Here is a 63,436-nt window from a genome sequence, read left to right on the forward strand (position 1 = left end):
GGGTGCCGCCTGCGTGTGCGCGGGTGCCTTGCACGCCTGCCTGCGCCGGGCGGCGCGGAGGATGCACACGCGCGTGCACGTGTGAGCGTGCGGGGAGCTGCTGGGGAAACCGAGGCACAAGCCAGCAGAGGTCCGGGAGCACGGGAACGTGGCACCCGTGGGCTCCACCCTCTCTCCTGTCCCCACTGGTGCCCCCCCCGACGCCCCCCCAGGTCTTTGTGAAGTGCCACTTCGACTACGACCCGGCCTCCGACAGCCTCATCCCCTGCAAGGAGGCCGGGCTCCGCTTCGCCGCCGGGGACCTGCTGCAGATCGTCAACCAGGATGACCCCAACTGGTGGCAGGTGAGGGGAGGGGGCACGGGGGGGGCTGCTCCTTGTCCCCCACCCCCAGCCTGGGGTCCCCCAGCAGCTGGGGGCTGCGGAGGTTTGGGGTGCGCTTGGGGCTGGGGAGGGTCCCTGTGAGGAGGGGTCCTTGTGTGCCATGTGGTGTCCCCCCAACCCCAGGGGGGGCAGCACGGGGGGGTCCCCAGGGGTGTGTGGTCCCCGTTTTCCCCACTATGTCCCCTCAACCTTATGGGTGCAGCGGGGTGGGGTCTTCAGGGATATGGGGTCCCCATGTGCCACACTGTGTCCTTCTGACTCCAGGGGGGCAGCTCTGGGCGGTTCCCAGGGGTCCCCATGTGCCATGCTGTGTCCCCCCTCCCAGGGGTGCAGCACGGGGGTGTCCCCAGGGACGTGGGGTCCCCACGTGCCACTCTGTCCCCCCCAGGCGTGCCACGTGGAGGGGGGCAGCGCGGGGCTCATCCCCAGCCAGCTGCTGGAGGAGAAGCGCAAAGCCTTCGTGAAGCGGGACCTGGAGGTGCCCCCCGGGTCCGGTACGGTGCCAAACCCCCTCCCCAACCCCCCCCCCGGCAATGTCCCCGTGCCGTGGCGCTGTCCCCAGCCCCGGCTCAAGCGTCCCCATGCCCTTGGCAGGGGCCTTGTGTGGCAGCCTCAGCGGGAGGAGGAAGAAGAGGATGATGTACCTGACCACCAAGAACGCCGGTGAGCAATGTCACCAGCATATTGGGGGGGTCCCAGAGCCACACGGGGGTCCTGGGGCCGTGTGGGGGTCCTGGGGCCATGCAGGGGTCCCTGTGCCATGAGGGGGTCCCTAGGCCACGTGGGGATCCTGGGGCTATGTGGGGGTCCTTGGGCCACCTGAGGGGGGTCCCTGGGCCATGCGGGGTCCCTGTGCCACACGGGGGTCCCAGGGCCACGTGGGGGTCCTGGGGCCACCCTGGGGTCCCCGCAGCAGCCGCTGAGGGTCCCCCCCCGTCCCTCGGGCAGAGTTTGACCGCCACGAGCTGCTCATCTACGAGGAGGTGGCGCGCATGCCGCCCTTCCGTCGGAAAACCCTGGTGCTCATCGGGGCCCAGGGCGTGGGGCGCCGCAGCCTCAAGAACAAGCTGCTCATGTCCGACCAGGCGCGCTACGGCACCACCATCCCCTGTGAGTGTCACCGTGTCCCCCCCCCCCCGGGGCCCCTGGGACACCGCCGTCCCCCAAAGGCATTGCAGTCCCCCTGAAAGTATTGCCATCGCTCCCGGGGGGAATTGCTGTCCCCTAAAAGCATCGCAGTCCTCTGGACTGCCAGGATGGGATCCTTGGGAAGGGGACCCTGGGAAAGGGACACCAGGAATAGGACCCTAGGAACAGGACCCTTGGGATGGGACCCCAGGAATAGGACTGCTGGGATGGGATCATTGGGAAGGGGACCCTGGGAACAGGACCCCAGGAATGGGACTACCGGGATGGGATCCTTGGGAATGGGACCCCTGGGATGGAATCCCCAGGAATGAGATGGCCAGGAATGGGACCCTTGGGATGGGACCCCAGGAACAGGACTGCCAGGATGGGATCCTTGGGAATGGGACCCCTGGAATGGGATCTTTGGGATGGAACCCCAGGAATGGGACCCCAGGAACAGGACCCTAGGAATGGGACCTCAGGAATGGGACTACAGGGATGAGATCCTTGGGAATGGGACCCCAGGAATGGGACCCAAGGAATGGGACTCCTGGGATGGGATCCTTGGGAATGAGACCCCAGGGAAGGGGACCCCAGGAACAGGACCCCTGGGTTGGGCGTGCTCAAGGCTCGTTGTGCCGTGCAGACACGTCGCGGAAGCCGAAGGAGAGCGAGAAGGACGGGCACGGGTACCGCTTCGTGTCGCGGGGCGAGATGGAGGCGGACATCAAGGCCGGGCGCTACCTGGAGCACGGCGAGTACGAGGGCAACCTCTACGGCACCAAGATCGACTCCATCCGCGCCGTGGTGGATGCGGGCAAGATGTGCATCCTGGACGTCAACCCCCAGGTACGGCAGCGCCCGCTGGGGGGGCGTTTATGGGGTTTTGGGGGGGCTCAGCCCCGTCCCGTCCTGCCCAGGCAGTGAAGGTGCTGAGGACGGCCGAATTCGTGCCCTACGTGGTGTTCATCGAAGCCCCCGGCCCCGACACGCTGCGCGCCATGAACCGGGCGGCGCTGGAGAGCGGCGTGGCCACCAAGCAGCTCACGGTGGGGGACATGGGGACACGGGGATGGGGACCTTGGGGAGACCCTGGGGAGGTGATAGGATGGGGACCGGGGACCCTGGGGGGAGCTGATGGGATGGGGACCTTGGGGAGGTGATGGGATGGGGACTGGGGACCCTGGGGAGGTGATGGGATGGGGACCTTGGGGGGACCTTGGGGAGGTGATCGGACAGGGACCGGGGACCTTGGGGGGAGGCGATGGGATGGGGACATTGGGGGGACTTTGGGAGGTGATGGGATGGGGACCAGGAACCCTGGGGAGGTGATGGGATGGGGACCTTGGGGTACTTTGGGAAGGTGATGGGGTGGGGACTGGGCACCTTGACGAGGAGATGGGATGGGGACTGGGACCCTGGGGGGAGGTGATGGGATGGGGACCTTGAGAGGACACTGGGGAGATGATGGGACAGGGACCAGGGACCCTGGGGAGGTGATGGGACGGGGACCTTGGGGGACTTTGGGGAGGCGATGGGGAAACTGAGGCAGCTCCTGCGCGGGGCAGGAGGCGGACGCCAGGCGGACGGTGGAGGAGAGCGGCCGCATCCAGCGCGGCTACGGCCACTACTTCGACCTCAGCCTGACCAACGATGACCTGGAGCGCACCTTCGGGCGCCTGCGCCAGGCCATGGAGCGCCTGCGCGCCGAGCCCCAGTGGGTGCCCGTCAGCTGGGTCTATTAGTGCCCCCCCCCGTGCCATGAGTGTGCCAAGGAGGACCTGAGAGGGGGGTTTGGGGTCTGCAGACCCCCCCCCGTCCCCGTGCCCAGCCCCTCTCTCCCTCCCACCCACTCCCAGATTGTTTTTTTTTATTTATTTATTTTTTTTTTTTTTTGGGGGGGGAGGCACAAGCAGGTGGTGGGGCTGCCCCCCCTTCCTGTGCCCACACAGCTAATTCACTGCCAAAACTTGCCCCCCTCTTTCCAGCCACTTTGTTCCAGTGCCCCCCCCAGTCCCCACCCTGGGGTGCCCAAGGTGCTGGGTGGCCCCTGCCTCAGTTTCCCCATGGGAACACGCTCCCCCCGCCCCCCCCGGGAGGGGTCTGCACCCAGCCCTCCTGCTGTCCCCACCCCCCTTTGCCCCACATCACCCCTTCCCAGGTAGCAATAACCCCCCCGAGGATCCCTACCGTGTAATTAGCCCTCAATTAACTCTGTAATTAATGAGCCCTGTAATTAAGCCCTGGGGTGCTGCTGGGGGTGTCTGGGGGGGGTGATGCCAGGGGACGGGGACACGGGGGGGGAGCGCAGGGTCTGGCTGTGTGGGTGGGTGCACGTGAGTGTGCACATGAGTGTGCCCAGCCCGGGGGCTCTGCGCTGCCTCCGCTGTGTCCCCTTCGTCCCCTTGCCCCCGTCCTGCGGGGACACCCCAGGGTGCCCACGTCCCCGTCCCCGGGTTGCTCCTTTTTGGTACTTTGCTGTGACTTTTATTAAAGATCAAGGAGAGAAAAGCAGCGACTTTGTGTCATCGTGGGCAAAGCGGGGGGGGGGGCTCTGCCACCTGTGCCACCCGTGTCACCTGTGTCACCTGCGTCACCTGTGGCCCTCTCCCACCCGATGCTGATGGTTTCACCTCTGCAAAAGGCTGCTCCACCCCCGCTTGGCACCCAGAGGGTGTTTGGGGGGTGCCACACACGCGTGTGCGCGCGTGTCGGTGTGCACCTGGGTGTGCGCAGCGGGGCTGCGTGGGTGGCTGTGGCTGCTGTGTGCGTGTTTGTGCGCGCACATGGGGGGGGGGTGTGCACATGGGTGTGTGTGTGTGTGTGTGCATGGGTGTGTTTGTGCACACGGGGGGGGTGTGCGCGTGTCACGTTGCACTCGCAGGCCCTTCCTCGCTGCCGCCGGGAGAGGTCAGCAGAGCTGCAGGCGGCGGCGCTGGCTGTGCCTGCGCGTGCAAGGGCGTGCACGCGTGTGTTTGCACCGCGCGGTGCGCCTCTGGCTGTGCACGCCCGTGCCCCTGCCTCCTTGCACAGATGCGCACCGCTTGCATCCCTGCATGCACTCGCCATGCACACGCGCGTGCCCCCACCCCGCCACGCTGCGCCCTGGCCCGCAGCCCACCGCCACCCCCAAGGGGTTCAGACTGGGGGGTGGCTGCGCCTTCTGCGCCCCCCTCCCGGGCTGTGGGCCCCCTGCTGTAGGCTGCAGCCCCCCTAAACCAAGCGGCTTTAGGCAGCATTGGCTATAAGCTGCCGCGCTAAGCCGCCGCGCTGGGCGGAGGGGTGTCCGTAAGCTGCCGTGCCCAGCGGCTCGCGTGGCTATAAGCGGCTCTGCCTGTAAGCCGACGGGTCCGTAAGCCTCCAGGTCCATAAGCTGCCGGTTTTGTAAGCCTCCAGGTCCATAAACCGCCGGCTCCATAAGCCACCGGGTCCATAAGGTGCCAGGCTCTAAGGCACGGAGCCTATAGGGTGCGTTGTCCGCAAGGTGCAAAGTCCACGAGGTGCAGTACCTGCACGGCACGGCCGCAGCCATGTGGGCCACGCTGCTGCTGCTGCTGCTGGCCCTGGGCGTGCTGGCTGTGGGGCTGGTGGCCCACCGGCTCCTGTCCCCTGCTGGCAACCCCTTCGCCCAGCCCCCCACGGACCCTCCTGGGCCGCTGGTGACGGATCAGCGGGCGCGCGACCGGGTGCTGAAGCGGGGTGAGTGGGGGCGCGCTGTCCGTCTGTCTGTCTGTCTGTCCCTGGTGGGTGCATGTTGTGCGCTGAGTGGATGCAGCGGGGTGCAGCACCGTGTTCTCACCCTCCCCCCCATTTGCCCCGTGCTCAGGGTTCAGCGCCGCGCGTGTGCCGAGGGACCTGGACGCCGTGGTCATCGGCAGTGGCATAGGCGGCCTGGCGGCGGCCGGCACCCTGGCCAAGGTGGGCAAGCGGGTGCTGGTGCTGGAGCAGCACGACCAGGCCGGCGGGTGCTGCCACACCTTCCAGGAGCAGGGCAGCGAGTTCGATGTGGGTAAGGACCCCCCCCGCCATGTCCCGGTGGTCCCTGCTGTGTCAAGTCCCTGTCCCCATGTGCGCCTGTGGCTGTGCTGCAGGGTTGCAGGGTGCGTGTTTGCAGCGTGTGCATGCAGTGTGTGTTTGCTGTGCTTGCACATACATGTGGTGTGTGTGCATGCACTGTGTGCACCGTGCGTGTTCCTGCAGTGTGTGTATCACATGCATCGTGTGCATGCACATGCAGTGCCCGTTTACAGTCTGCACTAGGCAGGTACGTGCAGTGCATGTGTGCAGTGTCTGCAGTTTTTGTAGTGCAAACACTTGCACGGTGCATGCAAGCACTGTTTGTGCACAGCATGTATTCTTGCAGTGTGTGTGTGAAGCATCTCTGGTATTTTTGTGATGTATCCACTGTGTGCACGCAGTGTGTGCTTTTGTGTGTGCAGTGCATGCAGTATGCACACATGCACACAGTCAGCAGCATTTTGGCAGAGCACACAATGTTTGCACGCAGTGTTTATGCAATGCACGGCATGTTGTGCACACTGCATGCAGCATTTGCATGTGCAGGGTTCATGCACCGTCTGCATTCAGCATGCACACTGTGCTTGCAGTCTGTGCACGCGGTGTGCAGCACATGCATGCGTTGCACACGCATCCAGCATGCCATTTACATGCAACATGCATGTGTGCACACAGCGTGCATGCCCTGCTTGCTGCCCACCTCCCCCTCAAGGAAACCCCAACACTTCAACCTCCCACCTGCCACCCTGGGGGGCTCCCACCGCATGTCCCCGAGGTGGGCACAGCCCTGTCCCCTCCACCCCGTGGGCGCTGACCCCTCGGGGCCCGCAGGCATCCACTACGTGGGGCAGATGCACGAGGGCAGCATGCTGCGCGTGGCGCTGGACCAGCTGACGGACGGGCAGCTCCGCTGGCAGCGCCTGCCCGACCCCTACGACGAGGTGACCCTGGGTCCCCGCCGCTACCAGCTCCGCGCTGGCAAAGCCACCTTCACCACCACGCTGGAGGAGCAGTTCCCCACCGAGAAGGAGGCCATCAGGGAGTTCATGAGGCTCTCCAAGGTGCGAGGCCCTGGGGACACCCTCTGGGGACACCCCTGGTCCCGGTGTGCGGGGTGTCACCTTGGTTTCTGCATCCCCTCGCTGTCTGTGGGGCGGGAGGTGGCACGTCCCCAGCACGGCTGGATCGGGAGGGGGTGTGGAGATGGAGGCGGTGGCACTGGTGGCTCTGGGGACATGGGTGGTGGGCTGGGGGGGGCAGGGGCGGTGGGGATGCTGGTGGTGGGGTTGGTGGGGACACAAGTGGTGGCTGTGGTGGGGACATGGGAATTGGTTTCGTCAGGGACGAGGGAGATGAATGTACTGGGGACAAGGGTGGCCATGGTGGGGACATGAGCAGTGGGTACATTGGGGACTGGAGCGAAGGGGACAGTGGGGACACGGGCAGTGGGCACGTTGGGAACAAGGACAATGAGCATGCTGGGGACAAGGGTGGTCACGGTGGGGACATCAGCATTGGGCACGTTGGGTACCGGAGCAATGGGGATGGTGGGGACACGGCTGGTGGCACCGGGGACACGGCACTGAGCGTGGTGGGGACCCGGTGGCGGCGTGTGGGGACACGGGCGTTGGGGCGGTGGCCGTGCTGGGGTGACAGGGCCCTGTCCCGGCCCAGATGGCCTCGAGGCACGTGGCGCTGCTGGCGCTGCTGAAGATGGTGCCGCGCTGGCTGGCCGCCCTGCTGCTCCGCACCGGCCTCGTGCACCGCATCTCGCCCGTCTTCCGCATGGCAGCCACCGGCCACAGCGAGGCCGTGGCCCGGCTGACAGCCGACCAGGACCTGCGCGCCCTGCTCAGCTACCTCTTCTATGGTCAGCCCCTGTCGCGATAGGGAAGGGGCCGTCGGGATAGGGAGGGGGCCGTCGCGATAGGGAGGGCGCCGTCGCAACAGGGGAGGGCACCGTTGCGATAGAAGAGGGCTGCGTGGTGGTAGGGGAGAGCCGTGTGGTGGTGGGGAGGGTTGTGTCGTGATAGGGCAGGCCACGTCACGATAGATGAGGGCAGTGTTGTGATGAGGGAGAGCTATGTCGTGGTAAGGGAGGGCTGTATCATGATAGGCAGGGCTGACCTGCAATAGGCCAGGTAGTGTCATAAAAAGGGAGGGACACACTGCAATAGGCTAGGGCCATGTCATGACAAGGGTGGGCTGTATCGTGATAGGGGGAGGCCATGTCATAATAACAGGTTGATGTGTGGTGACAGAGAGCACCATATTGCAATAGGAGAGGGCACCTTTTAATAAGGGAAGTCTGTACCATGATGGGGAGGCTTGTGTCACGACAGGGGAGGTTCGTGTCATGTTAGAGGAGGCTCGTGTTGCGATAGAGGAGGCTCCTGTCGTGATAGGGGAGGCTTGTGTTGTGATAGGGGAGGCTCATGTCACCATAAGGGAGGCTCGTGTCGCGATAGAGGAGGCTCGTGTCGCGATAGGGGACGGCAGCCCTGCTCTGGGGGTGGGGGCCGTCTGTGGGGCACGTCCCCACGTCCCCGGGGCCACCACCCTCACGGTCCCCCCGCGCCCCCCAGGCACGGCGCCGCGGGACTCCAGCTTCCTGATCAACGTGCTGATGGTGCACCACTACCAGCGGGGCGCCTGGTACCCGCGGGGGGGGGCCAGCGAGATCGCCTTCCACGCCGTGCCCCTCATCGAGCGGGCGGGGGGGGCCGTGCTGGTGCGCGCCCCCGTCACCCGCGTCCTCGTCTCGCCCGCCGGCGCCGCCGTGGGTGAGCGCCCCCGCCCCCGGGGAGGGTGACGGCGTGGGGACAGCGGGGACAGCGCCGTGTCGCGTGTCCACGTGCGTGTGTGTGTCCCCCCCCCGGCAGGGGTGGCCGTGCAGAAGGGGCCGAGCGAGGAGGAGGTGGAGATCTGGGCGCCCGTCGTCATCTCCGACGCCGGCATCTTCAACACCTTCGGCAAGCTGCTGCCCCCCCCGCTCCGCAGCCTCCCGGGTATGGAGTCCCCAGGTGTCCCCACTGTCCTCGGGTGTCCCCACTGTCCCTGGGTGTCCCCACCACCCCCGGGTGTCCCCCAACACCCGCAGTGTCCCCGGCACCCCCCTTATCCCTGGTGTCCCAAGCGTCCCCAACAACCGCAGTGTCCCCAGAGTCCCCAGGGACCATGGTGTCCCCAGCAGCCCCATTGTCCCCAGCAGCCCCATTATCCCTGGTGTCCTAATTGTCCCCAATACCCCGCAGTGTCCCCAGCATCCCCGAGTGTCCCCAGCAGCCCCATTGTCCCCAGCACCCCCACTATCCCTGGTGTCCCAAGAGTCCCCAACACCCACAGCGTCCCCATCACCCTCTCCATCCCCGTGTCCCCAACAGCCCCATCGTCCCCAGCATCCCCATTATCCTTGGTGCCCCAAGCGACCCCATCACCACCAGTGTCCCCAGCGTCCCCTCCGGGAGCGGGGTGGCATTGTCCCCAGCCCTCCCACGTCCCCGCAGACGTCCGCTCCCGCCTGGCCATGGTGCGCCACGGCATGGGCTCCTTCCTGGTGTTCGTGGGGCTGCGGGGCAGCGCGGCCGAGCTGGCCCTGCCCGCCACCAACTTCTGGATCTACCCCCACAACGACCTGGACACCATGTAAGGGCCCCCCCCTGGAGGGCTGTGGGACGGGGATGGGGACGGGGACGGGGACAAGGCGGGTGCCACACGCCGTGCCCGCAGGATGACCCGCTACGCCGCCCTGCACCGCGACGACGTCCCCGAGAACCTGGCCATGATGTTCATCACCTTCCCTGCCGCCAAGGACCCCACCTACGAGGAGAGGCACCCAGGTAGGGCCGGGGGGGTGCTGCTGGTGCCGTGTGTCCCCCCCCTCCCCGGGGCTCCCATCCGCTCGGCATCACCGGCTCAGCACCTCCTCAACCCCAACGGCGGTGACTGCGGGGTGGGCACCGGCGGATCCGGGGGTGACACCGGCACGGGGACCAAGGGGACATGGGGAGGGCGTTGGGGACAGCATGGGGACACCGTGCCCCTCGCAGGCCGCTCGTGCATGACCATCCTGACCATGGCACGGTACGAGTGGTTCGAGGAGTGGGCCGGCACCCGCGCCAAGCACCGTGGTGCTGAGTACCAGCAGTACAAGGGGGCCATCGCCCAGCGGCTGCTGGAGCGCGCGCTGCAGCGCTTCCCCCAGCTCCGAGACAAGGTGACGGGCGGGCGGGGGGCGTCCCCGGGGAACGGGGTGGTGGTGGTGGGGATGGGGAGGGCCGTGGGATTGGGGGGCACACGGGGTTGGGGTGCTCCTTCGGAGGTGGGGTGTCCCCACGGGGTGGGATGCACGGTGGAAATGTGGGTGCGCGTGGGGGCTGGGTGCACTGTGGGGTTTGGGTGTCCTGTGGGAATGGGGTGTCCGTTGGGAATGGGGTGTCTGTTGGGAATGGGGTGTTCTGTGGGGTTTGGGTGCACTGTGGGAATGGGGTATCAGCTGGGAATAGCGTACCCCATGGGAATGGGGTGGCTGCTGGGGGTGGGGTTCCCATTGGGAACAGGGTGTGCTGTGGGAATGGGGTTCCCATTGGGAATGGGGTGCCCTGTGGGGTTTAGGTGCCCTGTGGGAATGGGGGGTCCGTTGGGAATGGGGTGCCTTGTGATATTTGCTTACCAATTGGGAACGGGGTGCCCCCTGGGGTGGGCTTGGACCCAGCGTGGGACCTGCTCTTTGGTGTGGGGGCACCTGCCCTACCCACGTGCACCCCGGCATGCCCGGTGCCCCCGGTGTTCCCCATTCCCCCGGTGCTCCCCGTGCACCCCCTCGTGCCCCCCTCCCTGGGCAGGTGGAGTTCGTGGAGGCGGCGTCCCCGCTCACCAACGAGCACTACCTGGCGGCGCCCCGCGGCGAGATGTACGGCAGCGAGCACGACGTCGGCCGCTTCACCCCGGAGGTGGTGGCCGCCATGAGAGCCGAGACGCCCGTGAAGAACCTCTACCTGACGGGTAAGGGACCCGTCCCCGTGTCCCCGTGTCCCCGTGTCCCCGTGTCCCCGTGTCCCCCATCCCCATGCCCAGCTCCAGGCGGGAGGCAGTGCCCCTTGGGTGGCTCCCTGCAGCGTGGGATGTCCCCACGGGGTGGTGGCCGTGTCCCCTCATGGTTGTGGCTGTGTCCCCACGGGGTGGTGGCCGTGTCCCACAAAGTGGTGGCCACGTCCCCCCATGGTTCTGGCCATGTCCACCCATGGTGGTGGCCGTATCCCCCATGGTAGTGGCCACGTCCCCAGTGGTGGTGGCCACGTCCCCAGTGGCGGTGGCCACGTCCCCCATGGTGGTGGCCACGTCCCAGCCGTGGGCTTGTCCCCAGGGCAGGACGTGTTCAGCTGTGGGCTGGCGGGGGCCCTCCACGGGGGGCTGCTCTGCGCCTCGGCGGTGCTGGGCCGCGTGCTCTACCTGGACCTGCTGCTCCTCAAGAAGAAGATCAAGCGGCGCCGGGGCCGGCAAGCGGCGTGAGAGCCCGGGGACACCCCTGGGGGGGACAGCTCCCCGCTGGGGAACGGGCTCCCAGTTCAATAAACTGGGATGCTCGACTGGCCCGGGTGCTTGTCTTACTGGGGTGGGGTGGGATGGGGATGGGGGTGGGATGGGATGGGGATATGGGATGGGATGGGATGGGATGGGGTGGGATGGGATGGGGACAGGCTGGCAGAGCCCCATCTGACGCACACCCCTGTTCCTCCCAGCCCCAGAAGCTGGCCAAGTCCCTCTGGCCCTATGGGGGCTTCAGAGCTGCCCACCCCAAGGCCCCCTCTCCAGACCCTCCCCCAAAACAGCAGAGCAGGGAGGGCTTTGGGTTCTTTTCAAACAATAAATAGAAACCCCCTCCGCTGTGCACCAGCAGCACAGCTTTGGGGAGCGTGGCTGGGGGGGGCCACAGAAACAAGCATCGGGGTGCCCCCCCAGTGAGGGGTGCGGGGAGCCCCTCTGCATCCAGGGCCGCTGCTGGCCCCAGGGGGTGTCCCCATGCTGTCCCTGGAGCCGCCGGTCGCCGTGGGGGTGCTGGGGGTGTTCCCCCCCCCCCTAGAAGTTGGTCTGGGTGGGGGGGGCGCGCTGAGGCTCGGGGTTGTGGCCGCATTCGGGGCACGGCCCCTGCGGCAGCGGGTAGAGGAAGGGCTTCGCCGTCACCTGGGGGGCGAGAGGGCATCAGGGTGTGTGCGGGGGGGCTGCTGGGACCCCAGGGTCCTCGGGGGCAGGAGGGTGCCAATGACAACCCCCCCACCCGAGGAGTCCCCACCTTGGGGTTCCCACCTTGGGCAATGGCGCAGCACCGGGTGTAGGGGCTGGGTGCCCGGCACGGGGGTGTCTTGTGGCCCCCATGGTGCCCCCCATGCCTTCCTGAGCCCCAGAGCCCCAGCGTCTGCTATCCCATAACCACAGAACCCCAACCCCATAGCCCCAGCACCCAGCACCCCGTAGCTCCAGCACCCATAGCCCTGTCACTCGCTGCGCCATAGCCCCATCATCCAGCACCATAACCCCAACACCCCCTACCCCATAACTCCAGCACCCGCCACCCCATAGCCCCAGCACCCAAAATCCCATAACTCCAGCACCCACAGCCCCAGAACCCACAACCCAACATCTCCAGCACCCATAACTTCAGCACCCATAGCCCCAAAAACCACCACCCCACAGCTCCAGCACCCACAGCCCCAGCACCCACCACCCCATATCCCCCCCTCCACCACCCAGTGCCCACCCCCCCGGCCACTCAGGACCCACCTCGCTGTAGGGCGGGGGCTCCAGGCCCACCGGGATGCCCCCCCCGGGCAGGCTGGGCAGCGCGGGCATGGGGCCAAGCTGCGGGGAGGCGGGGGACTGGGGGTCCATGTAGGGAGGGGGGTGCAGGGGCTCGTGGCGGCACAGCTTGCGGCAGATGTGGAAGATCATGATGAGGAAGACGATGGAGATGAAGATGACGATGACGATGACGAACATGGTCCTGGGGACACCGAGAGGCGCGTGCCGGCGGCAGGCAGCTTCCCCCCGCTCCCCGACACCCTAGGGTGCCGGCCACCCCCCCCCCCCTCCAGCACCCGCTGGCACCCAAAGGATCCCTCCCGGCCTCCCCGTCCCGTTACCGCCCCCCCCTTCCACCCTGGTGACCCCGGCCACCGTCACCCCAACCCCCCGGGGGTTTTGGGGACGAACCCGGGCGCGTTGGCATCCCCGGCACCGCTGTGCCCGCACCGGACTCTGGACCCATGGGTGCGGGTCACCCCGCGCCCTGCCCCGCCGCGCCTCCCCGCACAGACTTCGCCCTGGGTGGGGGCCCTGGGTGGGGGTGTGGGGGTGTGAGGCGGGGGGGGGGTGTCTGGAATGGGGCGAATTGGGGCGAGTTGGGTGATGCTGGGTGTGGTGGTTGGGGTGGGAGCGAGACGAGGGGTGCTGCTGTCACCCCCAACCCCCCAAATTTGGGGAATGACCCCAAAAGAGGGCACCGAGGGGGCTGCGGGGCTGCTTGGTTCTGTGCAGGTCTGTCTGTCCGTCCATCCTTCCATCCATCCTTCCGTCCATCCCTCCGGTCCATCCCTCCCTCCTCAGGCCCTCCCTCCCTCCCTCCATTCCCCCCCCCCCAAAAAAAAAAAAAAAATTTAAAAATTAGGGCCAGGGAGCTGGGAGACAAGAGCTGGGGGTGCTCAGCCTGGTGTCCCCGTGCCCTCCCCTCGGGGGGGGGTCCCCACCCATAGGGACACCCTGGGGTGCCCCCGCCACCCCCGCCGCCCCCCTCCCGGCACCGTCCCCTCCCCATCTGGCTCCCAGCTGCGGGCGCCGCTTCCCTTCCCCGCTGCTGATGTGGCAGCCCCGGCGCCGTCCCCGTCCCTGTCCCCGTGTCCCCATCCCTGTCCCCGTCCCCTATCCCCTGTCCCCATCCCCACCCCATGGTGCTGCCCCCCTCCCGCTGCCCCCCATTTCCCCCTCTGCCCCCCCCCAAACGCCCCCATCTCTCCTTCCCGTCCAGAATCCCCCCTCCCCATTTTTTGGGGTCTTAGGGTTTGGCTTTGCTTGGGGTAGGGGGGGGAAGAATTTTGGGGTGCCCCCCAGCTGGTTCCTGCTGCCCCCACCTTGGGGCTCGGTGGGGCTGCGGGGGGCACCTTGGGGGGGGGGGGGGATGCTGGGACCAGGGGGTGCCCCGTTTGCTCCCGGTGGCCCTGTGGGACGTTTTGGTGATGGTGGGGGGGGGCCCTGAGCCCTGCAAGCTGGGTCTGGGGGGGGTGTCACCCCCCTCCCCGCTGGGTACGGGTGGATTTTGGGGCATTTCCAGGCTTTTTGCTCCCGTTCCCAAGGGGCAGGCGGCTCCCGTTGGCAGAGGGAAAGGCCACGTGTCCCCGGCCGTGGGAGCTGGAGCGGGGCCGGGGCTGTCCGGGGGGGGGTCCTGCAACCCCCCCCCCAAACCCCCCAGCCCCAGCAGCTCTGCTCCCCCCCACCAGCTTTGGGGTGGGGGGGGGTCAGGCTGTACCCATGGGAGCTGCTGCAGACCAGGATGGAGCAGGAGCATGGCTGGGTGGCACGGGGGGGGGAGCCCGGGGGGTGCCAGCGCCCCCAAACCCAAAATGCAACTTGGGGGGGGTGTCCAGGAAGGGGGGGGGCAGTGGTGTATGGTGCACGTGGTGTGTGCCCACAGCAGTGTGCGTGTGCAGGGGGGTGTGCTGCATGCTCTGGGTGTGGGAAGGGGGGGCACGGGGTGGCACAGGGGGTGCACGGGGTGGCACGGGGGGTGCACGGGGTGGCACGGGGGGTGACATGGGGTGCACATGGGGTGGCACAGGGGGTGCACGGGGTGCTTGGGGTGGCATGGGGTTGCACAGGATGCACATGGGGTGGCACAAGGGTTCACGCATGCATGCAGGGTGCACGGGGTGGCACAGGGGGTGCATGGGGTGGCACAGGGGGTGACATGGGGTGGCACAGGGGGTGACATGGGGTGCACATGGGGTGGCACAGGGTGCACGGGCTGTATGCAGGGTGCACGGGGTGGCACGGGGGGTGCTTAGGGTGGCACGGGGTTGCACAGGATGCACATGGGGTGGCACAAGGGGTGCACAGGGTGCACGCAGGGTGAACAGTGTGGCACAGGGGGTGCACGGGGTGGCACAGGGAGTGCCATGGGGTGCACATGGGGTGGCACAGGGGATTCATGGGACACACACAGTGCATGGGGTGGCACGGGGGGTGCTTAGGGTGGCACTGGGGATGCACGGGATGCACATGGGGTGGCACAGGGGGAGCACGGGATGCGTGCAGGGTGCATGGGGTGGTACAGGGGGTGCTCGGGGTGTCACAGGGGGTACCACGGGATGCACACGGGGTGACACAGGGATGCTCAGGATGGCACAGGGGGTGCACGGGATGCACGTGGGGTGGCACAGGGGGTGCCGTGTCTTGCACACCCTCCAGTCGTGCCCCGCTGCCCCGCTGGAGCCGTGTCCCCGGGTCGGGTGAGGTGACGGCGGCGAGGCCGAAGGAGCGGGATCTCCTCGCAGGCGTGAAGCCGCTGGCTCAGGACCTTAAGCTCTCCAAAGCCGATCAGCCCCGCACCACCGGGGCTGCCGTGGGGCTGGGGACCAGGCTGTGGGGCTGCCCCACGCCGTGCCCCCCCAGCAGGTGAGCTGGGGGCCGTGGGGACACAGGCAGGGGCCGTGCACCCAGGTGAGTTACACAAGGGGTGGTGGTGGGGGTGCAGCGATTTGGGGCTGCCCCATAGCACGTGGGGAGCCAGGGGACAAGGGGACGGCGGCGAAGTCCCTGCGGTGACACCAAGCAGGGAGCAGAGGTGACACCCGTGGGTGCTACAGCGCCCTGCCCGCCCGGTGCTGCCTTAAGCAGGATCATCCCCTTAAGGGGTTTATTGGCACCCAGGGAGCGGGGGCTTTGCTGGGGGGGTGCACGGGGTGGCTGTGCCGGGCTAATTGGCTCAGGGGCTTAACGAAGGCACTGCTGCTGCGTGTCCTCCTGTGCTCCCTCCCCAGGGGTTGCCGGCAGGTCCCCAAACTGGGGCTGCTGTGGTGGGGACCCTCATTTTCAACACCCCCCCATATTATAAACCCAAAACAGAGCCTCCCCAGCTTGCTGCGGTCCCCTCCAGCCCAGGGGTGCTCCGGCAGCACTGGCTGTGTGGGGACACCCAGATGGGGCTATGGGTGCTCGCTGCCCCCCCCCAGTGCCCCGGTCCCTCCCCGGGGCTGCAGCGCTGCGTGTCCATGCGCTGCCGCAGATTACACGGTGCCCGGGGAGGCTGCCGGCCTTTTTTTGGGCTCCTAATTACACGCCAGCAGCAGCCAGGGTAGAATTAAAGCCAGGCGGGAGGCAGAAATAGCCAGGTGGCTCCCGGAGGCCACGTACCTGTGCCAAACCCACGGGGCCACGCGCGTGCCCGCTGTGTGCACCGACACACGGGGCTGCACGCGCACACCGAGCACGCGTGCCACGCGGCGAGGGGCACGCGGGGACCCCCTCCTGGCCACACCGAGGTGTCCCCACACTCATGGGGACCGTATCCATGTGCCAGCTGCCACGGTGCCACCGGCTCCCGTTGGCATGGCCCCATCTGTGGGGACGAGCGGCGTGCCCGGGCACTGTCCCCAGATGACCCCATCCCGACGCTGCCGGTTCCCAGCCCTAGGGAGAGGCCGTGTGGCACCGGTGCCACCCTGGCACCACCATGGCACCGGGGACAAGCCACCGTGCCACGGAGGAGGAGCAGCAGGGCCGAGCTCGCGGCGGTCCTCGCCCTGCTCTCCCCCCGCTCGTGTTCGGGGGACTTGGCGGCGCTCGTCGAAGCTCGCAGACACGCGGTTGCGTAAGCGGCTCGGGGCCTCCCGCCGCCCCCAAAAACGTGAGAATCGGCCCCGGTGCCGCGAGGAACCTCCCGGGGCCCTGTCCCCTCCCCGGCCATGCTCACACCACCGGGTGTGCGCGCACACGCGGGGCTCGCCGGCCCCGTGCACAGAAGCACACACCAACACACGCGTGTGCTCGAGCTCCCCGGCTGCTGCTCCCTGGGGAACGGGATGCCACCACGGGGACCCCGTCCCCTTCCCCGTCCCTGCACCCACGCAGGCCGCAGACCCCCAGCCCCTTCCCCGCACCCCGCCTGGCCCTGCGCCCCCTTCCCCACCGCGGCCCCTCTCCCCTCCCTCCGGCCCAGCCTTTTCCCTTCCAGCTCTGCTGTTTGAAGCTATTTTTTCCACAGCTCCTGCCAAGAGCCGCTAATGAGAAACAAACGGGCTGCTCCGACCGCTGCTGCTCCCAGCCCACACACCTCCGGGCTGCCCAGTGCCGGGGCTCCGTCGTGCTCCCGTGGGCATCACCGCCGCTGGGCTGCCGCGGGCACCGCTGCGGCCACAAGGGATGGTTCCTGGCATCCGTCCTGCCCATGTGCCACCCTCCCTGGCACCCCCGTCCTGCCCAAGTGCCACCATCTGTGGCATCTCCATCCCGTCCGAGTGCCACTGTCCTTGGCATCTCCTTCTGCCCAAGTGCCACCACCCCTGGCATCCATCCTGCCCAAGTGTCACTGTCCCTGGCAGCCGTCCTGACCATGCGCCACCATCCCTGGCACCCCCGTCCTGCCCATGTGCCACCATCTGTGGCATCTCCATCCTCTCCAAGTGCCACCATCCCTGGCATCTGTCCTGCCCAGTTGCCACCACCCCTGGGATCTCCATCCTTCTCGTTCAGCACCATCCCCGGGCTCTCCATCCTGCCCATCTGGCACCGCACCCGGGCCTCTCCATCCTGCCCACGGCAGCTCCATCTTCATCTGGCCCCATCCCTGGGCACCTTGATCCTCATCCCGGCATCATCCCTGGGATGCTGTCTTCATCCTGCACCCACCCAGCACCAGCGCTGAGCACCTCTAACCTGCCCGTCTGGCACCATCCCTGGGCGCTTCCACCTTCAGCCAGGCCCCATCCCTGTGCTGCAGCATCCTGCCCGTGTGCCACCATCCCTGGACATCTCCACCCTCCTCCAGCACCATCCCTGAGCACCCCGAGCCTGCCCATCCAGCACCACCCCGAGCATCTCCATCCTCATCTAGGCACCACTTCCGTGCATCTCCATCCTTCTCCCTCGGCACCACCCACGGCACTTCCATCCCACCCCCACGCCACCACCGCCGGGATCCCCATCCTAAGGACGTTCCCCCCAGGCTGGGGTCCCCACAGCCTCCTCCTCGGCTGGATTTGGCCCCTGGGGAAGCTGCTGTGGCCGGAGCAGTGCCAGGCCGGCCAGCAGTGACGCAGAAACCCAGGGAGCAGAGGGAGCGAGGCGCGAGGGAGTCCCGCGCTGTCTCCCGCCGGGTCCCCCGGCCCCCCCCCGGCCACTGCTTGCTCCAGCCGGGGCCGCAGCCAAGCCTCTGCTGTTCCAGTTGGCCACGGCTCGGCCCCGAGTTATCTGCAGCTCCGTGGCGGTCACATTTTCCACTGCTCCGTGTTTGTGTTTGAAAGGCGGCTGGGAGGAGGGGAGGAGGAGAAGGGAGCGCGAGAAGGGAGAGATCCCCGTGGGCCTGGCCGTGGGCAGGGGGCGGGTGGGAAGGTGAATTTATGGCAGGGGGGTGGAGCGGGGTCTGCACCTGGAGCAGGAGCATTCATCAAGGATGGAGCAGGAACGAGGGATGAGAGAGGTACCCGGGATGGGAGCACAATTTGGGTATGGGGGCATCGCTCAGAGATGGATTCATCACCCGGGGATGGGAGCAGGAGCTGGGGACGGGAGCAGTCCCCAGGGCTGGGAGCGTGACCTGGGGCTGGGAGCACAATTTGGGGATGGGAGCGTTGCTCAAAGACAGGAGAATGATCCAGGGATGGGAGTGGTACCCAGGGACGGAGCGGTGCCACGGGATGGAGCTGCACCCCAGAGTTAGGAGTGGTACCCAGGGATGGAGAGGTACCAAGGATGGAGCAGAACCAGGGATGGGAGCAGTACCCAGGGCCAGGAGTGGTACCAGGGACGGGAGCACAACCCAGGGGTGGGAGAGGTACCCGGGGATGGGGGAGGTACCCAGGGACAGGAGCACGACCCCAGGATGGGATCACAGCCCCGGGATGGAGCCATGCCCAGGGATGGGCCCATGACTCAGAGGCAGCGCAGGCGTCGCTGCAGCCCCAGCCCTTCTGCTCCCCTCGGCTGCAGCACGGGCTGAGGCTCCCGGGCACCAGCAGCCAAAACATCCTGGGGCGGTGGCTCCCCTCGAAGCCCCCTCCTCACCCCCAGCCCCTCCGGACCCCCGGCGATGCAGGTGCCCCCTGTTTGGGGCTCACCCCACAGCGGGGCCGAGGCGGTTCCTCGAGCGAGCGAGCGCCGGCCAGGCGCATGCCGTGCGCGCCGGAGGGGACGTCACCGGGGCCGGATCCTCGCCCTGCTTCCTCGAAGGAGCCGGCTGCTGCGTGCCAGGGTGACGCTGGCGGCTCGGGGCTGACCTGGTTTCTCTCCTCCAGCCCTTCCTCGCTCGCTCGCATCCCTCTGGCCGGCCTGGCCCCGGTGCAGAGCGCCGAGAGCGCGCCGACGGCTTCCTGTGTGGGCGGAGGAATTTGGCACCCGGCCGCCGGGGATGGTAGCCGGCCGACGCGCAACGCCTGGCCGTGCGGCCCACCCGGCACCCGGCACCGGGGCAGCGGCTGCAGCACAGCGGAGAGGGGTCCTGGGGCCCCGTCCCCCCATTGGGACGGGGACATCGGAGTGGGGACGGAGGCGGCAGGAGGTGGCCTGCGTGGGGCGTGCGGTGTGCGCAGCCCTGGGCGTGCACGTGTGTGGCATGGGTGTGGGGCTGGTGCTGCCTGGCACGCTCGTGTGCACGCATGGGGGTTGCGTGTGTGTGTGTGGCTGCATGGGGGCTGCATGTGCAGGGGTTGCATGCATGGGGTGCACGTGCAAGGCTTGCATGTGCAAGGGTTGCACACATCGGGGTTACGTGCGCAAGGGTTGCATGCACAGGGGTTGCATGAACATGGTTTGCTCACAAAATGGGTTGCACGCACAGGGGTTGCACACACAGGGGTTGCATGCACAGGGGTTGCACACACAGGGGTTGCACACACAGGGGTTGCACGCACAGGGGTTGCATGCACAGGGGTTGCGTGTGCAAGAGTTGCACACGCAGGGGCTGCACGTGCAGGGGTTGGAGGTGCAAGGACTGCTCGCACAGCGGTTACGTGTGCAGGGTTTGCGTGTGCAGGGGTTGGATGCTCAGGAGCTGAATGTGGCACTTGACTCCCAGGGAAGCCCCAGCACTTCGCCAGCACCCCGGGAGCTGCTTCTCTCCACTCAGCCCAACTGATCAAAACTTCAACGCCCGACGTGCTCCGTGGCCTGCGGGTGACTGGTTTGGGTTCCAATGGTCTGAAGGGGGGGGCATGAGGTGCTCAAGCCCCTCGGAGCTATCAGAGAATCCACACTACACCTCCAGAACCAGCAGCAAGGGCTGATCCTGGTGGGGCTGGACCATCCCCGTCCCCGTTCCCATCACCCTCATCCTGGCCGGAGCTGGAGCAGGAGCACGCAGGGAGCTCGGCGAGCACCCAGCCGGCTGCTGGCAGCTCTCCGGGGACGGGAGCCGGAGCCTGCGGCAGCTGGAAGCACCCCGAGGTGCTGCCATGGGCAGGGCTGGGCGACGGGAGGTGACTGGGGGTGGGTGAATGGGGCCTGGGATGGTGTGGGGGCGATGGGAGGAAGGAGGGATGCGGGGAGGGATGGAGGGAGGGAGGAAGGAAAGAAGGGATGGATAAATAAAGAGGAACGGATAAGCAGTGGGATGCTTGGATGGTTGGATGGATGGAGAGATGATGGGAAAAGGGACCGATGGGTGCAGGGACACCGCTGGAGAGCGGGGTGGCTGCATCATGGCCGGGGGGGACACTGAACAGCACCACCAACAAACCCTACGAAAAATACGCTCAGGTCTCTCCACAAAACCCCTTTATTCCCTCTCTGCCCCCTAAGCCCCATCCCCTCCTGCCTCGGGGACCCTGCCCGTGGGGTGCCCCCAGCAGCGGTGCCGTGCCCCCGACCTCAGGGTGGGCACCCCGGGTGTCCCCACGTGCCCGGGCCTGCGGTAGAAGCATGCCCCCCCCCTCCCCATGCCGTGTCCTCGGGCAGGGGTGGGGGAGGCTCCTCCGGCTCACCCCAACCTGCCGAGGGGCGGCCGGGGGCCCCGCAGCACCTGTAGAGCTGCGCGGCTCCTCCTGCCCCGCGGGGCCGGGGGCTGCCTCCTGCCCTGCACCGGGACATGGAGCACGGGGCTGGGGAGGGCACGGTGCTGCCCGTGGGGTGTGGGATCCATTCTGCCCGTGGGGTGGGCTTGGTGCTGCCCGTGGGGTGGGCATGGTGCTGCCCATGGGGTATGGGATCCATTCTGCCCATGGTATGGGCTTGGTGCTGCCCGTGGGGTGGGCACGGCGCTGCTCATGGTATGGGCACGGTGCTGCCTGTGGGGTATGGGATCCGTGCTGCCAACTATATGGGCACCGTGCTGCTCGTGAGAGGGGCACGGTGCTGGTATGGGTACGGTGCTGCCCATAGGGTATGGGTACGGTGCTGCCCACGGTACGGGTACGACGCTGCCCATAGGGTATGGGCATGGCGCTGCTCATGGTGCAGGCACTGCGCTGCCCACGGTATGGTCCCAATGCTGCCCGTGGTGCAGCCCCGAAACTGCGCACACTCTGGGCACCGTGCTGCCCACGGCACAGCCCCCGTGCTGCCCCCAGGCTGCCCCAACGCTGCCCATGGCGTGGCCCCAAAACTGCCCATGGAATAGCCCCGGTGCTGCCCAAAATACAGCCCAATGCTGCTCACCCTATAGCCTCTATGCTGCCCCCTGTATAGCCCTCATGCTACCCACAGCACAGCCCCCATACTGCCCACCCTATAGCCCCTATAATGCCCACCCTATAGCCCCTATACTGCCCACAGTATAATCCAATGCTGCCCACGGTGTAGCCCCCATACTGCCCCCTTTATAGCCCCCCCCCGCCCCCCATTACGGCCCCACTGCCCTGCCCACCCCCCCACTCCATGCAGGCAGCTGCAGCCCCTCCAAGGCACTGCAGGGGGGGGGGGGCCCAAACCAGGGTGGTGCTGGTGGGGGGGGGATGGACCCAGCCCCTTCCCTCACCCCCTCTTTATCTCCCCCCCCCCCGCAGCCTCCCCTCCCCCTGCCGACGTGGAGGCTGTGCCGGGGACGTGTCAGTGCGGGGGGGGGGGCAAAGAAATGGGGGGGGGCAAGGAAGAGAGGAGCAAGGATGGGGGGCAAAGGTGGGGGGGCAAAGAATGGGGGGGGTATGGAAGGGGGGGGCAAAGAATGGGGGCAAAAAAGGAGGGGAGCAAAGGGGGGGGGGCCAAAAAGAGCATCGACTGTGATTTTTTTTTTTTGGGGGGTGGACGCCCAGGGTGGATGCTGGAGCCCCGTGGGATGTCCCGGTCCCCATCCCGCGTGGGGACGCAGCGCACCCCCCCCCGGCTTTATGGTACCGGGGTGGGGCTACAAGAAGGGGGGGGCTGCAGGAGAGGGGGGGGGCATCCCCCTGCCCCCACCGTGCCTCAGTTTCCCTCTCCCCCTGCACGCGAGTCCTTGGGCAGGGAGGGGGCCGCCGTGATTTATTTTTCTTTTTTTTTTTTTTTTTCTGGGGGGGGGAAGCAGGCGGCGGGGAGGGGGGGGGGGGGGAGGACTTTTTATGTCTTTGCCCTGTTTTCATCCCTTTGTCGCGTGGCCCCGCCCCCTCCCTCTCAGGCCCCGCCCCCCGTTGAGGCCCCTCCCCTCCCCTCCCCCCCCCCCCCATTTTTCCAAGGAGCCCCCCCCCCCCCCCTCGGATTTCCACGATGGCCAAATCCTGCTGCCAAAGCGGCGGCTGGGGACGGGACGTGGCGGGGAGGGGGGGGGAGCACAGGAGGGGTGTGGGGGGGGCCCAGGGAGGTGGGGGGGCACCGTGGGAATTGGGGACGTGGAAGGGAGGGGGGGGGCTCCCCAAGGAGGGGGGGGGGACGGCGTGGGAATTGGGGACCCCATGGGAGTGGGGGGGGGGGAGCCCAAGGGGATGGGGGGGCACTGGGTGAATTGGGGGACCCCATAGGGATGGGGGGGGGCTGTGGGGTCAGGGGTACGTGGAAAGTTTTTTTGGGGGGGGCCCATGGGGTTAGGGGGGGTGTGCTGTGGGGATGGGGGGACCCCATAGGGCTGGGGGACACGGAAAGGATGGGGGGGGGACACCATGGGGACAAAGGGGGGGGGCAGCAGCCTGAGAGGGAAGAGTTAACCCCCCCCCCCTCGTCCATGCTGGTCCCCCAGGCGGGGAACTGGGATGAACTGGGGGGAACGGGGAGGGAAGGCTGGGGCGAAGGTGCTGACGTGGGGCTGGGAGCGGGTGGGAAGCAGCCGGGGGGGGGGAGGAGGAGGAGGAGGAGGAGGAGGAGGAGGAGGAGGAAGAGCAGAGGCTGGGCTCGGGCATTGCGGAGCTGGAGCAGAGCTGCTGGGGGGGGGGAGGCCGGGCTGGGGGGGGGCCGGGTGGGGGGCACCAGCCCAGCTCCCCCCTGCCCAGGCCCCAGGCTGAGCCCTGCCTTCCTCGGGGGTGGAGGCGTCCTCCCCCCGCAGCGGGGCCTCCCTCCCACCCCGGCCTCCCAGCCCCACCGAGATGGGCCCCCCCCAATTTGGGGTCCCCTTGCCCAGGGACCCCCGTGCCCCAGCACCTCCCTGGAGCCCCCAGTTGGGGCTGGAGGGGGTTGGGGGGAGGGTTTGGGGGTGTCTTGGGGGGGGGACACCCCCATGGTGTTGTCCTCCCCCACCAAGGGCCACCCACGGTCACCCTCACGTGCCCCCCCCCCAGCTTCCAGCCGCCCGGCCTCCCACCCACCCAGCCTGCACGGTTGGGGGACCCCAGCCCCAAAATCTGAACCGAGTCACTCCAAATTTGGGGAACCACTGAACCCCAAACCCAGCAGCCCCAACCCAAACGACCAAAACACCAGCAACCCCAACCCCCAGTAACCCCATCCACCAGTAACCCCAACCCCCAGTAACCCCATCCACCAGTAACACCATCCACCAGTAACCTCAACCACCAGTAAACCCAACCACCAGCAACCTCATCCACCAGTAACCCCAATCCCCAGCAACTCCAACCCCCAGTAACCACACTCACCAGTAACCCCATCCACCAGTAACCCCAATCTCCAGTAACCCCATCCACCAGTAACCCCAACCCCCAGTCACCCCAACGACACCAACTCAAAAGCTTCAACCCAACAACCCCAAGCACCAAATACCCCAAAACCCCAACCCAACCACCCCAACCCAGCAACCCCAACCCTATTACCTCAACCCAACAACCCCAACCCAACAACCCCAACCCAACAACCCCAACCCAACAACCCCAATCCAATAACCCCATCCCAATTACCCCATCCCAATAACCCCATCCCAATTACCCCATCCCAATTACCCCATCCCAATTACCCCATCCCAATTACCCCATCCCAATAACCTCATCCCAATTACCCCATCCCAATGACCCCAACCACCCCAAGCCAACCACCCCAACCCACCAGCCCCGACCCACCAGCCCCGACCCGACCCCAAGCTCCAGCCCTTCAGGACGAGCCCTGACCCCCCACTGCCAGCCCCCCGGTGGGATTTTCTCCATTTACCCCCACCCCATCCCACCAAGCTCCCCCCTCAGCTTCCCACTCCCCCCTTGGGACTGAGCCACCCCAAAACCAGGCGGGCTGGGTGCTGGCTGCGCCCAGCATCCTTTAGAAACTGGGACCATCACCTCCTACTGGGTGAGGGGGGGGGGCACCCTACAGCTCTGCCCCCATACAAAATCACAGCCCTGCAATATTCCGGGGGGGGGGGGGGGGGATTTTGGGGTTTGGGGCTTCAGCAGCCCCCGGGGTCCCCCCTTCAAATTGGGGCAGAGGAAGGGTGCGAGGCGGGTGCCGGCAGCCCCACGCCCCGGCCACGTGGCACCGGGGGCCACCGTCCCCAGCCAGGCCCCGGGCGCCCGCCCAGCCCGCGGTGGATGAGGTCACTGGGAGAAATCCCAGCCAGGCTCCGGTGCCGGCCGGCAGCGCGAGGAGCCCTCGCCCTCGTCCCTATTCCCATCCCCATCCCCGTCCCTATTCCCATTCCCATCCCCATCCCATCCCCGTCCCCATCCCCATCACCGTCCCTGTCCCCGTCCCCAGGGGGATGAACCCAGCAGCCCCCGGGGATGCTCTTGCAGGCGGATGAAGGGGGTGGGGACCCCTCCAAAGGGAGCTGGGGGGGGGTCGTGGGGAGGGGGCAGGATGGGTGCTGGGGGTCCCCCCCGTGTTCCTCCCGCCCCCGTGGTCCTGCCTGGATGGGGTTGGGGAGCAGCGCCCCGGCCCCCCGGGGGGGTGCGTGGGGCCACGGCCGGGAGCGGCAAAAAATTCTTCAATGAAATCGAAAAGGAGAAAAAGGAGGGTGGGGGGGGGGGGGGGGGGAGAAAAAAAAAAGGGAAAAGAAAAATTAAAAAAAAAAAAGGCGAGAGAGAAGAAAAGAGAACTGGCAACGGAAAATGTTCGGCGTGTACCTCGGCCCTCAGAATTTCCATCCCGGGCTCTGCAAGCTGAGCCGGCGGGGGCCCGGGCTGGGCTGCTGCTGCTCGCCTGGGGGGCTGCGCGGCCCCGCGCTGGGGGTGCCCCCACCCCGGGGGTGCCCTCGCCCTGGGGATGTCCCCACGGGATGCTCCCCGCCTTGGGGTGTTGCCATCCTTGGGATGTTTCCACTTTGGGGTTGCTTCCAGTTTTGGGATGCTCCCCCTTTTGGGATGCTCCCCCCTTTGGGATGCTCCCCCCTTTGGGATGCTCCCCCCTTTGGGATGCTCCCCTCTTGGGATTCTAACCCCTTTGGGATGCTTTCCCTCTTTGGGATGCTCCCCCCTTTGAATTGCTCCCCACTTTGGGATGCTCCCCACTTAGGGTTGCTCCCCCCTTTGTGATGCTCCCACCCTCGGGACGCCCCCATCCCAAATCCCCCCAAATAACCCCAAATCCTCCCCCACCACCCCATGCCACGTCCCACGCTGGGGAGCACAAATCGGGGCCACCTCCCCTTGATCCACAGTCACCGTCCCATCCACCTGCACCCCAAACGAGCTGGGGGTCCCCGGCGGGACACGAGCATCCCATGGCTGCCCCCGCTCCCCTCTCCGGGGCGAGGAGCCGCGTCTCGCTGGCAGCCCGGAGCCCAATTAAGCAATTGCCCTGGCTGCTTTGAACGGGAGCTGGAAATAGCCGGCGCAGTCGCTGCCCGTGATTACGGGGTTTTGCCCTGCCTGCCACAATTGAGGGTGCCGAGGGACCAGGAATAGCCAGGGCGGTGCCAGGCTGCGGGCTGCGGCCGTGCCGGGGAAACTGAGGCAGCCGGACCCCCACCCACCCCGTGCGAGGGGGGAGCCGTGCCACGGTGGGATGCAGGGGAAAGACCCCCCTCCAAGCATCACTTTATGGGGATTTTTGGGTCCCACAGCGAGAGGCGTGACCCCAAAAGGTCCCACACCTGCGTGCCGCAGCCCCGGGGGACACCCGGTGGCCTCCCCCCGATGGACGGCGGGGACCTGGGGGCACCCAAGGGTGCGGCTGGACGGGGCGGGGAGGGGGCGCGGGATGGGTTAGGGGGGCGGCTGGCTGGGTGGGTGGGGGGGGCGGCGGGGGCCGGGAGCGCTGCGGGGCCGAGGAGAGAGGGGGGGGGAGGAAAGAAAAAAGGGAGTTAATCCGATCCATGTGTCTGCGCTGTCGAGGGGAGTTAACTCACACCAGATGCCTGCGTCTGCTCCAGCTCCTTTCGGCGCAGGCAAACAAACCCCACCGCCCTCCTCCCCGCCAGCGCCCCCGGCCCCATCAGCTGTGTTTTTCGCTAGGTCCTACCCCAAAACGCAGAGCGGACCCTCCGACCGCCCCCCTCCCCCCCCGCCCACCTGGCCGTGTCCCCCCCGCCGCTGGGTGACCCCGCGGCCACCGAGGTTTTGGGGGCGGAAAAGTGACTTTCGGGGGCGTCCGCCTCCCTTCGCGCAGACGGGAGCCGCAGGCCCAGTTGGCACCAGTGCAACCAGTCTGGAAAGGGTCGGGGCTGGGGTTGGAGGGAGGGGGCTGCGACCCCTCCCCAGGGCCAGCCCCCGCTCCCTGCTGTCCCCAAGGCGAAGGTCCCAGGCGGGTGCCACCGTCCCGCAGCTGGGAGCCGCAGCAGGCCTCCGCCTGCATCTCCCATCCCGCTTCCTAGGATCCTAATGGCTTTTCCAGGCTTTTATTATTATTATTCTAATTTTTTTTTTTTCAAAAAGCGGGATTTCTGCCCTTTCCCTCCCCCAGCCCCCCAGCCCCTGCACCAAACCCTACATTCCTGGGGCGGGCGGCCCGGGGCTGATGAGGTGGCACCGTCCCCCGTCCCTACCCCCCCCCTTCTCCTCCCCTCCTGCTCTACATGCATATAAAAAACGATGACATTCTTTTCTTTTCTGTCATGCTGCAAAAATTAAAGACACATCTTCAGGCTGGAGCCCGGCCAGGGGTTTTCGAGTCGCCGAGGCATGATTGGAGGAGCCTTCGCCTGCAACGTGTCTCGGATGCATAGATACAGGCTTGAACGCCGGCCAGCTGCTCCGCGCGCGCGCCCGGGTGTGCAGCTCGCGCAGATAACTCCTGCTGCTGGCTTTTTTTTTTTTTCTTTGCATTTAATTGCAGCCTGGAAAAAAAGACCTGGAGAGGTCACCGGCGCAGGGTGGTTTTTTTTTTTTTTTTTGCTCGCCGGTTCGACGTGTCTCTTCCCCCCCCCCCCCGCCTCCCCTCCTCTTCCCAGCCCCGCTCGCCTTCGTTGCGCTGTGGAATGATTGTGGAATTGTGGAATTGTGGAATCGCTTTCGTGCCCCCCCCCCCTGCAAGAAAAGTCACCGAGGGACTCGCTCGGACGTGGGTGTCCCCAGCGGGTGGCTTGGCTTTGCTTGGCTTTGCAAAACTCAACGGCCCAGCAGCTTGCAAACCCACACCCAAGCACAGGAGGTGGGGGGAATCCCCCCCCAAAAAAACAAAACACCAGCCCCCAGCCCCATTTCCCCTAAAAACACCCCCTGCAAAAAAAAAAAGGGGGTGTCCCCCGCCCTGTGCCACATTGCTCGGGGCGCTCGCTTGGGTCTCCTTTCCTCTCTGTCCCGGAGACCCAGGCGGCCGTCCCGGCCCTGGTGCAGCCGTATATTTTTTGGCGTGTAATTATAACCTCCCCAAATTGCACGGTGTATTGTGGATTATTGTCAGCGAGCTTTTTCTTTTTCCAACCAACGTGGCTCTTCAAATGTGGAAACAGCCATGGAGGCGTGCCAGAGGGGAGGAAGAAAGGGGAGAGGGAAAGAAAGGAGAGAAAGAATAGGCGAAAAGAAAGTAAAAGATGGAAATAAAGTAAAAAAAAAAAAAAAAAACAAACACCAAGTTTGGGGTGCCCTGCTGAGTTTCTTGGGGGGTCGGTGTTCCCCTGTCCCGCACGGGGCTCATGGCATGGGTGCTGCTGGTGCAGCCCGTGCTGCTCGGCCTGTGGGGCTTGGTGGGCGCTGGGCACTGAGGGTCCTCATGGGGACAGCCCCGGGGTGTGGGTGGGGGGCACGGTGTGGGGGCGCAGCCAGGAGCGGGTGCTTGCACCCCAAATTCCCCGCCCCAGCATCCGGCGTCGCGCCGGGACTGCGTGGCACCGGGGTCCCCAAGGCGGCCACCTCGCCGTCCCCACCCTACCCAGCCACATCCTCACCCCGTAACTTTGGGACACCCCCAAAACCCCCCCCCAAAACCCCCCAAAAACCCACCCCAACTCCCCCCAACCCCCTTTCCTTGACACTCCCCATCCCCACATCCCAACCACGCCGGGGTCCCCGTCCCAGCGCCCCGCTTCGGGGTGCCGTGTGTGTGCGTGTGCGGGGAGGGGGGGGGGAAAAAAGGGGGGAGCGCGGGTGCCCCCGACGCGCGGGGCCCCGCTGATTGGCCGAGGGGCCGTCCAAAATTCCCCGTGCGCTCCCGCGCAGGCTGCGATGGGTCCCACCTCTCCCCGCCGCCGCACCGTATATAAGGGGAGGCGAAGCAGTGGGAAAGGCAGTAGGAAGTTTCTGCTGGGGTCTGGATTGGAGCTACAGAGTGAGACCGGCCCTGAATGACCCGAACCTAAGACAAAGAGGCCCAAAGAGTCTACATGTCTAATATTTAGACATGTTCAGCTTTGTGGATTCTCGGTTACTGCTGTTGATAGCAGCGACTGTACTACTCACCCGCGGGCAAGGAGAAGAGGACAGTAAGTAGCCGCGGGGGTCTCGCGCCCTCCACCGCCGGCGGGGGACGGGTGGGCTTCGACGCCTCGGCCTCGGGACGGGGCGAAAAGCGGTGTGCGTCCTGCAAAAAAAAAGTGGAAAAATTAATTTAAAAAGTGGCTGGGGGTAGAAAAGAGAGGGGCTGGGTCGGCAAAAGGAAAGGCGAAGGGACGCGGAGGGGAGCGGGGCGCCCTGGGGTGCCGGGGCGGCCGGCCAAGAGGGAGGGAGAGGAGGGTGGAGGGAGAAGGGGCGGAGGAGACGGGAAAGGGGGGAAAAGAGCGAGGGGGGAGAGCAAGGGGAAGCGGGGAGGAGGGGGGGGGGGCCGGCCGCCGGCTCTGCAAAAGCCATCAGGAAAGAATTAGAAAAGTCTCAGATGATTCATAAGGAAAATGTTTCGGCAGCCCGTAAAGTCGGGGCTGTCTAGACAGCGCTTCGTGGGCTGGGGGACGCCACGCCGCTGTGTCCCCCCCTCCCCACCGCCAACCCTGCCCCTGCTGGGGACACCTCGGCGGGGCTGGGGGTGCGGGGTGGGCCGGGGGGCACGGCTGGGGTCACCCCCCCCAACCCCGCTGGCGTGTCCCCCCCTGTGCCCCGCTGGAGCCTTCGCCTGCCTGCGCCTGCCACCTGCAGGCGTGGGGACACGGGGGACCCTGGGACAGCGCCAGGCCTGGGGCACTGCGGCCGCTGCCCTTTGCGTGTTTCCCGATTTTGTCATTTTTTGGGGTTTTGGGTAGTTTATTTTTTCTTTTTTTTTTCTTTTTTTTTTTTTTTCTTTTTCTTTTGGGTCCTTTTCTCCCCGCGTTTTGCATCGCGTTTTGCAAGGCGCCTTTTGCGTTTGGCAACGTCCATTTTGCAACGCGCCTTTTGTATTTTTGGGTTTTCTTTTTTTTTTTTCTTTACTTTTTTTTGTGTTTGTTTCTTTTTTTTTTTTTTTTTTTTTTTTTTTTTGGTGGAGGGGGAGAGCGTTTCACATTTTTCTAAACATTTGCTGCATTTTTACCCTTTCCTCTTGGCCACCGGCGGGGTGGAGCAGGGGGGCAGAATCCCCGGGTCGGGGTGACCCCGCATCCCCTCCCCGGCCCCCCCAGCCCCGCTGCGAGGCCGCCCCAAGCCCTGGCACCCCGCCCTGCGCTCCACAGCCCCCCTCTGCCTGCAGCCTCTGGACGCTGCTCATTCTGGCCTGATCCGGCCCCATCCTGGCTCTGATTTCAGCCCAGATGTGGGGGCCAGCCCTCCAGCCTCGCCTCACCCCCCTCCCTGCTTTGCGCCGAGCCTTTGCGCCCCAGGCATCGCCTGCACGAAGCCCCCCGAGCCCCCCGGTATTTTCCTTGGCCCCCGCGGGCCAGGACGCAGCAACTGGCTGGGGGTTTTGTTTAAATTCCAGAGTAAGTGGGAAGAGTTTATTGTGGCGGTGCTTTTCCTGTGTCACCGAGACGGGCTGATGAGAACCAGATGAAGGGAGCGAAGCTGCAGGAGCGGGAGGCGGAGAGGAGAGAGGGGGGGGGGGATCCCGGGGATGGTGGTGGTGGGGGGAGCGCGGAGCCGTGCCCCTGACGCCCCCGCACCCTTGCCCCCGTTCTCCCAGTCCAGACTGGAAGCTGCGTACAGGATGGGCTCACGTACAACGACAAGGATGTGTGGAAACCCGAGCCCTGCCAGATCTGCGTCTGCGACAGCGGCAACATCCTCTGCGACGAGGTGATCTGCGAGGACACCTCCGACTGCCCCAACGCTGAGATCCCCTTCGGAGAGTGCTGCCCCATCTGTCCCGACACCGACGGTACCGTGTCCCCCCCCAAATCCCCCCGGGGATGGGCGCTGGGTGGGTGCTCAGCCCCTCTAAACGCTCTCCTTTCTCCCGCAGCCTCCCCAGTCTACCCAGAAAGCGCTGGAGTAGAGGTAACCACACTCCCCCCCCCCCAAAAAAAAAAATATATATATAAAAAATAACCAAATCCTTGATGTTGCCCCATTTTGGGGATGAACCCAACCACCCCTCTCGCCTCTCCCCAACAGGGTCCTAAGGGAGACACCGGTCCCAAAGGAGACAGGGTGGGTACCACCGCCGCCAGCACCCCGCTCCCTGGACACCCCCTGCCTGGGGCGCCCCACTGGAGCTCAACCTCTCCTTGTCCCCCCCCCCCAGGGACTCCCCGGCCCCCCTGGCAGAGATGGCATCCCTGGACAGCCTGGCCTCCCGGGACCCCCAGGCCCTCCAGGACCTCCAGGCCTCGGCGGAGTGAGTATGGGGGGGTCCCCCCAGCCGTGAACCCCCCCCCGTATACTCTAGGGATGCTCGTGCCATGCTCAGCCCCTTTTATTTCTTCCTTCCCCCCCCCCCGCAGAACTTCGCTCCTCAAATGTCCTACGGCTACGATGAGAAATCCGGCGGCATGGCTGTGCCCGGCCCCATGGTGAGCACCGGGGTGGCACGCGGCACCCATGGGTGGGGAGGGGTCGTAGGGGGGTGAAACGATGGGGATGGGGAGGGTGGCATGGGGCGGTGGTGCCCAGGGTGCTGCCGAGGGGTGGGGGGCGCAGTGGGGGCAGGGATGGGGATGGGGGGTGATGGGGACTGGGATGGGGTGGGGATGGGGACAGCAAGAGGTGGTCGTGGGGACAGAGGTGAGGGTGGGTGCTGGTGGGGACTGGGATGGGGTGGGGACTGGGATAGGGATGGGGACTTCAATGGGGCAGCAATGGGGACATCAGTGGGGTAGCAGTGGGGACATGGATGTTATAGTGGTGGGACAGAGATGGGGTGGTGATGGGGACATCGATGAGGTAGCGATGGGGACATCAATAGGGTGGCTATAGGGCAGGGATGGAGAAATCAGGAGGTTAGCAATGGGACAGGGCTGGAGTGACAATGGGGACATCAAGAGGGTGGCAATGGGGACATCAAGAGGGTGGCAATGGGGACATCAATATGGCAGCAATGGGGGCATCAGTAGGGCAGCAATGGCACAGGGATGGGGTGGTGATGGAGACAGGGGCACTGCTGGTGGGGGACAGAGACGGGTGGCAGTGGGGACAGCACTGGGGTGGCAATGGGACAGGGGCAGGGTGGTGATGGGGACATCAATGGGGCAGCAATGGGGGCATAAATAGGGTAGTGGCAGGGATGGGGAGGTGGTGGGGACAAGAATAGGGTGGTGATGGGGTCAGGGATGGGGTGACAAGAGGGACGTCAGTGGGACGGGGATGGGGACGGGGACGGGGACGGGGTGCCTGGCACCCACTCAGCACCTCTTCCTTTTCTCCCTTCCAGGGTCCAGCTGGTCCCCGCGGTCTCCCTGGCCCTCCTGGTGCTCCCGTGAGTATCTCCTCCTCCTCCTCCTCTTCCTCTTCCTCCTCCTCCTCCTCCCTTCCCCTAGCTTCTTTCTGGGACCAGCAGCCCCAGGGCCCCCCCTGGCATGGGGCCCCATGGTGGCGAGGGGGGGAATGGGGTGTGTGAGGACGCAGCATCCCCGTGGATGTGTCACGATACAAGTCCATATGGGGGGGGGTGGGGGTGTCCAACACTGCCTGCGGGGGCTTCAGTCCCATCTTTCTCCTTTTCTAACCCATTTTTCCCCCATTTTTTGTTTCCTTTTCCCCACAAAACCATAGGGTCCTCAAGGTTTCCAAGGTCCCCCCGGTGAACCCGGAGAGCCCGGTGCCTCTGTAAGTCTGGCTGATGTGCTGCAGCAGCACGTCCCCCCCCCGGGCTGGGGGGGGGCTGAGGCACCCCCGTGTGTGTCTCCCCCCCCCCCAGCATGGCCAGGAGCCACTGGAGGGGGCAGCGGGGTGCCCTGCACCCACAGCACCCTCACCCCCCACCTCACCTCTCTCCTAGGGTCCCATGGGCCCCCGTGGTCCAGCTGGCCCCCCCGGCAAGAACGGCGATGATGTAAGTGGGATGGGGATGGGGTCAACCCCTGATCCCATGGGTTTGGGGTCTGGTGGCACTGCCACCCCCCCCCCAGGGCTCGATGCCTGCCCTGGGGACGTGCCACCCACCAGGCGTCCTTCTCTGTAGGGTGAAGCTGGCAAGCCTGGCCGTCCCGGGGAGCGTGGCCCCCCCGGCCCCCAGGTGAGCTGCTCCCCACGGGGAGACCCCAAGCAGGGTGGCAAAGCCGAGGCCGTGCCACTTCCCTGGGGACGAGGGCGTGGGGACACCCCCACTGCCCCCACCCCCCCCCCAGAGCATCTCCGTCACCCCCATCCTTTTCCCCTAGGGTGCCCGTGGTCTGCCAGGAACCGCCGGCCTGCCGGGCATGAAGGGACACAGAGTGAGTCCTTCCCCCAGCCAGACACCACATTTCGGGAGCTGCGGGTGACCCAAATTCGGGGTGCACCCCGAGGGACCCCAGCCCCGAGGCCGGGGGTGAAGCTGGGGACGGGTGTCCCCGACGGCTTCGCCCCCAAGGGGCTGGGGACGCGGCGAGGTCCCCTCCTCACCCCGCTCTCCCCTCTCCTGCTCCCCAGGGTTTCAGCGGTCTGGACGGTGCCAAGGGTGAGCCTGGTCCTGCTGGCCCCAAGGTGAGGAGGCCGGGGAGGCCCAGCCCTGGTCAGGGTCTCACTTCTCCCTTTTTTTTTTTGATGCAGAAAACCCATTTTTACGCCTTTTTATTTTCCTAGGGTGAGCCTGGCAGCCCCGGTGAGAATGGTGCTCCTGGGCAGATGGTGAGTGCTGGCTGGGAAATACCGGGGGTGGGGGGGGCACACACAGAGCCTCCACCAGCAAAAGAGGCCGGGGTGGGGGGCACGGCGCATCCCCGGGGATGCAGAGCCAGGGATGCTCGGGGTGGGGGCTTCCCCTCGCTGCGGGCAAGGGGGGCGCACGGAGAGGTTACGGGAGGGGAAAGCGGCTGCGAGATAAAGAGATAAAGAGATAAAAACGTCTCCTTTTTGTCCCCCCCCAGGGTCCTCGAGGGCTTCCCGGCGAGAGAGGCCGTCCCGGTCCCTCCGGCCCTGCTGTGAGTACGCGCTCGGGGCAGGGCTGAGCCCCCCTCCTGCCCTCCTGCTGGTGGGCAACGCTCAGGGCTGCCTCTGTCCCGCAGGGTGCTCGCGGTAACGACGGTGCTCCCGGTGCTGCTGGTCCTCCCGTGAGTAACCCCGATCCCCCCCCCACGACCCCGAGAACCCCCGTGGAGGGGTCTCCTCCGTGGAGATCTCCTCCTAAATCTGCTCTCGGGGAATCCTGGCCGGGCTCCAGGGCTCTGGAAAAGCCCGATGCGAGGGGTGTGATGGCTTCTGATGCGTGTCCCCCTTTCTCCTATCTAGGGTCCAACTGGTCCCGCCGGCCCCCCCGGCTTCCCCGGTGCTGCTGGTGCTAAGGTAGGACCTACACACGATCCTAGAGGTGGGGCCCCCAGCTCCTGGCTGGGAGATGCTGGGGGAAATGGGGCAGGGAAATGGGGGAGTGAGCGTCGAGAGGGCTTCACGTGGCCCGAGCGGTGCCCAGAGGTGGCCAGGGCCAAGGGGGACGGTGCCAAGGGGGTGGGTGCCAAGGGGGCCGGTGCCAAAGTGGCCAATGTTGAGGTGGCCCGTGCCAAGGTGGCCAAAGCCAAGGTGGCCAAAGCCAAGGTGGCCCATCCCGAGGTGGCCAACGCCAAGGTGTCCGGTGCCGAGGTGGCTGCTCTTCCCATCAGCAGCACAGAGGTGGCACCTTGCCCCATCTCCGGCGCCTCTCCAGGCTGCAGGGTGTTGCCTTCGTGGGAAACTAGGCCAAGGATGGAGAAGAAAATCAATCGTCTGCTTCTGGGTTTTCATAGCAGCCCCCGCACTCACGGCTCTTCCTCTCTCCTCTTCCTCCCCAGGGTGAAACCGGTCCCCAAGGTGCTCGTGGCAGCGAAGGTCCTCAGGGTGCTCGTGGTGAGCCCGGTCCCCCCGGCCCCGCTGGCGCTGCTGGTCCTGCTGTAAGTGGCCCCCGATGGCGCCCTGCCCTTCGGCCTCACGCCCTCCTGGCCCCGGCGTAACCCTCCTCTTCCTCTTTCTCTCCGGCAGGGCAACCCCGGTGCTGACGGTCAACCTGGTGCCAAGGGTGCAACCGTGAGTGTCCCCCCCCTGCCTCGCCGCCTGGCTCGGGGACCTCCCTGCAGCGCCCTCACCACCTCTTCTGCCTCTCCTAGGGTGCCCCCGGCATCGCTGGCGCTCCCGGCTTCCCCGGTGCCCGCGGTCCCTCCGGACCCCAGGGTCCCAGCGGTGCCCCCGGTCCCAAGGGTAACAGCGTGAGTATCCCCCGCTGTCTCCGTCCACTTCTGCCCCTCACCAGGAGCTCGGCCCTTTGCTCTGGGGCTGGATCCTCGTCCCTTTGCTCCTGGGGGACGGCTCCAGGGCTGGATCCATCCTTGGGCTCCTGTCCCACCTCCTCTGCCCTGCTGGCAGCCCCCTGGGAGGCATGGAGCATCTCTCCCCCCGCAGAGGGTCGGGGCAGGATGGGGCTCACGGTTCCCTTTGCTCATCCACCCGGTGCTGAGCATCTTTCTTTCCTTTTTCCTTCCACCTCCAGGGCGAACCCGGTGCCCCAGGCAACAAGGGAGACACCGGTGCCAAAGGCGAACCCGTAAGTGCCCCCCCCGGCAGCGCCAGGACTCGGCACCTCCCCGGCTGGCTGCACCCTGCAGGCTCTCACCCTTTTGCCTCCTTCCCCAGGGTCCTGCTGGTGTCCAGGGCCCCCCCGGCCCCGCTGGTGAGGAAGGCAAGAGAGGAGCCCGTGGTGAGCCCGGCCCCGCTGGGCTTCCCGGTCCTGCTGGCGAAAGAGTGAGTGGGAGCCATCCCCGGCGTGTCCCCATCGTGTCCCTGTCCCCATCCTCATCCTCCCCCCGTCTCTGCACACCCCATCCAGTGTCTGAGCCTGGGGGGCTCTCTCTGGGGGTCTGGTGCTGTCCCCAGTGGCACCCAACCCACTCTGAGACCCCCCCAAAACCCCTGGTGGAGCATCTCACGAGCCACCAGGGCTGCTCCCTGCAGGCTCAGCCCCACATCACCCCCTTCCCCGAGCCCCCCACACCCCCCACATCCACCCTGACCCCTCTCCTGTCCCTCGCAGGGTGCTCCCGGCAGCCGTGGCTTCCCTGGTGCTGACGGCATCGCTGGTCCCAAGGTAGGTGCCCCCCCTCTCCTTCCTGCACAGGGCACGGTGCCGTGTCCCCAACAGGGCTGCGGGGGACGTGGTGCACTTGTCACCCCCCCCACACCCCCCAATTGGGGTCAGGCGGTGCCGAAGCCGCTGCTGTGCCACCACCTCGCCCCGTGGCACGGCTCCTGCCCCCGTCCCCGCTGCCGCCCTGCAGCCGGGCTCACTGCTGTCCCTTTCCCTCCAGGGTCCCCCCGGCGAGCGCGGCTCCCCCGGCCCCGTCGGCCCCAAGGGCTCTCCCGGTGAAGCTGGCCGCCCCGGTGAACCCGGTCTCCCCGGTGCCAAGGTGAGCGTGGCAGGGGCACGGCGTGGAGGGGCTGGGGACAGCCTGGTGGCCCCCTTCCAAGGGTCACCGGGCTATGGGGGAGGTCACTCTCCACACCGCTCGCTCGCTGGAGCATCTCCCACGGCCAGCAGCGCCCCGGTGCCTGATGTCCTAACCCCCCCCTTGCTCCTTTCTAGGGTCTTACTGGGAGCCCTGGCAGCCCCGGTCCCGATGGCAAGACTGGTCCCCCCGTAAGTAGCACCCACCACCCGCCCCGCTCCCCCCTTGGCTCCCCGTGCCCTTTGCTAACGGGGTCTTTGCTCCCCCCACTTTAGGGTCCCGCTGGTCAAGACGGCCGCCCCGGCCCCCCAGGCCCACCCGGAGCCAGAGGCCAAGCCGGCGTGATGGGTTTCCCTGGTCCCAAAGGTGCTGCGGTGAGTACAGACGGGAGCTGCGTCCCTCGTGGGGCTGCTCGAGCCCGGGGTGCCTGCCCCACGGACACTGGGGTGCTCCACGAGGGCTCCCCACCCGGGAGGGCTGCGGGTGGGCACGAGGAGCAGGCACCCAGCGAGGGGTGGCTCAGGGGACCCACGGGGTTTGTGCAGCCCGCAGGCTTGGTCCCGTGGGTGCTGTGGTCTCGGCGTGGGTCTCATCCCGCTCTCTCTTTTGCTTTTAGGGTGAGCCTGGCAAACCCGGTGAGAGAGGTGCTCCCGGCCCCCCTGGCGCTGTTGTGAGTATCCCCGAGGGGCTGGGGGTGTGTGGGGCTGGGGACGGCTCCAAGGGGGGAACCTGCCACGCCGAGCTGTGGTGGCCAGGACTCAGGGCTGGCGGCTGCCAGCGCCCCTGGAGCGGGGACAGCAGGGAGGTGACGTGGCCGCGGGCAGCTCGCCGCCGCTCCTCTGCTCCTTGGAAGGATGCTACGGCCAAATCCAGCTCCAAACACCGCTCGGGGTGCAGAGCCCCGGCGGGTTCACCTCTCTAAAATCACCTGGAGGTGGCGGGCGAGCTCTGAGCACCCTCTTTCTCCCCTCCCCTCTGCAGGGTGCTGCTGGCAAAGACGGCGAAGCTGGTGCCCAAGGTCCCCCCGGCCCTACTGTGAGTACCGTGGTGCCCGATGCCACCCAGCGCCACGCTCGGCTGCTGGAGCAGGAGCTCTGGAGCCCCCCACCCGGCCTCACGTTTCTCCCCTCTCCCCCAGGGTCCCGCTGGAGAAAGAGGTGAACAAGGTCCTGCTGGTGCCCCCGGCTTCCAGGTGAGGGGGGTCCCCTCTCCCTGCAAGGGGACGAACGCCACGTGGCGGTGGCAGTGCCACCTCCCTCCCTCGGTGGCTCACCTCGCCACGTCTCACCTCCTCCTCCTCTTCTTCCTCTTCCTCCGCAGGGTCTGCCAGGCCCCGCTGGCCCCCCTGGTGAGGCTGGCAAGCCCGGTGAGCAGGTGAGTGCGGGCAACACCATGCCCCCCCCTCCATCCCCCCTGTCCCCAGGGCCACCTTGCGTGTCCCCATCCCCGCGCTAACTCCTGCAACCTCTGCCTCCATCACAGGGTGTCCCCGGAGATGCTGGTGCCCCCGGTCCTGCTGGTGCCAGAGTAAGTTGACCCCCCGCTCATCCCCGAGATGGATTTTGGCCCCCCAGTGCCCCGCTGATGTGCTCAGCTCCTTTGCTTCCCCTCCTGCAGGGCGAGAGAGGTTTCCCTGGTGAACGCGGTGTCCAAGGTCCCCCTGGTCCCCAGGGTCCTCGTGGTGCTAATGGTGCTCCCGGTAACGATGGTGCTAAGGTAGGTGCGAAGTCTCTGCCCTCCAGGACATCTCCAGGAAGGAATTTTCTCCACCAAAGCGGCGCTGATTGCTCGCTAATTCCTCTTTTCCATCTCTCTTGCCCAGGGTGATGCTGGTGCTCCCGGTGCCCCCGGAAACCAAGGGCCCCCCGGTCTGCAGGGGATGCCCGGAGAACGTGGTGCTGCCGGCCTGCCAGGCGCCAAGGGTGACAGAGTACGTGTCCCCGAGATCCCGACGTGTCCCCTCCGTCCTCTGCTCGCAGCCCTGGCCCCTCCTGCAGCCGCTCGCCCCCCCCCCCGCTGGGGCTCCCCTGAGCAAAGCCGGAGCCACGGGGATGGGATGCTCGGGGACGCTCGTGTCCCTTGGGGACAGCCCCTTGCTGCGAGCTGGGAGCTGAGCCCTGCTCTGCTGCATGGCCAAGGAGGAGGAGGAGGATGGGCTCAGCCCCTCTGGGGATGATGAAGACCCTGGGGTGCAGAGCAGTGGGGTGCCCCCCCTAGGTTGGAGCTCCGCAGGTAACCCCGCTGTGTCTTCTCCTCCCAGGGCGACCCCGGTCCCAAAGGTGCTGATGGCGCTCCTGGCAAAGACGGTCTCCGAGGCTTGACTGGCCCCATTGGCCCCCCCGGCCCCGCTGGTGCTCCTGGTGACAAGGTAGGGACGTCCCTTGGCCGGACCCTGTGCCGGGGAGGTGGCCCCGCGCCCCCCGTGCCACCTCCTCGCCACGGCTCTAACCTCGGGGTCTTTCCTCGTGTCCCCCTGCCAGGGTGAAGCCGGTCCCCCCGGTCCTGCTGGTCCCACTGGTGCCCGTGGTGCTCCCGTAAGTGTCCCGGCACCCCGAGGGCTGGCCTGCCATCAAGTGGCCACCCCTTGCCATCAAGTGGCCACCCCTTGCCGGCGGTGGCCGTCCCCTGCCCGGCGTGACGCCCGCTCTTTTGCCTTCTCCCCTAGGGTGACCGCGGCGAGCCCGGCCCCCCCGGTCCTGCTGGATTTGCTGGCCCTCCCGTAAGTGCTTCTCCCTCCCCCGTGGGCCTGATCCTGCACCATCATCACCGCCGTGAGCGGGGATGAAGCTGTGCCCCCCCCCCCCGCTCACCGTGCCGCGCTCTCCCGCAGGGTGCCGACGGCCAGCCTGGTGCTAAAGGCGAAACTGGCGATGCTGGAGCCAAGGGTGACGCCGGCCCCCCCGGCCCCGCTGGCCCCACTGGTGCTCCTGGCCCTGCTGTAAGTCGTGCCCCCCCCCTGCCCCATGTCCCCCTTGGATCTGGCCCCTCTGTGTGGCTCACCCTCCTCTTCCTCCTCTTCCTCAGGGTGCTGTTGGTGCTCCCGGTCCCAAAGGTGCTCGCGGTAGCGCTGGACCCCCTGTAAGTACCAGCCTGGCTCTTGTATGTGGGGGGGGGGGAACGGGGCTGTGCAGCCCCTGGGGGATGGGGTTGGGTGCGTGCACCCATGGGTGGCTCGGCCCTTCCTGCCTCTTGCTCCCCAAAATGTGTGTGAGCACCCCAAAGCCCTTTGGGAGGACGGTGCCCGGAGAAGGGGGGGCGTCATCTTATAGGGGATGGAACGGATGGAAAAATGGGGGGGTACACTCACCCCCCTAAACCTGCAGCTGCTCCCCACCCCCGGGGATGAGCGCTCTCCTCCTGGCCACCAGCCCCAGGGCTCCCCATGGTGGCCCTCAGCCAGGGGACGGTCCCCTGGCCCCGGACCCCGCAGTCGGTGCCAGGATGCGGCCCCGCGCCTGACTCCAGCTTCTCCCCCTTGCAGGGTGCTACTGGTTTCCCTGGTGCTGCTGGAAGAGTTGGACCCCCCGGCCCCTCTGTGAGTACCGTGTCCCCCCCCCGAAGGGGTGAGACGTGTGGCAGGAGGTGGGGGGGGGACAGGAGGGTGCTGGCACCATGGGGATGCCGGGCACGGGTCCAGCCGGCTCCACGCGGCCACCTTGGCCCACTTGGCACCGGGACGCCCCTGGCCGCCCTTCAGGCAGTGGTGACGGCGAGGGGGGGGCCCTGAGCTGAGGCATCAGCCTGACGGCATCACCCCCCCCCACTCCTACCCAGGGTAACATCGGCCTCCCCGGCCCCCCCGGCCCCAGCGGCAAGGAAGGTGGCAAAGGACCCCGCGGTGAGACTGGCCCCGCTGGCCGCCCCGGTGAGCCCGGACCTGCCGGCCCCCCCGGACCCCCTGGTGAAAAAGGCTCCCCCGGCGCTGACGGCCCCATTGTAAGTCACCCCCCTGACCCCAAGTGATGTGACACCTTCACGGATACCAGGCAGGGTCACAGCCGACGTCCCTCGGTTGTCCCCTCCATGGGGAGGGAGGTGACGGCCGCTGCCACCCCCCTGAGGTGCTGTTCACCCCCCCCAGGGCGCTCCTGGCACCCCCGGACCCCAAGGTATCGCTGGCCAACGCGGTGTCGTCGGCCTCCCCGGACAGAGAGGCGAGAGAGGTTTCCCTGGGCTGCCCGGCCCCTCTGTGAGTACCCCCCCGCGGGACCCCCACCCCGGTCCCCAGCTCACCGGTGCGGCCCCCCTGAGGCTGGGGGATGCTCCCCGGTGTCCGACGCATCCCCGCGTGCTCTCCCCTCTGTAGGGTGAACCCGGCAAGCAAGGTCCCTCTGGTTCTCCTGGCGAGCGCGGTCCTCCCGGCCCCATGGGCCCCCCCGGCCTGGCTGGCCCCCCTGGCGAAGCTGGACGTGAGGTGAGCATCGGTGTGGTGCCGGGGGGTAAAGGGGGGGGGAACGTGGGTTTGCTGCGCTGAGCACGTGCCGGCTCGTGGCACCCATGGGTGCTGGGGTCAACGCCGGTGCCACCCAGGACCTCGTTAGCGCGCCCTAACGAGGGGTCTCTGCTCTCCCACAGGGTGCTCCCGGTGCTGAAGGTGCCCCCGGTCGCGATGGTGCTGCTGGTCCCAAGGTGAGTGCCCACGGCTGGGGTGCTGGGACGGGGCGCTGGGGCTGCGCTCGCCCGTGCTGAGCTCTCATCTTCCTCCTCTTCCTCCTCTTCCTCCTCCTCCTCGCAGGGTGACCGTGGTGAGACCGGCCCCGCTGGCCCCCCTGGTGCTCCCGGTGCCCCCGGCGCCCCCGGCCCCGTCGGTCCTGCTGGCAAGAACGGAGATCGCGGTGAGACCGTAAGTGATGCTCGGCCCAAGGAGACCCCCACCCACCTTCCCCACCCCCACGGTGCTCCAGGATCCGTCCTCTCCATCCCGTTACGGAGCAAGGGCTCCTCCTGCGAGGCCACGGCGGGGCAGAATCCGGCCCTGGGCTCGGCTCCCACCGCTAGAGGGAGATTCCCAGCCCGGGAAGGGATCGTGGGTGCCCTGCTCGGGGTGATGCTCCACCACCAAAAGTGGGGAACGCTCTGACCCGTCCCCTTCTCTCCCATCCCAGGGCCCCGCTGGTCCCGCTGGCCCCCCTGGTCCCGCTGGTGCTCGTGGTCCTGCTGTAAGTTGGTGTCCCCCCTGCGTCCTCCTTCGTGCTTCTGCATCCCCTTGGATGCGGGGGCAGTGGCTGGCCTGGCCCCCGCTCAGCCCCTCTCCTCCTCCTCCAACAGGGTCCCCAAGGTCCCCGTGGTGACAAAGGTGAAACCGGCGAGCAGGGTGACAGAGGCATGAAGGGTCACCGAGGCTTCTCCGGTCTCCAGGGCCCACCTGGTCCTCCTGTAAGTACCACGGGGTGACGGTGGCCGTGGGTGGTGCTGCCCCACGTCCCGGAGCAGAGCGAGGTGCCAACGGGCCCTTTTCTCCTCTCTCGCTTTGCACAGGGCGCTCCTGGTGAACAAGGTCCTTCTGGTGCTTCTGGTCCCGCTGGTCCACGAGTAAGTCCCCTCCTGAGCCACGACCCCCAGCCAGGGTTGGGGCATCCTCCTGGGGGCTGCACGGGGACCCGGTCCCCGATGTGATGCTGGGGACACCTCCGTGCTCACGGCCTCTTTGCTCCCGTAGGGTCCTCCTGGCTCCGCTGGTGCCGCCGGCAAAGACGGTCTCAATGGGCTGCCCGGCCCCATCGGTCCCCCCGGCCCCCGCGGTCGCACCGGCGATGTCGGCCCTGTTGTACGTATCCACCCTGCTGCTGCTCACCTGGAGCCTCCTGCCTTCGTCTGGTGCTCACCATCCTCCTCCTCCTCCCGCAGGGTCCCCCCGGCCCACCTGGCCCCCCAGGTCCTCCCGGCCCCCCCAGCGGCGGCTTCGACTTCAGCTTCCTGCCCCAGCCCCCCCAGGAGAAGGCCCACGACGGCGGGCGCTACTACCGAGCCGACGACGCCAACGTGATGCGCGACCGCGACCTGGAGGTGGACACCACCCTCAAGAGCCTGAGCCAGCAGATCGAGAACATCCGCAGCCCCGAGGGCACCCGCAAGAACCCAGCCCGGACCTGCCGCGACCTCAAGATGTGCCACGGCGACTGGAAGAGCGGTCAGTGCCCCGCGTCACCCTACGGTCATCTCACCGCTGTCCTTCCTACCTGCTCCTCACCTCCAAGTCTTGTGGCTGCTCTCACCTTCATCTCTCATGGGTCATCCTCACCTTCCTCACCTCCACCTCACCTCCATCCCTCTGATCTGCTCCTCACCTCCATCTCCTGTGCCCTCTACCTGCTCCTCTCCATCCCCTACACCCTCTACCTCCTCATCTCCATCCCTTGCACCCTCTCCCAGTTCCCCTCCATCCCTTGTACCCTCTCCCTGCTCCTCACCTCCATTCCCTGCACCCTCTCCCTGTTCCCCTCCATCCCCTACACCCTCTCCCTGCTCCCCTCCATCCCTTGCACCCTCTCCCAGTTCCCCTCCACCCCCTGCGCCCTCCACCTCTCCATCCTCCACCTCTCCAGGCTGCTCCTCGCCTCCATCCCCAGCCCCTCACCTCCATTCCTCGCCTCCATCCTTCCACCTACTCTCCATCCCGCTCCCCCCTTACCCTCCCTCGCCCCCCCTGACCCCGTCCCTTCCCCGCAGGCGAGTACTGGATCGACCCCAACCAAGGCTGCAACCTGGACGCCATCAAGGTCTACTGCAACATGGAGACGGGCGAGACCTGCGTCTACCCCACCCAGGCCACCATCGCCCAGAAGAACTGGTACCTCAGCAAGAACCCCAAGGAGAAGAAACACGTCTGGTTCGGCGAGACGATGAGCGACGGCTTCCAGGTGAGATGGGGGGCGCCGGGGGGGGGACACACGGACACAAAAATGGGGTGGGGACGATGAGCACCGCGGTGCCTAACGCTTCTTCCCCGGCAGTTCGAGTACGGCGGCGAGGGCTCCAACCCGGCCGACGTGGCCATCCAGCTGACCTTCCTCCGCCTGATGTCCACCGAGGCTGCCCAGAACATCACCTACCACTGCAAGAACAGCGTCGCCTACATGGACCAGGACACGGGCAACCTGAAGAAGGCCCTGCTCCTCCAGGGCGCCAACGAAATCGAGATCAGGGCCGAGGGCAACAGCAGGTTCACCTACGGCGTCACCGAGGACGGCTGCACGGTGAGCACGGACGGTGGGGTTTGGGGGGTTTGGGGAGGAGTTAGGGGGGATTCGTAGGGGTTTCGGGGGGATTTGGGGGTCCTGACTGCCCCCTTCTTGCAGAGTCACACCGGCGCCTGGGGCAAGACAGTCATCGAGTACAAGACGACAAAGACGTCCCGCCTGCCCATCATCGACTTGGCCCCCATGGACGTTGGAGCTCCGGACCAGGAATTCGGCATCGACATCGGCCCCGTCTGCTTCTTGTAAACCGGACCCCCCCCCCACGCGTAACAGGAGAGAGTAATAATAATAATAATAATAATAAAAAAAAAAAAAAACAGCCAAAAAAGGAGAAAATTTCACATGGACTTGAATTCGTGTCGGTTTCTATTCCAGCGTCTCTAAAATTATTTGCGTTTCCATAAAAAAAAAAAAAAAGCTAAAAAAAAAAATCAAAAAAAGCATTAAACCTAAAAAAAAAAAAAATAATAAAAAAATAAATGACTTTTCAAACAAAATAACCAGGAAGTGGGTTCGCTTGCTTGCCCTCCTCTCCTCCTCCTCCTCCTCCTCCTCCTCGGCGTCGGTCTGCCCTAAGCCCCGCGGACGGCACCGCTTGGGCTCCCCGACAGCGCCGAGCCCGCGATGCTCACACCCCACGGGGCCGCCCGCGCCGAGCCCCGGAGCCGGGGAGCACCCGAACGCAAACTCGGGCCGACCTTTCTCCACTGGGCTCTTTGCTACTTGCATTTCATTTTTTTTTCTCCTTTTTTCTTTTTTTTTTTTTTTTTGTTCCTGAAAGGAAGCCGTTTAACTCTCGGTTATAATCTGCTTCTTGTCGATGTTGGTTTTTTTTTTTCCCCTCTCTCTTCCCCCCTCCTTGTTGTTTTTTTTTTCTTTTTTTTCTTTTTTTTTTTTCTTTTGTTCAGGCAGCAAAAATAACACAACCCCGAGCAACCCGCGGGGACCTGGGAGCCCGGAGCCGCCACCACCCCGCTTTTTGCAGCCGAGCCCCGGTTCCGCAGGGGGGAGCTCCCCGAGTCCACCCCGACAGCCAAAGCCCTGGAGCGGAGCAAACCGGACCCATCAGTGCATATTCTCCTTTTCTGGAAGGCTACCTCACAGCTGTGGTTTTGGTTAATATTTTTTAAATTTTTTTTCAAGTAGTTTTAGTATTTTTTTTAACTTTTTTTTTTTTTTCAGCCGTGCCGGGACTTTCCTGCCAGGTTCAGAGCAAAGGTGCTAAGTTTTGTCTATTTTTTTTTTCCCTCTCCATTTTTGCTATTCTTTTTTTTTTTTTTTCCCTTCCGTTCAAGGTCCCCCTGGAGTTCTGGGGTTTCCTCCGCCCCCTCCCGGGACTTTTGTCCTGATTTTTGCTCTTTTATTTCGGTCCCATTTCAGAGGCTCAAGTGGCGCAAAGCCACCGAGCCGGGGACCGTCTGGTGCTACAGACACGGGGCTGCCTGAACGGATGCAAGTCTTGGGTTGATTTTTGAATTTCCCTCTAGTTTCATTATTTTTATTTTTATTTTTTTTAAAATTCCCCTTCATCCTTTTGCTGCCCGGGTCGACTTGTGAATTTTCTAAAGGTGCTATTTAACCCCACACCCCCACGCATCCTGACAGCGAGGCACGGAGGCAAATGCAAGGTCGAGCCAAAAAGCCTTGGAAGGGAAAGGAAAGCACGGGGAAAGCAGCCCAGGCTCCCGGGCTTCGCAGGTGGACTCCATCTCTGCTCTCATCTTCCAGCAGCTCTTTCTCCATCCATCCATCCATCCACACATCCATCCATCATCATCATCATCATCATCTCCCCTCGCTTCTCTGCCCCCCGCACCCTCCCAGCCTCTCTCCTCCTCTCTTGCCGTGCGGAGGGGCCGAACCCACCCCGACTGCCGGCCCATCTCCCGGCGAGGCGGATGCTCCAGGAGTCTGTACCTAGTTTGTATATGTATAATAATTTGAGATGTTTTTAATTATTTTGACTGCTGAAATAAAGCATGTGAAATGATCCGACAAACCTGTGCCGCTCGCGCCCTCGTCTCTCCCGCGCCGCCGGGGATGCTCGGGGATGGATTTGGGGATTGGGGTCGGGGAATGGGAGCCCCCCTCGCCGTGTCCTCACCGCTCTCCTCCTGCCACGCTTCTGCGCTCCCGTCCTCACCGCCCGCCCCTGAGCAGCCCCCACCGCCCCCCCCCCCACTCCTCCTCCTCCTCCTCCTCCCCGCTCAGACCAACAGAGAGGGGTGGGGGGACAGTGGGAGCCACCCCCAGAGAGCAGGGGGCTGGGGGGGGCTGGGGATGGTTTGGGGAGCACCCGTGGTCAAGGGGGCTTTGTGCTGTGCCCCCCCCACCTCCAGGGTGGGAGGAAAGGAGAGGTAAGGGGGGGGGACGCAGTGAAAGGTGGGGGGCTGCTGGCACAAAGTGGGGTCACACAGCTCAGGGTGCCCCCACCCCACACAGCCAGGGGTGCCCAGCAAAGCTGGTGGGGGGGGGGGGGGCACAAGGACACAAAGGTGCTGGGAGCGGGGATGGGAACTGGGTGCGGGGGCTCTGTGCTCGCTGTGGGGTGCAGGCAACGTGCCGTGGGGTGCGAGCACACTGTGGGGTGCAGGCAACGTGCTATGGGGTGCAGGAAATGTATCATGGGGTGCAAACACACCATGGGGTGCAGGCAATGTGCCATGGGGTGTGAGCACGCAGTAGGGTGCAGACAACATGCCCTGGGGTGCAGGAAACATGCTGTGGGGTGCAGGCACACCACGGGGTGCAGGAAATGCGCCCTGGGGTGCAGGCAAGAGGTGCCCCCATTTGCAACAGGAGCTGGGTGCCCGCTCCAGCTTGCAACGGGAGCCGGCCACCCACGAGCTGAGCATGCACAGGGTGCCACGCGCCTCTGGGGGAAGAATTAGGGGGGGGGGACACCCCAAATCCGGGTGCAAGCGAGAGCAGCACGCGCCGCAGCCTGAACGCCGCCTTCCTCAGCCCATCAATGGCTCCTCTTGTTCCGCCGTGGGGCCCCCATGTTTTCCTAACCCCCACCCTGGCGCCTGCCCCGGTTGCTGTGAATGAGGCTCTGTCCTCGGGCAGAGCTGCGGGGCCGGGGCACCCATCAGGGGGGCGGGCAAGGGGGGGGGTTGAGCAGGATGCCTGGGGGACAGCGGTGGAAGAAGCGAGCGGAGAGAGCGGCGAGGGCTCCAGGGTGCTGCAGGTGAGCCGGGGGACGTCGGGGTGCAATGACATGGCCATGGGGCTGCAGCCACCCAGCGGGGTCCCTGCGCCCCCAAATTGGCTTTCTGTGAGCCCCCCGCCCTGCCTGTGGGGTCACCGCGTGCCCTGGGGTGCAAGGCTTGGGGAGGGGGGAGCGTGGATGGAGGAGGGTGGGGAGTGGGTGCCCCCTGCGAGGAGATGGGGCAAAACAGCTGAGGAGGGGGCAGAGGGAAGCAGGGACCCCCCCCCCCCAGACCATGATCAGCAACCAGGACCCCAGCCCCGCAGCACTCAGTGCGTCCCCCCTCCAGCCCCGGGGGGGAGAACCAGCAAACCCAGTGCAGCAGCACCACTGGGATCTGCCCTGGCTGGGACAGGGCAAAAAGGTCACAATAAATAGCTTTTAGCTAAAACCTCATTAAAAGAGCTTTAAAATAGCTATTCTAAATAAAAACCGGGGGGAGATGACAGCGGGAACAAGACCAGGGGCATCCCCAGTATCTTTGGGGCCACCCCCAGCCCTGCAGAGGCTGTGCAGCGATGCTCAGGGCTGCACCCCAAAAATCCCACTGCCCACCCCCCCCAGATCAGCCAGGTTCGGTTGCTCACACGGGGAAATAAAGCAGAGAAACCACGTCTCGTTGCTAAAGCAGCATTTTACCAGGTAAAGGCCACCCCATGGCAGAACAGAGCTCAAAGCAAGCTCGTCCCGTGGAGGCGACAGCGACACAGCCACCAATTACCTGGAAATGAGGAGAAAAAGGGGTCATTCCTCCCCAAAAAAAGAAGGGTCAGGGTCCCATGGCTCCTATTTAAGGGTTTTATCCACTCCCCGAGCCAACTGGGGCAGATTAGGTCGGGTGGGATGGGCGTAGGACCTGCTCTGCCCCCTCCAGCACACCTGGATGATGGTCACCACCCCCAAATAACTGCAGATTCCACCCCAAAATACCCCCCGCGCAGCCTGGTGGTGCCATGCAAAGTCACCCCAAAGCCCTGCACCACCCTAAAGTGCCAACCCTAAAGTGCCACCCCAAGGTGCCACCCCGAGGTGCCACCCTGGTGCCAGCGCTCACCGCTGCTGCGGGATGAGGGGGGCGCGCGCCCCGTCCCCGCGCCCCGGCATGGGGTTGATGCGCTGCCCCGTGCGCACGTTGAACATGGGCAGGGTGGAGAGGGGCCGCGGGACGTCCCGGCTGCTGGCCATGCTCCTCAGCTCCTCCGTGTCGCCGTGGATGGTGCTGTGGTGCACCAGCTGGATGCTGGGGGGGCGAGGGGAGAAGGGGAATGGGGCGCAGAGCCACCCGCGCCCCTTCTGGGGAAGGGGGTTCTTGGGGGGTTCTCCGCGCCCGGTGTGAAGCTGGGGGAGGATGGTGAATAAAGCGGCTCCTGGTGCTCCAGCCTTTGTCTGTGTGGGGTTATTGGGGGGGGCGGAGGGGGGGGGGTCCTTTTGGGGTGGGGGGAACTTTAGGATTTAGCTCCCCCATCAGCCGGCAGCGGCTGCTGCTCCCTGTCACCGCCCCGTCCCTGTGCCCCCCAAATTGTCACACCCAAAGCTCCCCCCCCCGAGCGAACCCACAGCCGGGGCGCAGGGACTTACTCAGACGTCTCCAAGTCCCGTTTTTGCCTACAAAATGGAGCAGAAATGGGAAAAAAAAAAAAAGAAAAAAGAAAACACACAAAAACCAGATGGTGAGAAGTGCTGTCACCACCCCCGGGTTGTCCCCAAACCACGAGCGCTGGGGAAGGGGACACCGAAGTGGGGTGCCCCGTCGGGGAGGGGGGACCCCCGTGCCCTCCTCTTGGGTTAGGGGTGCTGGGCTGTGCCCCCCCCCCCGTGCCCGACTCACACTCCCTCCCGGCGGCAGCACATGAGGTGCCCCAGGAGCAGGCAGAGCAGCGCGGCCACCGCCAGCGGCACCAGCAGCGTCAGCAGGAAACCGGGCAGGAGGTCCTGGGCGGGCGACTCGGTGGGGGGCTGGAAATCGCCCCCGTCCTCCAGCACCCCGGGACCCCACACCGGCCCCGGCGTCGTGGGGGTGGGCAGGACCTCCAGCTGGAATTGAGGAGGGGGTGGTTAAAGGGAAGAGGTGGGAACGTCGCCGGGGTGGCGGGGGCGCAGGCACGGGGGGGTCTCACCAGGGTGAGGTTGCACCAGCGGATGGCGAAGTGGGGCGCGAAGGTGTCGTAGCAGGAGGCGAGGGGCTGCTGGCCCAGGCGGCAGAGGAAGCGGCTCTGGGGCGAGGCGGCGGCGGCCAGGCAGGGCGAGAAGGCGTTGTGGGAGCCCACCTTCACGTACACCCTGAAATTTGGGGGAATTTGCCTGGAGGGGACCTCCAAAACCCCTGCGTGGGTGCCTGGGGGAAGGCAGGGGAGAGCTTCCCAAGTGCGACCCCAGGCCAGGCAGCCGGGTGGCGGCCCCCCTACCCCTCCTTGCGTCCCTCGATGGGCAGGGGCACGCGGCCACCGCGGTCCAGGGCGGAGGTGACGTTGATGATGCTGAGGTCGCTCTGCTCCCAAACGCCGGCCGCCGCCTGCCCAAAAAGCTCCCGCGCGGGGGCTGGCAGCAGCTCCTCCACATTCCTGTTCCCCACCAGGAACTCGCTCTGGAACGGCGGCTCTCCCCCTGCGGGACACACACGGGACACCTTTAGGGACCACCCCACACTGGGGGCTCGGGGGTAGCGCATTTTGGGGGGTGCACAGCCCTCACCTGGAGCGGGGACGACGGCGAGGATGAGCCGCTGTGCCACCGTCTCGTAGGTGAGCCGGTTGTACGCCAGCACCTGCGGGAGGAGGAGATGCCCCGGGCCTCGAGGATGCCAATTCCCACCCCTGGGGGTGCGCACCCCAGCACCCCGTGCCGCCCCCTCGCACGAGGCCGTGCGCTTTGCACGAGGGCGGGCGCTCACCTCGATGATGTGCGTGCCCACCTCGGCGGCCGTGGGGCTGCCGTAGAGGAAGCCGGGCTGGTGGGCACCGCGCTGGGCGAAACGCAGCCACCGCGGGAGGTCGGGGTGGTCCAGGAGGTGGGCATGGAAGGTGATGGGGGCGGCTGTCGGGCGCGGGGACACACGGACACGGGGACACGGGACACACGTGTGTCATCCGGGGGGGACCCCTGCCCCGCAAACCCTTCCCAACAGGGCGCTCCCCGTGAGGAAATTGGGTCCAAGGAGGGTCCTGATCGCCTTTTGGGGGTGAATAACCCCAAATGGAGGTGCCCCCCCTCCCCAGCCCGGCAGTGCTCGAGGGCAAGAGGTCCCCGAATGGATGTGGGGGGATGGACAGACAGATGGACGGATGGATGCTAGGAGGGAGGGAGATTTGGGTCATGCCTGCCGGGGGCAGGAGTAAGCCACTGCCCCCATTATCTGGGTGTTCACACACATAGGGGATAGTTCTGTCCCCCCCAGCCTATCCCCCCGCCCCCCGGACCCCCGTGTCCCCACTCCCCTCAGCCTGACCCTCACCATCATCATCATCCTCGGCCTCGTCGAGGAAGGCCTCCTGGAACAGCTCCCGCTCCAGCTCGTGCACGAAGACGGCTCCGGTCTCGAGGGAGACGTGGTGGTCGGGGAGGGCGGCCCGGGTGCCCCCCAGGACCAGGGCTGCGGCCAGGCACGGGGCTGGAGCCGGGGTGGGGGACACGGCTCCTCCCTGCCTCAGTTTCCCCATTGCCCAGCGCCCCCATGGCACCCACAGCCCCCCCTGGGGCGCACATCCCTGTGGTGCCAGGCACTGGGACAGCAGGGCAGGCTATTTCTGGGAGGTGTTGGGGACAGGAGAGGGGACAGGAATAGGGACAGGGCCAGCACCTTCCTCTTCCCCTATACCCCCCCCCACAAAGAGCTCCCCCTCGATCCCCAGCCCTCCTGGCACCAGGGACAGGACGGATTTATTCAGCTCTGCTCTCCCATCCCCTCCCATTCCCTCCCCATTCCCTGCCCCATCCTGGGGGTCCCCCCCATGCCCTCCCTGCCGGGGGGGGGTCTCCCAGGCCCGGCCGTGTCCCCAGGGTGGGTGACGGGGCTGCCACTCGCCTGCCAGCACCCAGACCCGCAGCAGCTCGGGCGCCTCCATCTTCACCGGGAGCGGGGCCAGCGCCTGAGTGACAGCAGCAGCGGGGCTGGCCGGCCCGGGGGGGCCCAAATTGGGGGCACGGGGACACGGCGGGGACCCTGCCACAGCCACCTCCTGCCAGCCCGGCCTCGTGCCACCGAGTCCCTTTTGCCCCTGGGGAGGAGCGGGGACACCAAGGGGTGCGTGGTGGGACCCCGCTGCGCCCTCTGCTCTGGGTGGGCTCGTCCTGGTGCCACGGCTTGTGGGGGTTGGGGTGGCAGCGGGGGCACAATGGGACATGATGGGGCACAAGGGGACAGGATGGGGCACAACGGGACACAATGGGGCACAACGGGACACAGTGGGGTACAGTGGGACGTGATGGGGCAGGATGGCGCATGGCAGGACACCGCCGGGCACAAGAGGGGACAACGGGGCACAATGGGGCACAATGGGGCACAATGGGACGTAATGGGGCACGGTGGGGCACAGCAGGGCACAAGAGGGCATGGGGGGCACAGGAGGACACAACGGGGCACAACTGGGCACGGCTGGGCACAACGGGGCACGACGGGCACCGTGGGACACAACAGGACACGACGGCACGCGACGGTGCACAACAGGTCACGACAGCACGGCATGGCACAGGGGCGTGGGGGGACATTTGGGGACAGCTGACCCCCCCGCCAGCGTGGCACGTGGCCGGCCAGCACCACTGCCCCGCACACACATGTCCATGGGGTGCACGCGTGTGCACACGCGTGTGCGTGCACGAGAACCAAGTCCCCCCCCAGCCCTTGGCAGGACGCAGCCAGGGGGGTGCTGTGAGACCGCAGGGCTGGTGGTGGAGGGGGAAAAGGAGCTGTGGGGGGGGGGCACAGGCTTTGCAGCGGAAGGGGAAGGGGGGGGCCGTGGGGGCTGTCGCGCCGCGCCGCGTCACGCCACGTCACGTCTCGTCATGCACAAAGGGCCGGCAGCGCTGCAGCTGCAGGGTCCTGGCGCCCCCACCTTCACCGGCGTGGGCCCCCCCCCCCCCCATCCCCACGGGCCTGTCACTGTGGGGGGGACACAAGTAGGGGTGTCCCTACCCTGTCCCTCCTTCTCCCCCCGTTCCACATGAGTGTGTGGCTTTTTTGGGGTGTTCATCCCATAGGCACCCCAAAACGGTGCCACGCTGTGCGCCCTGGTCCCCACTGCTGGAAAGGGAGGAGACCCTAAATAACCCCCCCCAGAATATTCCTCCTCCTGACACCCCCCCAATGGAGATGTGGGGCAGATGGGCAGCACCCTGGGGAGGGGCACGGGTTTGTGGGGGCAGAAAGTAAATGGGGACCCTGTAGGGACACACTGGGACACCCCGGGGAGCTGTGGGGATGTGGGGACCAAAGGGAGGGGAGCAGGGGACATGGGGGACAAAACTGGGGGGGCACAGGGGAAGGAGCAGGGGGACACGGGCACAGAGCCAGGAGGGGCGCGGGGACAGGATGGGGGGGACATGGGCATGAAAGTGGGGGGACACGGAGCAAGGAATGGGGGACACTGGGGACGTGGGGGGACAAAACTGGGGGGATGTGGGACAGGCTGGGGGAGAAGGCTACGAAACTGGGGGGATACTGGGGGGATGTGGGGGCAGATAAAGGGGATGTGGGGACAAAAGTGGGGGGCATGTGGCCAGGACTGAGGGGACACAGGGACCGTCCTGGGGGCCAAGGGGATGGAACTGGGGGGGCAGAGGGGCAGAAGCAGCGTGGCCACGGGTCCGGGGCTCAGGGTCCCCAGGGATGAAATCGGGGGGCCCTGGGGACACATGTGGGGAGGGGGCAGACCCCAGGGGGGCTGTGGGGACGGAGCTGGGGTGGGGGGGACATTGCACAAGGCCTGGGGGGGGGGACGACAATGATGGGGGGGACACGGACACGGCACATCCCCAGCTGCGCGGAGGGGACGCGTGGGGAGAGCTGGGGGCTGCAGGGGACCACGGCGGTGCCGGTGCCACCGGTGGGCACGGGAAAAGGGGGGGGGGGGGGACACGGGGAGGGGATCGGGGTGACGGCGGCGGCGAGGCCGAAGCGCAGCGGCGAGGAAGAGGAAGAGCAAGAGCGCGTCGCTAAGACCCAGAGGGCTCTGCGGGCAGCGGGGCGGGCGGATCGCAGGCAGCGGCGGCTCCATCACCAGCGCAGCAGCGGAGAAAAAGGGGAAGAGGAGGAGAAGGGAGGAAGGAAGGAGGGCCGGGGCGGAGGGGGGGGGCGCGCTGGGCCCCCCCAGGCTGGCGATGGCCTGACCGGGTCCCCGGCGGCCCCCCGGCAGCGGCCCCCTCCCCGCGCCCCAGCAGCCGGCGGGCGATGCGGCGCGGCGGCGGCGGCGGCGGCGGTGACGACGGGGCAGGATGCTGAGGACGGAGGCAGCGAGCGGGGCGGCAGCCCCGGGCGGCAGCGGGGGGGCCCCGGGCGGAGGAGCAGGGGGCAGCGGGGGGCTGAGGAGCGCGTCCCCCCACCGCAACGCCTACGAGGCCACCATCCAGGCCCTGAAACCCACAAAGGATGCCGAGGGCGAGGATGGCAAGAAAGCCCGTGGCAAGAAGTATGGCTCCAACGTCCACCGCATCAAGAACATGTTCCTGCAGATGGGGACGGCGCCGGGCCCCGAGGGCGCCTGCGACTTGGCCAAGGGCAAGGAGAAGCCCGTCCGCCTCTCCTTGCCCCGGGCCAGCAGCCTGAATGAGAGCATGGAGCAGGGCAACCTCCTCAAGCTGGGCACCAGCGTCTCGGAGCGGGTGAGCCGCTTCGACTCCAAGCCCGACAAGCCCTTCTCCAAGCTGCAGGAGACCCGCAAGATCTTCGAGCGGAGCCCGCAGGAGAAGGAGGCCACCACCAAGCTCCTGCTGCGCAAGGAGCGGGCCGGCTTCCAGGACCGCAAGCTGGACGTGGTGGTGAAGTTCAACGGCAGCACCGAGTCCTTGGACAAGCTGGACACCGAGGCCGTGTCGCCCACCGTCAGCCAGCTCAGCGCCGTCTTCGAGAAGGCCGACCTCCGCAACAACCTCCACAAGACGCCGGGGCGCGCGGGGCCGCTCAACTCCAAGCTGGTGAGCAAGCGGTCCCGCGTCTTCCTGCAGGGCACGGAGGCTGGCAAGGCCGAGAGCAGGACGGGAGACGGCCCCGCTGCCCCGGCACGGCCGCGGCCGGCCGAGGAGGAGAAGGCAGCGGGCAAGGCCGGGAGGCCGGCGGAGAAGGACGGGAGCGTGCCGCGGGTGCAGGAGGTCTGCAAGATCAAGCCGGTGGAGGTGGAGGAGAGCGGTGAATCGGAGGCCGAGGCGGAGGCCGGAGAGCCGGTGCCAGCGCCCGAACCGGCCAAGGGGGCCGAGGCCACGGCGCCCCCCGAGCCGCGCCTGGAAGGGGGCGAGGAGCCCCCCTACGCCGAGGAGGGCGTCAAGGGTGAGCGGGCGGACGAGGGCGAGCTGTACGACGAGTCCAAGAAGGAGGACTTCTCCGAGGCGGACCTGGTGGACATAAGTGCCTACAGCGGGCTCGGGGAGGACTCGGGGGGCAGCGGGCTGGATGAGGACGAGGAGGCTGATGGGCTCTACGAGCCCGAATCCAGCTGCGTGGAGATCCCCGGGCTGTCCGAGGAAGAGGAGCCCGTCCCCAACCGCAAGATCCAGTTCAGCACGGCCCCCATCCAGGTGAGCCCGGCCACGGGGTTTTGGGGGTACCCGGGCGGAGCTGGGAGGGGAAATCAGGAGTTTTGGGGTGCCCCCTCCATCCTCCAACGAGGCTCGAGGCCATGGAGGTGGCGATGGGCAACCTCCTGCCCCATTGCCCATGGCCAAGTGTGCAGGGCTGGGGAGGAGCTGGTGGCGCAGCCTGGAGAAGGGCAGAGGGGCTCCGGTGCGTCCTTGTACCCCAAAAAGACCCCTTTGGGGAGCACCCGGTGGCTGGGTGCAGCCGGATGGGAGGCGGCCCAGGCACACTGGTGGGGTTGCAGCCCCGGCATGGCCATACTGGGAGGGGATGGGGATGCGGTGTGGGGTGGGCACCCCGGCCGTGGGACCCTGGGGATGGTGGTACATGGCAGGGGGGGTGACATCGGGACCTAAGGGGGTGGCACGTTTGCACCATGTGCCCCAGGAAGGGCTGGGAGCCACTCGGTATTTTGGGTGGGGATGCCCAAAATATCCGGCTGGGCCCTGAGTGCTGCCGGGAGCCGCCAGGCCATGCCACCACCCCTCTGCATAGGTCCCCAGGGTCCCCCAGTGCCGGGACCCCTCCCAGAGCCAGGGTTTTCGGGGGGGGAGGATGTTTGCTACCCCCCCTTTCCCCCCCTCTCGGGCCCAGCGCGGGACCATTTCGGGAAGTGGAGGAAGGGGAAGTGTCTCAGCAGCACGGGCAGGCGGGGGCCAGCCACGAGAGCTGCCCGCCCCCCCCCACACCCCGGGCAGCTTGGGGACGCAGGGACAGCTCCGGGATTTGGGGTCCCCATCTCGTGCCAGGGTCTGTGGCCGGTGCCGGCGGTGGCACAGCGGGGAGAAGGGGCCGCGCCGCTATTTCGGGGCTTTCTCTCGTGCTCCTATCCCCTCAGCTGGAGGAACAGAAATTGCTTTGTGCCGAGCGGGGTTATTTTTAGCGGCACGGCCTATATTCTGGCTCTGAGTCAGCGGCGGGTGGGTGGCCCCACCTGGGACGGGGGACGGGGACCACGGTGGCCCGGTGTGGGGACGGGGTCCCGCGGTGGCCGCGCACCGGCTGGGTGCACACCGGGGGTTTGGTGCCATGGGGACCGGCCGGCCCATGCTCCAGGAAGGGATTTCCCCCGTGGATGCACAGTCGAGCTTTTTGGGGTGCTCTGTGCCCCCCAGGTGATGCATTCAGCCTCCGGTGTGTGCCCCCTGCCCTGTCCCTCTGTGGGGTCCCATGGGTGGGCAGGGCACCCACGTCCCGCACCCTGAGCATCCTGAGCCCCCTGTGACCGGGAGGCACTGGGGACCCCGGCACCAGCACCCAGCCTGCACCCAGGGGTGAGGGTACCCGCTGCCAGCCCCCTCTCCGGGCCGTTTACTGCCCCCATCTGCTTCTCCCTTGGGAATTGCTCCGGGTCCCCTGCGCATCCCAAACTCCCCCAGGACCTCAGCACAGAGCCGGGTGGCACAGCGGGACATCCATGCCTGGACCTCCCTGGGGACCACATGCATGGGGACAGTGGCAGGTCCCCAGTTTGTCCCCAGCACCCCTGTGCACCACCCAGGAGGGTCCTGCCCGTCTCATTGTCACCAGGCTTTGTGCGATGGCCCTTGACACTCATCCCTAAATACCCTTTGTTGCAAGGCTTTAGCGGTGTGGTGTTAGCCCTAATCCACCACAGCCCCTCAGGGGACATCTGCCCTGCTCAGCACCGGGACCCCCACCCCTGAGAGACCCCCCCCGGGGAGCCCGTGGCTGGGGAAGGGGGGAGGATGAGGAGGATGAGGGGAGGAGCTGGGGAACGAGTCTGGTCTGCTGCCCCAAATTGTGCATCTCTGAGCAGCCACTGCTGGTGCACCCCATCTGTCCGTCTGTCCATCACCTGTCCATCCATCCAGTTATCTGCCTGTCCATCCAGCCACCCCTTGGTCCATCTGTCTGTCCGTCCATCCACCTATCCACCTGCCATTTCATCCACCCGTCCGTCCGTCCATCTATCTGTTCATCTCTCCATCCATCCATCTGTCCATCCGTCCATCTGTCTGTCCATCCCTCCACCCATCTATCCGTCCCCCCCTCTATCTGCCCACCCATCCACACATCCATCTACCCACCCACCAATGCACCCACCCCTCTCTACTCTCCCTTGGTCCATCTATCTGTCCTCCAACCCATCCGTCCATCTGCCATTTCACCCCTCCATCCCTCCATCCGTCCGTCCGTCCGTCCATCCATCCATCCATCCATCCATCTGCCCATCCCTCCCTCCCTCCCCACGGAGCCACCTCTACTCCCGAGCCCACCCCAAGCCCCCCTCTGTCCTTCCTCAGACTCTTCCTCATCCCGCGGCGTGCTGTGGGGCCGGGGGGGTTCTCCGGTGCCTCGTAGGATCCGTAACCTCCCTCTCCACGCCCCCGCCCCCCTCCCACGCCAGGTCTTCAGCACTTACTCCAACGAGGACTACGACCGCCGCAATGAGGACGTCGACCCCATGGCTGCGTCGGCCGAGTACGAGCTGGAGAAGAGGGTGGAGCGCCTCGACCTCTTCCCCGTGGAGCTGGAGAAAGGTGGGTGCTGGCCTCGTCCTGCTCCCCAGAGCCTCGGGGACGGATCCGAGGTGACCCCGTTGGTGTTGGGTGCTCGCAGCCGCCGCTGCCACCCCCGGGACACGGCTCTCTGTCTCCGCAGACTCCGAGGGGCTGGGGATCAGCATCATTGGCATGGGAGCGGGGGCCGACATGGGCCTGGAGAAGCTGGGCATCTTCGTCAAGACGGTGACGGAAGGGGGTGCAGCCCACCGGGATGGCAGGTAAGGGGTGCCCGGCCCCAAATCCCTCCCCCAGGTTCCTGCTGCTGCACCCCCGTGGGCTTTGGGGGGAGCTGGGAGACGCTGGGGAGTTGGGCAGGGGGTGGCAGCGCCGTGACCGTCCCCTTGTCCCCAGGATCCAGGTGAACGACCTGATCGTGGAGGTGGATGGCACCAGCCTGGTGGGGGTGACGCAGAGCTTCGCCGCCTCCGTGCTCAGGAACACCAAGGGCCGCGTCCGGTAGGGCCCTGGGGCTGGGCACACTTGGGGGCACGCTGCCCCCACAGCACCCCCTGCCCACAAATACCCCCCGATCCCTGCTGTCCCCATGGCCACTGCCTGCCCTATGCCACCTGGCCCTCCCCAAATCCCCCCCCTGAAAATAATGCGCCCCCAAACTCATCACTCCTAGCGGGGATGCCCCCCACCTGAGCCTCCCCTGGCTGTGCCACCTGGGTGGCCCCAATCTGAGGCCCCCCCTCCCCATCCCCAGCTGAGCCCCCCGCTGTCCCCGCAGGTTCCTCATCGGGCGGGAGAAGCCGGGCGAGCAGAGCGAGGTGGCGCAGCTGATCCAGCAGACGCTGGAGCAGGAGCGGTGGCAGCGGGAGATGATAGAGCAGCGCTACACCCAGTACACCGAGGACGACGAGGAGGTGAGGGAGGGGACAGACGCAGCCTCTGCCCAATTTGGTGACTCAGTTTCCCCAATTGGGGGTCCCGGGGAGAGCTGCCACGTGCCAACCTCGCTCCGTGCCCACCGCAGACAGGGGAGTACGCCACGGACGAGGAGGAGGAGATGAGCCCCATGTTCCCCAGCGGCGAGATGGCCATCGAGGTGTTCGAGCTGGCCGAGAACGAGGACACGCTCTCGCCGGTGGAGATGGACCCCGAGAAGCTGGTGCACAAGTTCAAGGAGGTGAAAAGGGGCTGGGGGGAGAGGAAGGGGTTAGGGGGTGCACACGGGGGCGGTGCGGGGACGCCCCACCACGTCCCCACGCCCCACGAACGCCCGGCTCCTCTCGCAGCTCCAGATCAAGCACGCCGTCACCGAGGCTGAGATCCAGCAGCTGAAGAGGAAGGTGAGCGGGTCCCGGGTGCGCCCTCCACCCCCCCCAGATCCCCTGCATCTCCTTCCAGATCCCTGCATCTCCCCCCCAGCCCACCCAGAGGTGCTGTGCCGTGCCGTGCCGTGCCGTGCCGTGCTGTGCCGTGCCATCCCTGCTCTTTGGCCACACCGTGCCGTGCCATCCCGTGCTGTGCTGAGCCATCCTGTGCGGTGCCGTGCCGTGCCGTGCCGTGCCCTGACCCTGTTGTCCCCCAGCTGCAGTGCCTCGAGCAGGAGAAGGCTCGGTGGCGGGCCGAGAAGGCCCAGCTGGAGCAGAGCGTGGAGGAGAACAAGGAGCGCATGGAGAAGCTGGAGGGGTACTGGATGGAGGCGCAGAACCTGTGCCAGGCCGTGGACGAGCACCTCAAGGAGACGCAGGCCCAGTACCAGACCCTGGAGCGCAAGTACAGCAAGGCCAAGAGGCTCATCAAGGAGTACCAGCAAAAGTGAGGGCAGGGCCCTGCGCACGGAGCCTTCCCCCGGGCATGGACACGTCCCCGGGGCACCGACCCCTTCCTGGGCACCCCTGGTTCCTGGGCACGGACCATCCCCTGGGCATGGCGTCATCCTCAGGGCACCAACCGGTTCCTTTTCCCTGTAGACGATTGATCCCATCCCCTAGGCACGACCTCGTCCCCTGGGCACAGCCTCGGGTACCAGTTCCGTGCTGGGCACCCCTTGTCCCCGGGCACGGACCATTCCCTGCGCACGGACTCATCCTGAGGGCACCAACTCATTCCTTGTCCCTGCTGACAAAGCATCCCCTAAGCATGTCCCTGTCCCCGGGGCATGACCCCATCCCTCGGGCATGACCCCATCCCATCGGACATGACCCTGTTCCCTGGGCACGACCCCGTCCCCTGGGCACCAATTCCATCCTGGGCACCCCATGTCCCCAGGCAGGGGCCATCCCCATGGAGACCCCCTGGGCACCACCACCACATCGGGCACAATTTCTCCTCGACGCCCAAACCCCAGGGACCCCCTCACCTGGTGCCATGCACCCACACGTTTGTGTCCCCCCCCCTCCGGCAGGGAGATCGAGTTCCTGAAGAAGGAGACGGCGCAGCGGCGGGTGCTGGAGGAGTCGGAGCTGGCCCACAAGGAGGAGATGGAGAAGCTGCAGGAGAAGGTGGGCACCGGGCGCCGGGACGCGGGCTGCCCCTGAGCCCCGGGGCCCCGCGGGCACGGCCGGATCCGGCCACGACCCCGCCGCCGCCTGGCCCCTCGCTCCGCCGCCGCTTTCGCCACCGCGTCGCTCCCGGGATGGATCGCAGCAGATCTGCTCTCGCTCCGGCCGCCGGATCCCGTGCTGGGCGGCAGCGGAGCCGCCCGGGTGCCGGCTCCCCTCTGGACTGTGCGCCCCGGCCGCCGGATCCCACGCCGGCTGGGATCTGCCCCGGGATCTGCCCCGGGATCTGCTCCCACCGGATTCTGCTCCCACCGCCGCCGCGCCCTGCCCCGGATCGCCGGGGATCTGCTTGGGGTGCTGCCGGCGTGCGCCCGATCCTCCTCCTGGCGCCGGATCCCACGCCGGATTGCAGTAGATCTGCCTGGGTTTCGGGTCGCGCCGGATCCTGCCGCGGGGCGCGACCACCCCGTAACGGAGCGAAAGAGATCGACTTGGGCGCTGGATCCCAGGCTGCCTGTGCGGGATCCCCCAGGGGGTCCCGGGAGACATTGGGGCGCGCTCGAGCCTCAGTTGGGAGCCGGATCCCATGCTGGTCATGCAGGATCCCACCGCCGATCACACTGGATTCCATGCTGGCTTACACTGGATCCCCCCCCCACAACCCCCCCGGCGGGTCGGGCCAGAGCTGTGCTGGGTCATAGCAGATCCCCCGCGGGGTCACCGGATCCCCCGGAGCGCCCGGAGCGCCAGGCTGGGGGGCACCAGGGCCCCCCCCCAGGCACCGAGCAGAGCCCCCCCACGAGCCCCCCGCCCCCTTTATACACCCCAATCGCCCCCAGATGTCCCACAGCCCCCCCCCCACCTGCCTGCAGCCCCCAGCCCCACATTGACCCCCCCAGGTCCCCAGTGTCCCCCCCCCACATCCCCATCCTTCCCCCCCTCCCCGTGTCTCCCCCACCTCAACACCCCCGTGTCCCCCTCCTCGTGTCCCCCCCGGTGCCGTTCCCCCACCCCCGTCCCCCCACCCCTCTCCTCCCCCTTCCCACGTCCCCCCCCCCACTTTCCTCGTGTCCCCAGCTCCGTGCCCCCCCCGTCCCCGTGCCCCCCGCCCCCCCCGCTGAGACCTCTCCCCTTTGCTGTTTTTCAGATCTCCGAACTGGAGGCCAAGCTGCAGACTTTGAAAAATTCCAACCCGACTTAAACCACCCTCAAACCGCAGCGATTTATTATTAATTTTTATTTTTTTTTGGGGGGGGGGGCAAGCCGGGGGCTTTGCCCCTCACCTCCCCCAGCCCTATCCTCTCCCTCCCCGCCCCTTCCCCACTTTTTAGGGGGGGGGGAGGTGAGACCCTGCCGAGGCCTCCTGGTGCCCCCCCCATCTCCCCCTTGGGGTACAGACAGTGCGGGGGGGGCCAACCAGAGGGATTTTTATTTTTTTTTTGGGGGGGGGGGGGCGCAGACACCCCACGTTCGTATCTGTTTCCAGTGTGAGTCTCGTGGTAACGTGATGGACAGATGGGGGGGCACGGCCCCCCCCCACCCCCCCCCAAGACCTCCCCCCTCCCCAGGCGCGCCCTCCTCTCGACGTGACCCCCCCCCTCGGACACAGAGCTGGCACCCTGGTTGGACATTGGTGTGTGTGTGTGTATGGGGGGGGGGGCAAGCAGAAATGTGTCCCCCCCCCCCAAAAAATGTGAGCCATACTGGAGAGCAAACTGGGGGCACTCTGGAAGCCACCCCCCAGACCCCAGCTCCTCCTCTTGGGACTCAGCTGGAGGGGGGGGCACGGTGCTGCCAAGCCCCCCCCCCCCATGGACTCAACCCAGCGTTCGCTGCTGGGACCCCTCAGCCCTTCGACTTGGGGGGGGGACACCCCCACTGCCCCCCCCTCACCCCCCCCACCCCGTTATCCCCCCCCCATTGCCACCACCGCGGGGACACCCCCGGCCTTTGCCAACCACAGGGGGGGGGGGGGCACAGCTGGGGACCCCCCCCAGCACCGCCATCGACCTCCCCCAACCCGGGGCTTTTGCCTTCCCTGGGTAGGGGGGGGGGGCAATGCCAGGAGGCGGGGAGCCCCCCCCCCATTTGTAAATACACCCCCCCCACCCCCCATAAATCACAGTATTTCTCTGGGGCACCCCCCCACCGGCCAACCCCAGCCGCGCGTCCCCCCCCCCGTCTTTCTCAGCCAATTTTTTTTCTTTTTTTTTTTCTTTTTTTTTTTTTTTTCTATTTGCCCCCCCCCCCCATACCCCCCCCCCCGAAGTACTGAGTCTCCGACAGTAACTGGATGTGGGGGCAACCGGGAGCCAGAGCTGGTTATACTGGGAGGGGGAGGCGGGGAGGGGGGGGGGGGGGCACGGAGGGGGGGGAGATGATGGGGAATGAAGGGGGGGGGGGAGTATTTAAAAGGGGGGGGGGGTGCTGGGGTTATTTAATCTCAGACGTGTACCTGTGGGTGTACAGACTCTATATATATGTACCTATGTACGTACTGCGCCTCCTTTTGGAACGCCTCGCGGCCCCCCCCCCGGAGCATCATTGCCCCCCCCCCATCTCCCCATCTCCCCCCGATCAGCTGGGGGGCACTGGGGGGACTGGGAGGGGTTGGGGGTAGTGTGGGGAGGACTGGGGGGCGGTGGGAGAAGGGGGGTACTGGGAGGGGTGGGGGTGGTGGGGGGGTACTTGGGGGGGTGGGGGCACTGGGTGGGGTGGGGGGGTACTGGGAGTGGTGGGGGGGACTGGGGGGACTGGGAGGGGTTGGGGGACACTGGGAGTAGTGGGGGATACTGGGAGGGATGGGGGCACTGGGTGGGGTTGGGGAGCACTGGGAGTGGTGGGAGGCACTGGGAGGACTGGGAGGGGTTGGGGGGGAACTGGGAGTGGTGGGGGATACTGGGAGGGATGGGGGCACTGGGTGGGGTTGGGGGGCACTGGGAGTGGTGGGGGGTACTGGGGGGACTGGGAGGGGAGGTGGGGGGCACCGGGAGGGGTGGGGGTAGTGTGGGGAGGACTGGGGGGTGCCGGGAGAAGGGGGGTACTGGGAGGGGTGGGGGGTACTAGGAGGACTGGGTGGGGTGGGGGGGTTACTGGGAGTGGTGGGAGGCAGTGGGAGGACTGGGAGTGGTGGGGGGTACTGGGAGGGAGGGAAGGGGGCACTGGGAGCACTGGGCGGGATGGGAAGCACTGGGAGTGGTGGGGGGGGGGGGCACTGGGAGCACTGGGCGGGGCGGGGCATTCCCAGGGGTAAGGGAGGGCGGGGTGGGGGGGGGGGGTTGGGGGCGGGGGGGGGGGCTGCGTGTGCGCGCGTGCCCGGGCCGTGCGCGTGCCCGCGGGCCCCCGGGCGCTGTCCGTTCAGCACCACGCGCTGCGCACCGCGCCGGGCCCGGCCGAACCGGGCTGAACCGGGCTGAACCGAGCCAAACTGGGCCGAACCGGGCTGAACTGGGCTGAACTGGGCTGAACCGGACCGAACCGGGCTGAACCGGGCTGAACCGGGCTGAACTGGACCGAACCGGGCTGAACTGGGCTGAACGGGGCCGGGCTGGGCTGAACCGGGCCGAACCGGGCTAAACCGGGTTGATCCGAGCCGAACCGGGCTGAACCGAGCCAAACTGGGCTGAACCGGGCTGAACTGGGCTGAACTGGGCTGAACCGGACCGAACCGGGCTGATCCGAGCCGATCCGATCCGATCCGATCCGGGTCGGACCGGGCGGGGCGGGGCGGGGCGGGGCGGCGGATCCCACCCCCCCCTCCCCTCCCCCAGCCGCTTCCGGGTTCCTGTCCCCCCCCCCTCACCTCACCTCTCCCCCCCCCATCCCCATCCTCATCCCCCCCCCCCCGGCTTAGCCCGGTTCGGCCGCGGGCCCGGCGGCGGGAGGCGCCCAGGATGCCCGAGGAGAGCGGGTGAGTGGGGGGGGGGGGGACA

General features: G+C 66.6%; 7 protein-coding genes across 11 annotated transcripts in view; 5 read left to right on the top strand and 2 right to left on the bottom strand.

Annotated features, from left to right (window-relative positions):
• MPP2 (MAGUK p55 scaffold protein 2) overlaps positions 1–3,772 on the top strand; it is an 8,919-nt gene extending 5,147 nt beyond the window's left edge. For both annotated transcript variants that reach the window (XM_084496283.1, XM_084496282.1), the window contains exons 6-12: positions 213–344; positions 772–877; positions 978–1,046; positions 1,332–1,493; positions 2,158–2,360; positions 2,432–2,560; positions 3,080–3,772. In XM_084496283.1, the coding sequence (XP_084352409.1) occupies positions 213–344; positions 772–877; positions 978–1,046; positions 1,332–1,493; positions 2,158–2,360; positions 2,432–2,560; positions 3,080–3,256 (978 nt within the window). In that variant the 3' untranslated portion in view covers positions 3,257–3,772. The remainder of the gene's footprint in view (positions 1–212; positions 345–771; positions 878–977; positions 1,047–1,331; positions 1,494–2,157; positions 2,361–2,431; positions 2,561–3,079) is intronic.
• Positions 3,773–5,011: 1,239 nt separating this feature from the next.
• On the top strand, positions 5,012–11,115 carry LOC311422825 (all-trans-retinol 13,14-reductase-like). Its single transcript, XM_084496281.1, has 11 exons — positions 5,012–5,210; positions 5,338–5,520; positions 6,360–6,589; positions 7,203–7,398; positions 8,114–8,311; positions 8,411–8,536; positions 9,035–9,173; positions 9,258–9,367; positions 9,578–9,744; positions 10,373–10,532; positions 10,894–11,115. The coding sequence occupies exons 1-11, from the start codon at positions 5,042–5,044 to the stop codon at positions 11,037–11,039; spliced, it is 1,824 nt and encodes a 607-aa protein (XP_084352407.1). The 5' UTR covers positions 5,012–5,041; the 3' UTR covers positions 11,040–11,115.
• A 265-nt stretch (positions 11,116–11,380) lies between these two features.
• On the bottom strand, positions 11,381–12,827 carry TMEM92 (transmembrane protein 92). The gene is made up of 3 exons (XM_084496313.1): positions 12,738–12,827; positions 12,309–12,528; positions 11,381–11,711 (listed from the first exon to the last, which is right to left on the bottom strand). Exons 2-3 carry the CDS (start codon positions 12,522–12,524, stop codon positions 11,607–11,609), a joined length of 321 nt encoding a protein of 106 aa, XP_084352439.1. The 5' UTR covers positions 12,525–12,528; positions 12,738–12,827; the 3' UTR covers positions 11,381–11,606.
• A 15,766-nt stretch (positions 12,828–28,593) lies between these two features.
• On the top strand, positions 28,594–44,032 carry COL1A1 (collagen type I alpha 1 chain). Its single transcript, XM_084496214.1, has 51 exons — positions 28,594–28,869; positions 30,471–30,665; positions 30,750–30,784; positions 30,902–30,937; positions 31,032–31,124; positions 31,231–31,299; positions 32,157–32,201; positions 32,498–32,551; positions 32,724–32,777; positions 32,907–32,960; positions 33,106–33,159; positions 33,356–33,409; positions 33,509–33,553; positions 33,793–33,846; positions 33,931–33,975; positions 34,154–34,207; positions 34,690–34,788; positions 34,877–34,921; positions 35,002–35,100; positions 35,382–35,435; positions 35,525–35,632; positions 35,922–35,975; positions 36,196–36,294; positions 36,471–36,524; positions 36,609–36,707; positions 36,950–37,003; positions 37,315–37,368; positions 37,472–37,525; positions 37,654–37,707; positions 37,816–37,860; positions 37,951–38,049; positions 38,156–38,263; positions 38,594–38,701; positions 38,814–38,867; positions 38,999–39,052; positions 39,164–39,271; positions 39,358–39,411; positions 39,815–39,868; positions 40,108–40,269; positions 40,415–40,522; positions 40,640–40,747; positions 40,909–40,962; positions 41,069–41,176; positions 41,439–41,492; positions 41,602–41,709; positions 41,812–41,865; positions 41,993–42,100; positions 42,181–42,463; positions 43,003–43,193; positions 43,287–43,529; positions 43,632–44,032. Exons 1-51 carry the CDS (start codon positions 28,788–28,790, stop codon positions 43,776–43,778), a joined length of 4,362 nt encoding a protein of 1,453 aa, XP_084352340.1. The 5' UTR covers positions 28,594–28,787; the 3' UTR covers positions 43,779–44,032.
• Positions 44,033–47,359: 3,327 nt separating this feature from the next.
• Positions 47,360–50,821, bottom strand: SGCA (sarcoglycan alpha). 3 transcript variants are annotated; one of them, XM_084496289.1, is made up of 10 exons: positions 50,765–50,821; positions 50,189–50,332; positions 49,634–49,776; positions 49,435–49,507; positions 49,149–49,347; positions 48,861–49,023; positions 48,572–48,777; positions 48,322–48,348; positions 47,798–47,983; positions 47,360–47,464 (listed from the first exon to the last, which is right to left on the bottom strand). In XM_084496289.1, the coding sequence occupies exons 1-10, from the start codon at positions 50,802–50,804 to the stop codon at positions 47,461–47,463; spliced, it is 1,185 nt and encodes a 394-aa protein (XP_084352415.1). In that variant the 5' UTR covers positions 50,805–50,821; the 3' UTR covers positions 47,360–47,460. The 3 variants fall into 3 exon arrangements, with proteins under 3 accessions (XP_084352415.1, XP_084352416.1, XP_084352417.1); XM_084496290.1 differs by having other exon boundaries at positions 50,195–50,332; positions 50,765–50,819; XM_084496291.1 differs by lacking the exon at positions 50,765–50,821 and having other exon boundaries at positions 50,189–50,464.
• A 2,101-nt stretch (positions 50,822–52,922) lies between these two features.
• Positions 52,923–60,722, top strand: PPP1R9B (protein phosphatase 1 regulatory subunit 9B). Its single transcript, XM_084496271.1, has 10 exons — positions 52,923–54,465; positions 56,895–57,027; positions 57,149–57,269; positions 57,403–57,507; positions 57,785–57,920; positions 58,031–58,183; positions 58,293–58,346; positions 58,589–58,818; positions 59,408–59,504; positions 60,652–60,722. Exons 1-10 carry the CDS (start codon positions 53,170–53,172, stop codon positions 60,703–60,705), a joined length of 2,379 nt encoding a protein of 792 aa, XP_084352397.1. The 5' UTR covers positions 52,923–53,169; the 3' UTR covers positions 60,706–60,722.
• A 2,599-nt stretch (positions 60,723–63,321) lies between these two features.
• SAMD14 (sterile alpha motif domain containing 14) overlaps positions 63,322–63,436 on the top strand; it is a 6,327-nt gene continuing 6,212 nt past the window's right edge. For both annotated transcript variants that reach the window (XM_084496298.1, XM_084496299.1), the window contains exon 1: positions 63,322–63,414. The gene's annotated coding sequence lies outside the window, so the exon portion shown is untranslated. The remainder of the gene's footprint in view (positions 63,415–63,436) is intronic.

This window comes from Aythya ferina, assembly GCF_964211825.1.
Source record: "Aythya ferina genome assembly, chromosome: 23".
Lineage (NCBI taxonomy): Eukaryota > Metazoa > Chordata > Aves > Anseriformes > Anatidae > Aythya > Aythya ferina.

What these genes read in the sequence shown, in the direction of transcription:
- TMEM92 (XM_084496313.1), bottom strand. Translation starts at nt 12,524, where the DNA reads ATGTTCGTCATCGTCATCGTCATCTTCATCTCCATCGTCTTCCTCATC. An exon ending in AGCCCCCGCCCTACAGCGAG is followed by an intron (nt 11,712 to 12,308) that starts GTGGGTCCTGAG and finishes CTCGCCCCCCAG; the next exon opens with GTGACGGCGAAGCCCTTCCT.
- COL1A1 (XM_084496214.1), top strand. Translation starts at nt 28,788, where the DNA reads ATGTTCAGCTTTGTGGATTCTCGGTTACTGCTGTTGATAGCAGCGACT. An exon ending in CCGGTGCCAAAGGCGAACCC is followed by an intron (nt 35,436 to 35,524) that starts GTAAGTGCCCCC and finishes CTCCTTCCCCAG; the next exon opens with GGTCCTGCTGGTGTCCAGGG. An exon ending in CTGGCGAAGCTGGACGTGAG is followed by an intron (nt 40,748 to 40,908) that starts GTGAGCATCGGT and finishes GCTCTCCCACAG; the next exon opens with GGTGCTCCCGGTGCTGAAGG.
- LOC311422825 (XM_084496281.1), top strand. Translation starts at nt 5,042, where the DNA reads ATGTGGGCCACGCTGCTGCTGCTGCTGCTGGCCCTGGGCGTGCTGGCT. An exon ending in AGTTCATGAGGCTCTCCAAG is followed by an intron (nt 6,590 to 7,202) that starts GTGCGAGGCCCT and finishes GTCCCGGCCCAG; the next exon opens with ATGGCCTCGAGGCACGTGGC. An exon ending in GCCCGCCGGCGCCGCCGTGG is followed by an intron (nt 8,312 to 8,410) that starts GTGAGCGCCCCC and finishes CCCCCCCGGCAG; the next exon opens with GGGTGGCCGTGCAGAAGGGG.
- PPP1R9B (XM_084496271.1), top strand. Translation starts at nt 53,170, where the DNA reads ATGCTGAGGACGGAGGCAGCGAGCGGGGCGGCAGCCCCGGGCGGCAGC. An exon ending in CCCCGTGGAGCTGGAGAAAG is followed by an intron (nt 57,028 to 57,148) that starts GTGGGTGCTGGC and finishes CTGTCTCCGCAG; the next exon opens with ACTCCGAGGGGCTGGGGATC. An exon ending in ACACCGAGGACGACGAGGAG is followed by an intron (nt 57,921 to 58,030) that starts GTGAGGGAGGGG and finishes TGCCCACCGCAG; the next exon opens with ACAGGGGAGTACGCCACGGA.
- SGCA (XM_084496291.1), bottom strand. Translation starts at nt 50,399, where the DNA reads ATGGGGAAACTGAGGCAGGGAGGAGCCGTGTCCCCCACCCCGGCTCCA. An exon ending in CGCCGTCGTCCCCGCTCCAG is followed by an intron (nt 49,348 to 49,434) that starts GTGAGGGCTGTG and finishes TGTGTCCCGCAG; the next exon opens with GGGGAGAGCCGCCGTTCCAG. An exon ending in TGCTGCCGCCGGGAGGGAGT is followed by an intron (nt 48,349 to 48,571) that starts GTGAGTCGGGCA and finishes TCCATTTTGTAG; the next exon opens with GCAAAAACGGGACTTGGAGA.